Below are 72,089 nucleotides of genomic sequence, written 5' to 3'. Positions count from 1 at the left end.
TATGTCTTGGCTGGACTGCTCATGGTCCAAGACATGTCTCTTCCATTCCCAGAAGAGATGCATCAGCACAAGAGGAAAGAGCACAGGAAGGCTGGGAGCAAGGGGCCAGGCCTATGGCTGGGGAAGGGATTTAACTGGCCAATTTCCTCTCCTGCCCCAGGAGAAGGCCCCAAGGAACCACGGCCGATGATCACAATTCCTCATGCTGATGGGTGGGGTCTCATTGCTTTTCTGGCTGTCCTGTCTGCATCCACATGTTCTTGTGTACTGCAAATATAATTACTGAGTCTTTGGGACAGATGCTGTCATCTTTCTGTTTATGCAGTCTCTGGCACAAATGTAGGATTATTACAATAGAAACAGCATATAATAATCAATGGATTTTATACAGAGTGCTTTAACTAGATAAAGTTCTTTAAATAGAACTTTAGCTGAAAGAAAATAGAAATACAAAGCTGAAAGAGAATTGAAAAGGTTGTTATTTATTTAAGAAAAATGAATTTAAGTGTAGTTTGGTTTTTTTTTAAACTTTTGCATTATGTTGTATATTCATTCCATAGATTATTTTCATCCCCGCTTATAGTGTTTGGTATTAAACTAGACAGTAAACTCTCCAAAGCACAATTGTTTTCCCAAATGTATTTGTCTTGCAAGTAGCTTGCTTTCATCTAGAGAGAGCAGCTTTTTGCATAGAATCATAAAAAGGAATAGTAATTGCTCGTGTTTGGAAGTAAAGCTGAAAATGATCTGGCCTATGTGGAAAAAGTGTAAAAACAGTAGGCCTTGTTTATGATCTTGCTTTCTGTGCACTAGCTTAAGCTATAAGCTACAAGTATGGTTGTAGTCTGTGGACATACTGCCTTAAAGCAGAGACAAGATCACACTATGGTGCATCTCTTCAGAGACTATTATAATCACTGGTTGTTAGCTGTAGTTTATTTTAGCAAGAGTTTTCATCTTTATTTGGATTCCTTTTTTACTATTGGTAATGTTGTTGCCATGGGCTTATACCTATTTTGACATAAACGTGATTCTTTACCTCTTATGTGACTGTATCCGAGGTTGTACACAAGTCCTGTTGAGGGAAGAATAATATTTTATGTACAAAAAGATTTATTGCATAAGGATAAAGTTTTATTTTAAAGAGGTTTTGGGTATGTGTTGGACAGGTTTCTTAAACATGACCTTCAGTTTCTGCAGCTCGGCAACGTGATATGAGCTTTTTAGCTGTCTCCCGTATTCTTTTTAATTCAATCTTAGGTCTGCAGCTCTCCTTTGCTATGAGAATGTTCTTGAAGCTGTGATTTGTATTTCATTCAGGAATAACATTGCAAAAGTTCTTGCTGCTTCTCTGTTTTGTGACCTATTGCTATTCATATGTTCTTTTCTCTGTTCTAATTTTAAAACTGTCTGTATTTCAATTTAGCTGGAGTGTTCAATGTATTCCTTTTCATGTTACTTAAAAGTTTTTATATCTCTCCATGGCTTGATTTCAGAAAGAAATCTGATGGAGCCAATTGGCTGAGAAATGGATTTCTCCATTTCACAGGAGAACTTCCCCACCCTTATTTTAGGAAAGGATCTCTTTATTTCTACAGCACCCCGATTTGAAATGGAAATGAAGTTCCAAATGTTCTATGGAATTCAGCTTCTGAAAAAAATTCTTTCAGATGTATCAAGCTAAAAAAAAACCCCAAACCCAAATTCTGATGCTCTTTTAATGATTTATTTAACATTTTACTTGAGATATTTTCAATGACCAAAATGTAAATGTTTTAGTCCCTTTAATCTGATTTTGTTTTCAGCACTTAAAAAAGAGTAAAGAATAAGTACTTTTAGACACAATAAAGTACAGGACACTCTCCAGCCACAATATGAAAATATGTAGAAAAAGAAATAAGTCATGTTCAGCAGAAGTTTTTATATAGAGTTCTTTTGATTTAAATTTAGGTTTGGAATAAGGCTAAAAATGACTTGGAAAAAATGCACAAAAAACTTCACCTGGCAATATTTCTTTCAGCCACACAGATGTTAAAATAGTCCTGATATTTGTTTCATGTGATGAAATAGCCTATTGTTGACTGTGTTTCATCCCGTCAAGACTGCTTCAGACAATGTAACCTCACAACTAGTTCCCTGTTATTTGAGTACATAGCATTCGTTGTGCGCTTTATGTCAACATGCATAGTTGAAACTTAAAAACCTCAGCTATGTCTTATAAGGAATATAATGCTGCTCTTCGTTGTAGTGTCCAGGCATCTCATAAATCCAAAAGTTTACCTAAAAATCCTTGTTTTGGGAAGAGTTGTTATCCTCGTGGAGCTGTTAACAAACATGAGTCTGTGGCTAGCTAGCCCTGCATCGTCTCAACCATCGCTGCTCTGCACTCAAAAGCATGGCAGCACTCGTGCAAATCATGTAGCCACGATAAAGTGGTGTTTTGTTCACACAAATATGTATTTACCTGATTCTTGGATAGGTTTTTAAAAATGCTTGAGGTCCCCTGCTGCTACTGGCTCTCAATGGGTAGGGCTGTGTGTTTGGGACATATTTAAGTTAAACATTGTCTCATCTTGCAGAATAAGCCTTCAGACTATGGCTGGTGACGCAGCGTGGTCAGCGTGGGTTCTGGGGCTGAGCATGAGGGAGAGAGGGCTGTCTCTCACAACAGTATTTCTTTATTAAAGAAAAATAAAAATATCCTTTTACACCACAGAATGACTTTCTTGTTTGTAACCATGCAATACTTGTCCTCAATACAGCTAATTTTTTGTGCTGCTGCACATCACCATGGGCTGCAAATTGCTGTAATCTGTTACTGCTACATTTAGCAGTAACAGTACTTTTAAATCAAATAACTTCTGAGTGGTTATCTTGATTAAAGCACTTGAATGAATAAATAATGCAGTGGACTTAATAGTAAGGAAAGAAATAGATCAAGTGGAGCTGTAATTCTTGAGAGGATATATTTTCCTCACTTCTTGATTTTATGGATTATTTTAAAGTAGATTTAATCACAATGTTTTGGGTTTTGCTTTTTTTTTTTATTTGCAATGTTTTCGTTTAGTTTAGTGGCATATACTTTGATCTGTTTTGGTACTTAATAGGCAATTCTGATATTTAGCCTCCAGTATCTTTCCATAGTGTACAGACTAATGAAGATTTTCAAGCATTCATTTCTTCCATGTTTTCTCCAGAAAATGAGTATGAAGTTCAGAACTTAAACCTTGTAGCTCTTTGCAGTGGTTTGCAAAAAGGAAGATAAAAATTAAGGTCTCTAATTCTGTACCACCAGTGCATTTTCATTTTCAGTTCTGAGGTATTGCTTTGCCAACACTTGTAATGTAACAACAAAGATGAGACAGAATCACAAACTGGATAAGGTTGGAAGGGAGCACAGCAGGTCATCCGGTCCATCCTCCCTGCTTAAGCAGGGTCATCCTAGAGTACAAGGCACAGGGTTGCATCCAGATGGTTTTTGATTATCTCCAATAAGGGAGATTCCAGATCCTCTCTGGGCAACCTGTTCCAGTGCATGGTCACTGCACAGTAAAATAGTTCAGAGTATTTCTGAGAATGGTGGTTCAAAGGGAGAAGTAGTGGAAGTAGTCTTACCAATTCAAACACGTGCTAAGGTCTGGTGATGGGCACGTTCATCTAATGCACAAAGGAAGAAAGGCTCAACTTCTTTGAGTGGTCTCAATGTTGAACTCGGGGGAGGTAGTTTCTTGTTGTGTGTGATAAACAATGCTATTAAAAATATGTGTTCAAATAACACAAGAAAGAGAGTGAGTAACGGGATTTATTGAAGGTTCCTTCCCTTCCACCTTCTGCATAAGACCAATATATGATCTTATTTCCCTGACTACTAAGGCATCCTCATTCTCCACATAAATGAGCAACTTAGAGAAAGTCTGAATTCTTCAGAGGTGTGACAGAACGGGTAAAAGAAAGGGTATGTCCAAAGATTGGAACTGCACCCCCCCTTATAATTCTGTGCCTTTTGCTACAGAAAAAAGGACTTTGAAGTGCTTGTGGACTTCAGAGTACAACACTAAATTAAAAAAGAAAAAAACCCCTCAACTCTCCCACCTATTCAGCTCCTCCAAACTATACCATTTTTTAATTACTCTCCAGCAGAAGATAAATAACTCCTAAAGATAAACAACATCTTTTATTGAATTTTGCCTTGACAAACAAATAGCTCACTTGGAATTCAACCAGGTCCTGGAATGAAGATAACTCTTTAAATTGTACCTACTACACAGTGAAGAAGTGACATAACAGAACATCTCGCAATTAATACCCAGACGGTCTAACTTGCTGACAAGAGCAGGGTGCAATCAAATAAGATGAAAGCATTAAAGGGTGAAACAAGCGAGAAAGAGTTAACATTGAATTTTGTACATCAGTGTTAACTCTAAATACAAAATATAGAGATGACAAGATTGTTCCCTTTCTCCTGAAAATATTTCAACCTTTCTCTTGAAAAGATCCAGTCATTCCTTTTAGCATAGGGCATTTATGGATTGGTGATGTTGGGTGGGAGAGGAAAACAAGCCTGATTCATGGTAGCAAGAATGTACGTGTGTATATATATATATATATATGGCTTTTGTGTGCTGCCATAAAGGAAGAAATCAAATGTCAACTTGAATGAAAATACCATTTTTTTAACTTCCGTTATTGCTCTTTCGATGTTATTTGTAACAAATTTTGGTTGCCCTGCTAGAAGTCTGCCTCTGCAGCAGCTCCTCTCTGTTAGTCTAGCGATGTGACTGCTTAACTAAGGTGTAGAAGACCTAGGCTTAATGCCCCTCCAGTCTGAGAGCTTTATTTCAACTTTGTCCTGTTTCTCAAGGACAGTGCTTTAGGCATTTTAGAGCATGTGCTGAACTGGATTATTCTCTCATTTGCTATAATTGATAATTAGAGTATTTGTATAAACAGTTCAGTATGAGTTGGTGGGGACAAAACCTGTTGTCAGTAACCCAGGAGTAAGTTTTATCCTTTGACCTAATGGAGTGGTCCCCAAGGTGGATCTGGAGGAGGGACATTCAGTCTGCTCTCCTATGTGTTGGATAAATGCTGTAATAGTTGCTGGGCATGGAGGGGGGCAAGGCCAGGAACTGTGGGTTTGGTAAAACCACAGTGGTGTCAGCGTGACCCTGATTTTGTGATCAACTGTTTTGATTAGCTCTTTGCTATATCTGTGAAGATGCCCAAGATAAAGGAGCTTTTTAGCTGATTCAACTTTTAAACTGGTAACTCCTCCTTGTGCAGGGGGATCCTATTCTGGCACATGCCCCTGCTTGGTGGGGGCCTGGGGCAGAAAGGTGTTCTTGTGCTGGATGCTTGTAAATGATCTGAAGACGAGTGAAAATCGATGCACCCTTGGCAAATTATGATTTGGGAGCTCATTATCTCTTTGTGAAACTCATTTTCCAGCCTACTGATTAAGCTTATAAAAGCACAGTTTTAATATGCCTCCTGCCCTGTTTTTAATTCCCTGGCTGACAGTAAAGAAAATTCTGACCAACTCTCAGGACAATTTATTCTCTTCTTTTATCTTGATGGCATATTGATCCTGCTGAACATTCCTTCTGCAAAATAATGAACATGCATCTTAAATCCAGTTCATAGGAATTGTATAGTGAGCTTTTTTCTTCCTAGGGGCCGTTTTCTGCTTTTGAATTCTGATAGCAGGTGCAGACTAGGAGGAATGGGTCAGGGCTCTTCTGTGGAAAAATCTTTCTGATCTCTGTCACTCTTTCTCACTTCTTTATTAGAGTTTCCTGTCACTTAACGGTCTTATTGTTTTGAAGCTTTAATCTTGCATTGTTCTAGTAACCATATCAGCAGCTGTATTTACCTGGGGAAAAGGTTGTGGAAAGCGGTCTTATAAATCTGTCTGTGAACTAAATAAATGGGAAGCTCTTCATTTATTGCACTAGCTCTTACCTTTTTTCCTTCAATAAAACCAGCTCTAACCCCCCCCAACCCACAAATAAAAGACCCCCAAAAGAAGCTTCTAAGCATAATGTAAACCAGGCTCTCAAACTCAAAAAACCGCTTACACCAAAGCAGGTGGAGGAGGAAACTATTTGACTTGGGGAACTTCACTGGTGTATTAAAGTACATTAAACTCTCATCCTACCTTACTTGGAGATTGCTTTCCTCCTTGGAGAACCCCAGAGTGTGGGTGCACACATGGTCTGCAGCAGTGCTTGGTCAGGCAGCCCCTTTGCTTTGGTTCACTTTGGACTCTGAGTGGGAGCAGCACCTGGGATGATCTGCATGTAATTTTTCACCATTGTGACCAGGGCCTGACTCTCTGAAAAGGAAATAAAGGTTTCAGGATTTGTCCCTGGAATAATGGCAAATTCAGGCATATTTCTTTGCAATGCAAGCTAAACTACCTGTATTTTTCAAACAAATAATTATTGCCTCGTTCACCCTACACTCTGGAGGCGAACAGGCTCCCAATCATATGAATGAGGTAATCTTTCAGCAACTTAACACTAAACTTGAGAACAGATGAAATAAGGAAACCACTTAGAGGAAAATGACCTCTCTGTGATAGCCCTTTCTCAGAAATAGAAGATTTGCTGTTCAGCACCAGCAAGTGTGTAGGGAACCAGCTGAATGGGAGAATCTGTCCACTCCTCTAAGTACTTAATGGGACACTTATTTCCCTTCGCTAAAGAAAGGCTGGTGACATCTGCATTTAGTTGAAGAAGCTAATGGCAAAGGGAGACAAGGAAAAAGGCTATGCTGTAAAGCAAGAGGACCAGGTTAATGTTCCTTTCAGGTCAAAAAAACCCTCTCTCTTTCTCATCTGAAAATCTGCGGGCCTCAGGAGAAGAAAAAATACTATAACTGATGAAAGATTAATTATAATCTAGTTGTTAAAGGAAAGGAATGGTTTTGGCTGGGAGGTGGAAATGTGTTCAGAAAGGAGTGTGCCTCAGTTATACGTACAAGCATGCAATGTTTAGGATTTATCTAATGCTACCAAAGAGTGTGTATATTTGGAAATGGAAGTCTTACAAACAAACTTGCATCTTGTGTTTGGACAGTGTAATTCTCTATGACTGAAGATAGAGTGACTGAAAGGTGATTTTTACTTTTTTTGCTAGACATGGGACAAAATAAAAATTCTCTATGTAATTCAAGAGGAAGTTTAATTCCTGATCTATTTTGACAGCAGGTTGTCAGATCTGTTATTGTAACATGAAAACTCTTTTCCAAAACACCTACATGTGAGCTAAGCTCATCTATGATAGTAGATGTAGATCCTGCTAGTAGGGGCTTAAACATCTAAAACTAAAAAACAGGCAAATTGTGAAATAAAGAGGAATTTTAAATCAAGAAATGGTGCTATTCTAAAGCACTGGGAGAATATATTTGTTGCCACTGAGCAGGTGGGTTTTTGTAAAGCTGGAGAAGCTGAAAGAATCTTGCGTGTATTTTTTATTCCCATTTCCAGTTTGTAAGTACAACCATTTCTCATTCACATTTGCCTCTGCTAGTACTGAAATATGTTGGTTTTTTGATGTATGTTATTGTGTACTAATAAAACTAACAGGGATTTGTCCATCCCAGTTCTGTGGGCTGTACCCAGAGGAAGCTGATGCCAGGGTTATTTACAGTCTGTTCAGATAACGTTTTTACCTTTGGTAAAACGCTGTCTAAACTGGATTTGCGTTCTCTGATGTTTCAGTGCAAGTATAATTTCATGATCATTTTTTTCACTTGTGATCAGAGTTCTACTTACAGTTTACATTAGAGAGACTTAAATTAAAATTGCTCTGGCAAGATAGAAAGTGAACCAGATGGTTTTGAGGTTGAATACTGTTCAGTTATTTAAAACTGGTGCGTGTTCTCCCTAGGTGCCAATAATGTAAACAGCCATGACAATTTTTAAACTATGTGTTTCTATGAGTGTATTTGATTATTACTGGGGACGAATCTGTCATGTAAAATGCAATATTGATTTTTTAAATTTTTTTTTCCTTGTGGCTGCAGCACACATTGGCTAGGTATTGTAAGAATAACATAAATTGTTAATCTAGATTAGCTGAGTTCTGAATTAAATCTGATGTTTTAGAAAAGAAACGTGGGTAACAATGTGAATTGCTTACACCAAGGGGCTTAATGTGGACTTCATACTGAGAAATGGCTAGAAAAGCCAAAGTGTGTCTGGGTTTTAAATGCAGATGAATACAGGTATGAGAAACATGAGGCTACTGGAGAAGTGGTGGAGGTGTTCGGAGGCTTCCAAAATTTCATTGTCAGAAGAACCAGAAGTACTAGTATAGGCCTGGTTGCAAAAGAGGTACATAAAAGGGGGTATAATAGCTGTATGTGGATGATAATAACATCTAGAGAGGAAATCCATGGGATTACTTTCAAATATAAGCCTATATATGCCAATATAAGTCTCAAAACCATGCTGACTTTTGACAGGTTATTTTGTGGGAAAGATTTGCTTGTTTGCATTTTATCAGCTGAAGTTGTGCTTTTAACCATCCTTTTTTTTTCCCAAGACATTTTTTTTAAACATTTGATGTTGATGTATATTCTAGACAAGGCATATGACTAGAAAAGCTACCTGTCTAATTGTCTGTAAAACTTCCTCTGTTCCTAAACACTGGAAATGTTATTTGGTTGAATTTTTCCATTAAAAGGTCATTTAGGCTGCAGAATTCATTTCATGGACACTCTGGCAACCACTGTGCACTTTCAGAGACCATTTCCAAAAAGGCAGAATCCCTCTTCATAGAACAAAGCATTTCAGTTTTCAGCTGAACATAGGAATTCCATATGGCTTAAAAAATTGAAGAGTATTTTGTTTTGAAATAGCCTCTGTGTTTAAAGCTAGCGATCTAGCTGAGGTTTGCGGAATTTCACATTGACAGTGAAGTTCTGATATTGTCTATATCTGGTAGATGCAAGTTTAAGATAACTCCAGAGCTCTATATAAGAGGATAGTAGTGATAAAAACAAGGTTTGTTATTTTTTAAGGTTTGTTTAAAGGATAATCTTGTGTATCTTACTTTTATTAAGAGAAATGCAAATTTGGCAAAATATGAAGTTATATTGTAGGCAAATCAGCAGTAGAATTTGGCTTCCGTCTGGACTGGTTAATAATCTTTGGACTTGACCTTTTATTTGGAATTTATTCTTTTCTATTGAATTTTTCTATTCTCTTGCATCCTCTCTGTCTTCTCACAGGTATTTAGATATGGGCAGCAAGCTGTGGGGACTTTCTAAATCCTGGGGAAGAGGAAAGAAGAAGTGTTTTTGCTTATGCATTGTATCCTTTTATATGAATAGAGAAGGCTCCTTAGAGGCTAATTGATTATATTTGTAACCAGACTGTGTCCGAAACTCCTCTAAAATTACTGTTTAGAAATATCAGTTTGTCTGATCTCAAATAACACATAAATTGTAAGTGAGACATCAGAGGAATTTGTGGGATGGAGACAGATTTTTAATTTGGAAATGAGCAAGATGTCTCTTAGTTATAATGAGGTACATTTGGAAAGCTGTTTGTGATCTATTCATAGAACTATGGTCTTATATTTGTTCTGACCAGACTAACTATTTGCAATCATACTAAAAACTTGCAAAACTATTGAATATTATACAGAGTGAAAATAGTTTTCTTTACAAATACATTGTAAGATTAAAGAATCAAAGTTGGGGTCACACTTTCAATGGTGAAATATTCAAGTTTGTTTCATTTTTTTTCTGCTTCAAAGAATTTAGGGGTTTCTTTTTATTTTAAATGTAAAGAATAGATAAATAACACGTTATATAGCAGTGAAATTAGTGAATTTTCTACAGAGAACTTGAAACAGAAACTTGGATTTTTTGGGGCATGCAACATATCTTCAGGTCAGTGATATATACAGTTTGATAACAGTGAAGGACCTGTTTCTACTAAGCACAGAGATTTGTTGATTGATTGCTTTCTATAAATCAGAGCAGTTAAATACTGATAGAACAGGTTAGGGCTGTTGTCCACCTTGCCTATGGGGTTTTAATAGATCAAGGGAGAAACTGCTATGCTCCCAGGTTGGGAAACCTGTCTGGGGGTTGGGAACATCTAGGTAATCACCATTTCCCTGAGAAGCATATGGTGAGAGAGGTGTTTGTCAGTGATGATTTTTCATAGGGATACATGTTGTGACCTACAGGGATGAAGGCTGGTCTTGCAGGGCACAAGGGCTGCAATGCAGCCTCTGTGGGCTGTGCTGCCCTGCTTCTGCTTACATGTGTGGGCAGGTAGGAATGTGCTCTCCTCAGCCAAGCTGCTCCTACAGCTTACGGGGAGACCTGTGTCTCCCAAAAGTGCACTGCCACTGCTCCTCTGTGCATAGCTGCTGGTGGCCAGTGAGTCTCAGCCTGTAGCCTGCAGCCTTGTGCTTTGTTTCTTTTGTTTATTGAAAGGCACAGTCTGCAGCAAGGGAAAGATGGGATGACAGCTGTCATGCTGGGCCAGGGTTACATTGTGTGCGTTCTCCTGTGGAGGGAAGAAATCCAGATATTGCAGAAGCTGTGATTGCTGTCAGTGTTTTAAGATGATTTGATGTTTTTAATAATCTCATCTGAAGACCAAAAGGCAAGGGATGACTTCTGATATTATATGTGTCTTAAATAATGAAACATAGTAAATAGACATTCCCATTTTGGAAGTCAACTCAAGGGCAGACAGTGCTTTAAATGCACTTGTTTGTGAAACTTATATTAGATTGAGATATTTTAGTGTGGATTTGTGTGATGCTTCAGTGTTAAAAGGGAAATCTGCTTTCCTCTGTCAGTGCCCTGACATCGTAGGACGATGAGGAGAAAGTGGGTCAGTGCACTGTGTCTTTGCCAGTTCTGCCATGGTTGCTCTTTGGGCCCTGCCTGGGTTACCATGAATGTACACAGTGTGCCCTACAGCACTTTGATGTTTAAGAGGAGCTGAATGAAGTGAAGGCATGGCACAGGCAGGGCTTTTCTCTTCTAAAAACCAACTTAAGTTCCAACAAATCCAGGCACCTCAAAGTTATCTCTATGGTGCAAAAGTCTATAAACTACTGTTTTCCCTGGTAAAGGTGTAATGGAAGCTTCCAGGCACAGATGGTTGCAATATAAACTGAAAGGAGAGGATGGAAGGAGGAAAAAAACCCTAATGCAGTTAAGCACCTCCCCTCACCTCCCTTCAAATCCCAGAAATAGAGGAGTAGATATTATGAAGCAGGTTTAGTTTCTAGCAGCTTGATCTTTGCCTTTGTGTGCAGCTGGCTTTGTGTGCATTGATGTCCTGTTGGTAATTATCATTCTGTTGACACCTGTATTCACGATGACACCCCTATATCACATTTTCATCACAGCGTGAAATGTCGCTCTTTTTGCTTTTGTTTTGTTTAGTACTATGAGTTTAGCCCAGAGTTGAAAAAAATAGACACTTCTCACAACACACAACGGGACATTGATAACCTTGCAGCTTAGTTACTGATCCTATCTCAGTGCTTCCATCTCTCTCCTTCCTCCCACCCCTCTTTTCAAGCAGACAAGGTTTTCCCTCAACAAGCTGATGACAGAATAATTTCTCCAGGTTGATTGTTTGCCCCACATGGTCTCTGGAGATCTTCATACAAGTGGAGAGAAGCAGATCAAAAGCCTGCAAGAAAAAAAGAGGCAAAGGATTGCAAAAAGCCACCATAAAGATCCTACTCAGGTTTCAGTCTGATGATGAACAGGCTTGTAAAGTATTCTGAGACCTGTCAAATTTTCCCATCTGAAATCCAGGCCTATTTTAAAAAGAATTTTCATAATGAGTGTCTCTTTTCCCCCATCCACAGGCTCAGAGTATTTTCTGAAAAAGTTCTGCAGGGCAGAGGAGTTGAACACTTGATCACATGCAGGAGCACGGGATAGATGGAGTACAGCTGACTCAACAGCTACAGGGGATTTGGGTAAGTGCCCACCATGTCAGCCAACTAGAACTTACTAAAATATTGGTGAATGTCAAAGTATTCATTACTTCTAAAAGAAAATTCTTACTTTATCACTTGTCAGACAAATTTAACCTCACTAGGAAATCTCAGTGGTAGTTTGTTGGGGAAGAAGTATGCAGGGAATGGCTGATGAAAGCATGATGGTAAATTAGCATCCAACTGTGACTGACTTTTGCAACTTAGCTTTTACCTGAAAGTACTCAGGCCAGACTTGCGCTATTAATGGGAGGGAAGGAAGATTACAAACCCCATGCAATGCTGAGGCTGTCAATGTATGTTAAACCCACTTACGTTGCTTTCAGGAGGGAAACAATCAATTGCTTGAAGGAGACAATGTTATCCAACTTGTGGTATCCGCCTGTTCCCACAATCATTGCATTGATGGAAGGAAATTTTGATAACGAGACTTCTTATCTGGCTCCACTGCAATTGAATGACATGGGGTCGCTGATTGGAAATTACATCGTTTCTGGTCACAAAGCTGACTGGACATGATAATTACACCACCTTTGTTTATTTTTAAAGTAATAATAATGGCAATATATTCTTGAATGAAGACTGTGGGGATTTGAAATCAAGTCTTCAGTTAAGCTGATGAACTGATACAGTCTAAATTCACATAGTTACTATAATTGCTTTGGGTACTGTGGGGGAAAACTTTAAGAGCTGCAGAAGATAGGAGTGTTGGCCCTGCTTGCATGTTCTTGATCAAAGAATGTTTTTACAAATGTACGATGTTTTGTTTTCTTTCAGCTAGCTCTTAAGCGGTACCACTCAGGCTTGTTTTAGAGGTTGGCTAAAAAATTACTTCAAGTCTTGGTTTGAGTCCCAAATGGCTATGAGAGGGACTTGAAACATGGTGAAAGAAATATCCATAAGTGAATCTTTTCTGTTTCACAATAGAAATAGTTTTTCTTTTTAAATATAAATCTAGGAAGAGTGTAAGTGCTCTTTCATTTCACAGTTTATGAAATCTGTGGTATTACATGCTTTCGACCAAGATATTAGCAGCATTATTTACTGCAAATTCATTTAACTTCTAGACATTAGATAAGGCTGTACTGTATTGCAGCATTATTCTACAACTTTGCTGCTTAATTGCTGTTTCTAAAAGTAAGGAAATTGAAGTAATCATGATGGCATAAACTGTTGCTGCTTTTTGTCAGGGAAGTCTTATTTTACTTGTAACTTTTCAGGCTGCTAACAGATGGCTGCAGTATAATCTACTTGCTAGTGACATCAAGAATTATTTTACTGAAGATTTATATTTATATTGCTCTCTTCAAAAGCATAAAAAGAGTAATTAAGTAGAATGATACTCATTTAGACCTTTATCTGCCTGTGTGACTGCAGGGCTCTGCGGTCAGGCAATAGGATTAAGAGCATCTCATCACTAGATCAGCATGTTTGAATCCAGACCATGGTTAGAGGCAACTGAAGGCCAGTAGCATGGGATGACACTACAGGGGCTTATATAAAATGATTTGATAGTTTCTGTAAATTTGCTAGCTGATGAAACACCCATAATGATCAGTGGTCTGAGAAGGAAATCTGTAGACTGAATGTGTATGTGCTGAGAACGTATTTAAGCTCAGTAATAGTCTCTTCGTTCCAGGTTTTAGGGACACACTCTGTACACTCCCCATGCAGGTGACATGACACAACTGTTGCTTTTCTGTTTCCATCCAAGATGAGCCTGGGCTTGCTTTAGTCTCATTGATTTCAAGTTGCAGTGTCTCCACTAAAAGTGAAAGAGAAACACAGTGCAGACAAGCTGCAATAGAGCAAAATCAGCCCAGTTTTTTATTAGTATTGGATTAATTAGACAATATCTTAAACATTGTAGTTGTTTTCATTACTGATACTTCTCTATATACTAGCTAGTGTGTGAGTGCGGCACAGCTTGTGGTTAGTTGGCGGCTTTTGTTTTGTAATCACGTTGTTTGTAGTATTTTGTAGCTGAAGTGAGAAGTGGAAAATCCAAAAAGATTTTTATGTTAGTTTTATGATGTGAGTCAGAAATGCAGTGACCTCAATGGAGAATCTATCAATGTTTTCAGTTGGTTTATATTTTTGGCATTTCAGTTGAATCCATTGAAGTTGTACTAAAGAATTTAACAGCTAAACCACGAGATTGAAGAAATACAGAGAACAAAAATCAAAATATGTGGATGTTAATGATGAAAAGGAGGCCTTACTTTGTCAAGGACATCCACATTTAGGCTACAATGATTTTTCTCAGACTGCTCACTATAATAGTCTCTAAATCTTATGCAGAATTTCCTTTCTTTTTTCTCAGGTCCCTTGCTGATGTCAGAGTTTTTCTGATGCAGTAGACAGTATGAAGAGTGTGAAAGTGAGAGGATAATTTGTTCAAAGTTCTTTAATTCAAGTCTGAAGCTTTGACCATAAATCACTTCCTTCAGACCTGTTTTCCTCTCAGATCTGCTTTCACTGACAACTTACTGCGCTTCGTATCTGCATGAATGTCCTGTGGGAAACGGTGTTTAATTGATGCAGGTTGGAAGAACAGAATAGAGATCACTCTCTTTTCTGGGAGGTTCAGGAGGTGTCCTTCTGTGCATTTTTATATGTGGAACTTAAAGCTAATTTGTGTTTTCACACTTTATTGAGGTATCTGTGGAACATGGAGTTAGAAGCATAATTTCAAACAGAGTTAAAATTTTTAGCTTATCTATCAGGTACATATTTCAGTACCTTTATTGCATGATACGATTGGCATGATTTGGAAAATACTAGCATTTCCTTAAATCATTAAAATAAATATCTGGAAGAGAGATATAAATACACTATTGAAGTCACCTTTGTGGGATTGCAAAGCAAATATTCAGGCAATATTTAAAGTAAAATTCAACTATTCCATCACTAAGCATAGCTGTGGTAAAAATAACATGGAACAGTGTAGGGGAAAAGCAGCATATCGGAAGAATGTTAGTATTTCACTAGTGGATGTAGGAAAAGCTAAGAATAACTGATATTTAGCACAGAATAGCAGGTAAAGAGTCTACTCCGTAACCTCAACAGTCTGAAGTGAATGAGTTAAATCTAGTAAGTCAAGATCTCTGGCTTGTTCAACAAAGGGTTGTTTAGATTTATTTATACTTTAATAACTTTATTTCCCCAATAGTCTGTCTCCTTGAAAGAAGATATTAGCTGCTTTGTATAAATTTATTAGAAATATTTCATATAATCTTATTCTCCACTTGATCACTCTTTCTCTTCTTACATTATAAATATGCAGTTAACTTAGTTTCTTTTCAGACTAGATTAATAAAACCTCAGTGCATCCAAGGGTTTGTTGTAAAAATTAAGACAGACGTATACTAAGGTACAATGTGTAAAATTTTCTAATGAATATTTTTAAGCTTTAAAATGTAATTTTTTTTAACAGCTTATTGGCAGTATGGTACACCAATTAAATTTCCCTAGTCATTAGGTAGGTGAAAAAACAGTCTCAGCTGGAGTTTTGCCTATCTGAGGGTATGAGATGAAGCTCTAGACAGACCTAGTGCACATCTTTCTAAACACACCTGATTCTATAGATTCAAGAGCACTGCATGGCTGTAAGGCTTCTACTATTAACTCAACATACACATTTATTTCTCACTACCAGTTATAAGATTCACAAAAAATACTGAGCTGTGTCTTTTGGAAGAAGATCTAAGTTTTCAGCAGAGTTTAGAGTTATTGTTTTATTTCAATTCATAAGCACACTATGGATTGCTTCCATATAAATTTTTTATGGTCTTGAATATCAGTTTCCCATGCAGCATGCTGGGCAAAGTTTGAAGTCTTTCAGATAAAAGTCTAATGATTTTGGTATGGCTTCCTTTTGTGGAAAATTAACAGCTTTCTCAGACCCTCTGGCTTTTTTATTCTGTGACAGAGATTATTCTAAAAAGACTGGAAAATAAACCAGAATTCTTTTAACTTAAACTAGAATTTTTTAAACCTTAGAACCAAAGCAAAAGGTTTGTATATTGTTTTTTGAAAACTGCAAAATTTATTCCCCAGTCTCATTTTCCTTTGACGCTGTGGGTACCTTCTTGATTCACAAGCATTTGAGACTTAGATTTTGAGACTTCAGCTACCATTTAGAATTTTTCAGGTAAAGCTACTGTTTGGTTCTGGTAGAATTTTGATTATGGAGAAGCCCCAAGCTTTGACCCAACATTTAATTACAAATCTGGTATAGCATGAAACTAATCCAGGATTCTTGTTTTTAAATATCAAAAATTGAGGGGAAATATATGACTAGCAAATAAGCACAGGTCATTCTAGGGCCAAATATTTAATGCTGAAGGCAACTCAATGTCTGACTACCTGTGTACATGTAATGCATGGTCTTTCTTGTGTACTCTGCAACTGCTCTTTGTGTTCTGAATAGCTATAAGAGAGAAATTATTTACCTATTTAAAACTAGTTTCTTATTTTGTGGGGGGAAAAAAATCACATCTCTTTGTACATTCTGAGGCACATTGATTTCTGATGTTCTTAGTTTTATTATTTCCTCATATATGTCAAATTATTACATTTGTTGTATTTCTGTGCTGTAAGCCCTCAAATACTGTAATTTTGGGAACATACAGTCTGCTCACAGGTCTGGCTCCATCATCAGCTTTACTCTTCTGTTTGGGAAACAGCTGAACTTTAAGATACATATGTGTGCCTCTGTGTGTATATATTTCTCATATATATATGTGTGTGTGCATGTCTACGCATATTTATTTTTTCAGCGTTTCAGGTTTTGCTAGGTGTCAGAAATGAATGAGATGGCACTATGGAGCCTGAAATCACAGAAATCTGCAAGAAAAGATATGCTGTGTTTCAAGCAGAAGGAAATGTTATATTTGAAATGTGTCTTAAATGTGTCTTAAATCTCAGATGCCCTTTTTTTTCCTGTAACAAGCCTTTTGAAAAAAGGCAATTATCACTTTTTGGTAGTCTTCAAAACAGTTACTGTAAAGATCCAAGTCCTGTTTTATCTGCATCGGAAGATCCAAGGAGATAATGTGGGAGGCAATAGGGAAAATGATCTGGATAATTCATTGCAATGGAATGTACAAGTTAAAAGAGAAAGTTCCACTGAAGAACTTGAGGTAGAGAGGTATTCTTTTGTTTTTTTTCTGCTGGATCACTTTTAAGCAATGGCAAATGGTCTAGTATGTGTTTAGGGCAAAGTGGTTCTGGAACACTTGACAGCGGTTCAGTTAATGCACTTCACAACTATTCACAACTTGAGTGCACATGCAAAAGCAAGTGTGGCAGCAAGATGAATGTAAACCAAAAAGATAAGGAACTATTTTGTCGTGAGATGACTGAGAAGTACTTGTTGAACTACGTAATGATAATTTGAAATTATTTTTATAAGCAGAAGTAATGCTTCTATTCCATTACTTGTAGACACCTAATGTGTATCATTAGACAATATTTAGGCAGTTACCAGATATGTATAAAAACACTTATAAATGTTCCACCAGCTTTATTATGTGCTTATCACATGTACAATTTTCTTTGAGAAGTTTTTTTATTACTATTAACCGGTTTTATGGAAGACTTATCCAGTCAGAAGGCACAAAGATCACCATATTATCCTGCAGAACTGCCACACCCTGTGAATGAGAAATCAGGAATAAGCAGAGGATTACAGGAAGTTTGTCATAAAGTACATGATAAATATTTGAAATAAGTAATATACTCAGAAGTCAGAACTGGCTCACAAATGAATTTCGATAAAAGTGTAGGGCTGAATCAGTGAATGCTGTTGACAATGGAAAATTTTAGAAGAGCTTTTTAGAGAGGATGGGAAAAAAGAGAAATGAATATAAGGTCATGAGAGAGGAAAGAAGGGGAAATTTAGATAGGTCAAACTACGGCATCTCTGTGGAATTAAATTCCCAAATTGACTGCTAAAACCTGTCTTTTTTAAATCATAAACATCTTTACTTGGAAATTCTGTGCAGGTTTTCTGACATGGTGAAGTTGATCAAAGCAGGGATGAGGGCTTTGTGAAGTGATAACTAAATTGAGGACTGCATGTTGCAACTCTGACCTCTCTGTACTCTTCAATGATATGCAGCACAGAACCTGATTCTTGGCACATCAGTGAAACCTGATATGGGTTTGCCAGTTGAGAGTTTAGATAGAGATGGTCACATTTCCCTTGCTGTATGTGTTGGCATCTTTGCAATCATGGAAGTCTTCTTAACAGCCAAGGATGTTTGCTACTGGATCAAAGAAGCCTGTTTTTGGAAAGCACCAAGAGCAGTATTCCTTGAAAAAGGCTTAAAGAATTACATACCAAGTTGAAGAAAAAAGGGCAAATATCTTCCGCATGAATTTGACTCCTGGATTATAAATCACCCCATTCCTAGGACTTGCATATTATCTTTACTTTTTCTGTAAATGGAATTTAAATTTCATGCTCATAAGCAGGCAATAAGGTTATGATGTTCCTGTTATTATTTTGATAAAACTTTTATGCTTCTTTCATTGGATGAAATGTTCAGCAGCATGAATATGGTACAAATCTTTTGGTTAGGATGCCTTATACATTTGGGAGACTGAAGTTTACAAATTTCTGTTGAGAAATAACTTGCCAGAGGCCTTTAAGAGCAGGCTGGAAAAGCAGGAATGGCTGCTTTGATTCTTGCTGGGGTGGGTAGACAGGTGATGTTGGCTTTTCAGGGTGCTTTCTAGCCCTGCAGTTCTCTTGAGAAATGAAAAATAATGCCTGCTCCGAACTTATTTAACCAAAATCAGCAGGATTCAGCTCAGCTGGTGATGTGGATCTGCATGTTCATCCATTTACAGATAAGTCAATAGTCAGAAAGCAAGTAGGACATTATTGGTTGTGTTGAAATCTGAATTGTTCGGAATACAGCTAGAGAAATAATGCTATAAATACTTAATGTCTTAATTCAGATTTATTCCTTAGCAATCATCTCTTCTTTCTCCAAAATGCAGCAGCATAAGTTATGTTTAATAATTAAAATTTTAGAATTTATTGTTAAGTTCTGCTTTTCATCTAAAATAATAGATACAGCTTTGTCAGTGGCATCTTTCATTAAATTCTTTTCAAACAGCTTTTTTTTTGCTAGCAAAAAACCCACTGTGGATGTTAGAAAATTGAAGTCAGATTTAGATCTTGGTAAATTGCCCTTAATATATACCATTGTAATGGACATAAGAAAGCAGACCATGTACAAAGAACAGTAATAGCCACTTTATTGATGTAACCACTGTTCAAGCTGAGGAAAGGCTCCAGGACACTGGAGAAATGCCAATTTTCTGAAGTATAAAATGTTTCTTTCAAAATAAAATATGAATTTTCATAGTAAACAAACATAAAACCACTATCTTGCTTTTCCATCTGAGAGAAATGGAGGGGGTGAGAAGATCATGAAAATACATAGGTTTCATAACAACCCAGTTAGAAATTTTATTTTCTTTCTTATGGTTTCACAGTTCTTCATCAGCATTAGCTTCAAGTGCTGTCAACCTCCACAGGAGTCTAATGGAAAAAGAGTACAGAGTCAAAAAGTGCTTTTGCTTAGAGTTTTGTATCCACCTGAAACTAAAAGGAGGTTGGATTCTTGCTGTAAGTCACACTTTAAGGAAGTTGTGCAGAACTTGGTGGGAAAACTGCTTTTGGATGGGATAGACAGCAAAAGTCATACCTGACTTATGCATGCTTAGCTGGAAGATGGTGTTTTCAATTCTGAACTTTTATTCCATGTACTTCCAAGCAGACTTACACAGGAATCAGTATCTGTACATTTGTACATACCTTTGATTTTTAGAAGAATTTGGCTCAGTTGTAGTCGATCTGTTCACTGACAAATCACTTTGGGAGTGTCCTCTAAGGATCTTTCTTTCAACGCAAAGCATTAAATTGTAGGTTTGTGTACTCTGTAAACATGGTTTGAAAACTAGTGAAAGCCTTTCTGTTATTGAGCAGACTTTAGCTCAGACTGCTGTGTAGCCATGAAAGAGTCAGTTAAGAGTAAGGATTTGTCTCAAATGTTCTCTCCATGTGCAGTTGCCAGCTCTTCTCAGCAGTGCATGACAGCCCCTTGCCATGCCAGATGCAGATGCATTTAGGGATACTTCATCTCTGGAGTTTGCAGATGTTCTTTATGCACTTGGAGAAAGGTGATGATTAACGTATCTGTATCTACAGTCTTAGAGATAGCAAACCTAACTCTTAGAATGGCTCAGTTCCTGTCTAGGCAAATGGAGAGCATTGCCACACGTGGGGTCTATGCAAGCAGATCAGATGTATTCTCTAGAATGACAAAACTTTATAAAATAATAATAATAATAAAAGTCAATGCACTTGGATTCATGGACAAAAATCTCAATATTTTCAATAACAGCATGTGTCAGAAATATTTTTTTGTTCTGCTAAATACTTCGGGTATTGGAGGTATCCTCCCAGAAGGAATAATTACTCAAAACACTAGAAATTCAAGTATTCTGATCTCCTGATCTGATTTCCAGATACAATTCAAGTAGGTGCAAGTGTCTGTACCAGCTCATTATGTAAGCTCAATATAATTACGTGTGCTTCAAAGAACAAATGTTTGGCAAATAGATATGAACTGATTTTTATTCTAGGACCTTGAGCCTGAGAATTGCTCAGCAAACCATTTATCTGTATGGTTTTCAAGGACTTAGAACAATAGTTTTATTTTAGCCAAGATGTCTTTCTTAGGTAATTTTTACACAGAAATGTCAAAAAAGCTGTTGGAATTTAAATATTTAATCAATTCTCATTTGTCAATACATTTTAGAGATTATTTTTTCCTTTTCTTTTATGTCATCCTTGAGTGTCTTCTTTTTGCGACAGGTTATGATTAAAAGTTGTAGAAGTTAATAGAAATTACATATAACTCAGAAGTAGAGAAATGGGCCCTGCTGTCTGTGACCTCGTTCCCATAAGTTTGTGAGCTTTTTCCCCAGTTCCTTTGCTGGAGACCATCACCTCCTGAGTGGTTAAATGTCTGCAGTAAGCATCTTTAATGCACTGAACAGATGTGTGTAATAACCACTTAATGTTTTGCTAGGTTTTGCAATGGAACAGGTATGGTTACTGCTCCTGCTGACGATTAAAGTGCTTTCAGTGACTGCTCAGTTCAATGGATACAACTGTGATGCTAACCTCCATAGCAGGTTTCCTGGTAAGTGTTTAATAGACTTTTTTCTAATGGTGTCTTTATTGTCTTGGTTCAAAGCAGTGCTTATTTTTAAATACAGAGCTTTAAATCTTCCTGAAGCCTGGGGGTAGGACTTCACGTTAAGTGAGTGTTGACTATCTCGGTGAGAATGAACTTCTCTAATATTGCACTTTACTTTCTTCTAATTACACAGTGGGCAAAATTTAGTGCCTCACTTCAACATTAAGTGCTTGGTTAGGGACAGGTGAAGCAGTGGGATATGTCTATGTATGATGTATGCTCTTGCCTCTAAGTAAATGGAAATTAAGTAATTTTTTGGATATTGAGTGTTCAGAGCTGTTAATACAATGAGAAATAGAAATGAAATGTCAGCCTTAGTGACGTGTATCAGGGTTTATTCAGCTAAATCATCCTTTTGGTCTATTACATTGCTTATCCTTCCTGCTTCAAGTTGTATTTTGGGTAGAATAATAATAGTAATAAAATGGCTGTGAATACTGGAATACTGTCTCTATCACATCTTGTTTTTCTGAAATAGCAATTGAATTGAATAGTTTAGTAATGAACTCTCAGTATAGTATTATGCTGTAATACCTTTTGTGTTGCTGCTTTCTGAATAATAATAGTTTTGATGGTGTCGGTTTTTTTGGTGGTTTTTTTTTTTCAGGAAGGGTCAACTCTTTTATTAAACTTCAGTCATCAGAAAGCAGAAAGTGTGTTTGTTTTCCTTTGTTACCACCACACTGCTAGATGCTTTGTTGACATAAAGACCAGCAGTGGGTTTAACCTTTTTCCACTTAATTGATATGAATATGAAGAACAGAGAAATGAGACATGCAAAGAAGATCAAATATATTGTCTCCATTCCTGAGAAAATCATTGTTTAACTGAGTATTTCACAAGCTAGTTATATATTTCCCTTCTTAGCAACAAGTTTTCTAGGCTTGTCTTAGATGTGTGGGTGAATTATGCCCACCTGTCTCAGATCTACCTTTTAAGTTATTTTGTGTAATTGTGGGGGGTTTTTTGTTATTATTTCTGGCTTCTTGAGAGGATTGCAACAGCTGGAGGTACGTTTAGATTCCTCTTTCCATTTTTTAAAATTTTTCTCTGGTCATTTTTTGCACCAGCCTTATGCCAACATTTATTTGCAATGCAATATCTGTGACTTGAATTCATCTCTTATTGTGGATATTTAGGGGCCTCTTGTAGTTCTGCCTCATAAAAAAGGGTCATATCAGATGCCATGTCTGCCAAATCTCAGTGACTTGGGAGAAAATCTGTTTAGGTTACAAGTAAATAGACTTTTTTTTTAGAGTAAATGCTAATGACTCCTCACTGCCCACAGGAACTCAGCAGAGTCCTACTTTTTCTTGTTTGTCATCTAGGGCAGTAAAGATTCAAAGGTTGGACTTTAATCAACAGTCTTAGTGCTGATTTTGAGAGCTAGGAAAGAAAAATAATTCTGTTTATTAGTGATGCATTTGAGATGGGAGTAAAAACCAGAAAACCCATTTATTCCCAAATTTAGAAGGTATTATATTCAATATACAGAAGGGCCTGCTATGTAATGGGCTGGAGCTAGTGGAGCTGAGAGGCTGCTGGAACTCATATTTCTGAGTTTAAGAACCCCAGAAGATGGGTGAGAGAATCTCTGCAGGAAAAAGGGCCTCACTCTTCCTGTGCTTGCTTCCCCATATCTTGGCTCAGACTGTGGCTTTGAGGCAGCTGCCTCAGGGCCTTCGGAGTCCAAATGTAGGGGGAAAGTGAGAGAGAGATCAAAAAGGAAAATGTTTTGGAACAGGTATCTCCTCAGGTTGAGATATTATCCACAGAATCTGGTTATGAATAGACTTTCTTCCTGTTCCTTATTTGTTCCTCACAAGGAATCTTCATCGCCTTGAACAGGAATTCCAGCCATGGGGCAAGAATGGTGTGCAGATACAGGAGAAGCCATTGGGTTTTGAATGTTGTTAAGAACAGAAGTTGTTTTCAGCAAAGAGTAGAAATTAAGCCTTCCTGAAGGAACCATGGAGCTCATCCATTTTTCATTTGTTTGTTCTTTTTCATACATTGCTTTGGTGACTTCTTGCATAGGAGTGCTGCTGCATAAATAGGATGACAATCAGGCAGGACTTCTGTTTGTGCATTTGCAGGTTTGTTTTAGAGTGTAGGTAAGCAATAGTCAGCAGGAATGAATTAAAAATATCCCTGTATTTGGCAGATTGAAAATTCAGTGACTTCTTATGCCAAAAGCTAGATGTGTTCTAAAGAACACATCCTTCAGAGAGTTTACCTTGAGAAAAAGACTATTTCTGCATTGCAGTAAAGCATAGCTTTTAGAAGGCTTTTGGGAGATGGAGCCATAGCAGTCTGTCTTTAGCTGGGAAATGCAATTTTGTTTCAGGGGGCTCTTGTTGTAAGTACGTATTGAGAACTTAGCAGAAACTAAGGAATGTTGCAGCTTTTTCACATGCACTATGCATTTTAATTCAATATCAAAGCAGTGATTTGATCAAACAGGAAGCAAATGCAGAGAAGTTGGTTTTGAACTATAAGTGTCTTTGCATGACTCCTCTGCTGGAATGAGTTTTATCAATAGTGTTCTGCGGCAAACTCCTGTCCTCTGAAGTTTCTTGCTGCCTGCTCTGGGGTGAGTCTTGGCAATGTGTGGAAGGGTACCAGAGCAGAAGCAGGCATTGGAGCTCCCAGCATTTCTCTCATCACCATGTGTCTGTCCTTAACTCAAGGTGGTCTATGTAGTATCTATGTACCTCCTGAACTTTACTCTGTTTTGCTTGTGACACACCCATGAGTACTGTTGACTATAGGTAGCTTGGGTGATTTGAGTCAGAAAGAAATCAAGTGGTTTGCTTGTATGGAAACTCTGTGACACAGAGGTCATTGTATTTAAGGCTTCATCAGATGGGTGACATAACCTTCAAACCATCTATCCTCTCTTACTCAGAAAAACAGAAGATTTTAGTGCAGGAATGCAAATACTTTTTTTTTTTTTAGTAGGCTTGTTTTAACATATTTAGGAATAATATTTACCTTTCCAAATTGACAAGAAATGAGCTAGGTGTTTAGCATCTAAAGAGACATTAGATCTGTTTGTGCCTGGTTTCAGATTAATATCTGAACAAAAAATGTTTTATTTCCAGAATGGAAATTATTTCCATTTATTTCCATTCCAGAATGGACTAATTTGGCAGCTATGCTTCCTTGTGAAGTAGATGGCAGAAAAGGTTCAGTGTGAAAAGGTTGTTTATCCCCCTGTATCACACAAGTTGTGTTTGTACTGTATGGTCTCATTTCCCATAGTGTCAAATGATAATTTTGCAAGTGGTAATGGTAACTTAATTGGTGGAGTTAATATCTTGCTTTTTCAAAAGGCTTGAAGTGAGTTATAAAATTAACTGAGCTACTTTATGTTAAATGCTGCAATTTGTAACAACCTGACTGCTTGTGTATTTGGTCCAAGTAAGCATAACTGCGCACTTTGCCATTTGCCTTTTTGTACTGGTCCCTCTACCTTAGTATACTCATTAAATGGATCATTATGGTCCTCGTGTAGTGGAAAACAAGGCATGCTGCTTCTTGATCTTTGTATGTTATATTAGTGGGATCATGATCATGTACAAACCAGGAGTATTTCATGCCAAATCACTTTGACTTCCTTCTTGCCTCCAGTACCTGTCTGTCCAAATTTACACCCAGTTATTTCCTGCACTTGATTCTTTTGGCTTTAAAGCCACCATTAAAGCTGTCTAGATTAAACTGTTTGTGCTTCTGTACCATGGGGGAAGAACTAGTTCATTGTAATGGAGATTTCATTTCCTCTCTGTTGTGAAAATGCAGTGAAACAATTCATTCCAACAGTCTTAATGGTATAGCATTGACTGAAGTTGTTCTGCAATTTTTAATAGCACTTAATCTTCAGGCAGATGTAATAAATTAGTTGTTATATAAAGGAATAATGTCTGTGTTTAACACAGTGTAGTATGTCTTTTTGTAAAGCACTAGAGGAAAACACCAGAACAGCATCCCAGTCATCTATGGGTGAAGAAGACCTTGCAGAGAAGCCATGTTATAGCTCTAAAGCTAACCAAACTCTTGCCTGTATCCTAACATGATGTTTTTCCTTTCAATACATAACAATCTTCAGAACTTTTGAATAAAAAGTTGAATTCATACAAGACTTTTTTTTTGCTGCTCAAAAATTGATCAATTTGAACAATTGCTGCTTTTGTGTTGTCATTATGTACAGAATGAAAGATTGCAAGATACTTTGTAGTATTGATCATCGTCTTTCAAGAGCCAACTGATTTTTCATCAAAGCTAAAGTTGATGGTTCTTAAAAAAAAAAAAAAGACGAAACCCAACAATAATAAAAATCTCAAATTGACAAAGTTTGTAATAAATTGCTCTGATAAGCTGTTGATTGTACTTCAAAGTCTGCATGGCCTGAGATTGTGATCTCATACAAAGTGGACTCCAGACAACCCTAGACAAATGTAGCCAACTTCATGCCAGGGTGGGCTGGAAGGCAGCTTGACCTCCCAAATTTCTCAAAATCACTGGAAATTTCTTTTCCAGAAGGGAGCTGTTTAATCAGACTCCAAATATGTAACCACTTGCTGTTTTCTACTCTATTGCAGTGCTTCAGTTTATTAACGTGCTACTAAATGATTTGCGGGGGAATTTTAGAATAATGGTTTTGTTGCACGATAGACTATATTGCTATTTAATTTTTGGGTTTTTTCTTTAGTTAAGTTGTAGAGTGAAATCTGTTCTCTAGAATAATACAATTCTGACCTTTATATTCTAATATTTTGCTGTGACTGAGGTCTAAAAGTTTATTTGATTGGAAATTACAACACTAGATTAACTGCTACAATAGTTATGTGTGATTAGTTGAAATATTCTTACAATGTCTTTCTCTGTATTTTTCTTGCAGCTGAACGAGATATCAATGTTTTCTGTGGAGTACAGACAATTACTATGAAGATAAATTTTTGCACAGTTCTTTTCTCTGGTTATTCTGAGACAGATCTGGCACTGAATGGGAAACATGGGGATGCCCACTGCAGGGGTTTCATCAATAACAACACCTTTCCAGCGGTGGTCATTTTCATCATCAATCTGAGTACTTTGGAATCTTGTGGAAACACTTTAGTGGTAAGATAGAGTCCAAGACAAATTGTAGCATGGCTATTTATGCATAGGATCCAGTGAATGTCTTTGACAGCATTTGTATCTTTTATAGATACTTTGTGTTATCCAGTTAGCAATATATTGCATACATCAAAGAAAAGTGGAGAAAGTTGGTAATTTAGAATCTTGATTACTAATAAGAAAATGTGGTGGGACACATATTTATTCACTGATTAGAAAGTATAATTTTAATTTTTTTTTTTTGGGTGGAAAAATGATATTTTTCCAAGGCATTTTTAAAAGTCTTGCTGAACATGCCTAGATTTTACAGAAATAGAGTTGTACAGTTTGTGTGTATCACACTGAACAAGCAGTGACAAATTTGTATAAAAATACCTGTGAATAACTTAGAAAAACAAGTGTAGAAATGTATTATTTTTAAGACTTTTATTCTATCTGGCATTCATACTTGCACTTGATGCCTGTCAGTTTTTATAACAAGCCCCCTGTTTTGTTGCTAATTGTGCCAAAAATGGGCTGAAATATTTGATATGCTCTGTGACCCCTTTGCCTTAGGCTGAGTTTTCTTTTAAAATTTCAACAAAAGAACATTTTATCAAGTTCAAGATTCTCTTTTCCCATTTTCACTGAAAACCTGTAACACCTCCATGACTTGCACTAGAATAATTTTCTAGGAAGCAACTTCTTCCTGTTCTTGTCTAGTTGGTCACATAGTAAACTCCCTGAACTTGCTATTTAACTATAATCATAAGAGCTTGATGTTTAAAAAAACAAAACAAAACAAAAAAAACCTTAGTCTGGTAAATCCAAGTAATTGGAGCTCCCCATGAAGTTCCCCACAAGGTTGCACAGGATACAAAGACAAAGCAGCAGCTGTAAAAAATATAACCAAAAATTCCCCCCGTCCTCTCTGTTTAGGCATACTGTGCCCCAAACAAAGAGGATAAAAGAACAGGGAACATCTCTTATCATGTTTCCTACACTGGAGTAGTACAATCCTGTACATTTCTTGGCAGTGTTTCACAGCAAAGAACTTCAAACTAATTTTCAATAAAAGTAAAGGACAGACAACAGCTCAGGCAGAACTCGAGTAAAACCCAGGTCTGTCTGTAATACAGCAGACTCGACTTTTTATTTTATGGGGGTGGGGTGATGAGGAAGCTAAACAGAGCTGTAGTTGGCTATACTACCTCAGTGATCTAGCCTATAATTTTTAGGCAAGATACAGATCTTAGAAAATTTGATTTTTGATATTTTTGTGCCATTTAGCAAATTATTAGGTAAGCCACTGGTGAAGTGCATGGCTGCTTCTGTCTTTTAGGTGTATTTTCTGTAGACGAAGAAATCAAAAATGTCCTGTGCTACTTACTGCCAAGTGTTACAACTCATGTGCACCTCAGGATAATTCTTCCATAATGAAATACCTTTTTAAGAAACTACATATTCTAAAGTTGTTGAAAACATCTGTTTTGCTAATACAGTTATACCAAAGAAATGCTACAGTGGAAGTCCAGTGCCATGTTAATTTGCTTTACTGAATTATGTGCCTACTGAGACAGCAAACCACCCCCTTATTCAGATCAGTAGCTACAGTGGGGTCAGGCTGCTACCAGAAGGAAAGTGTCCTTCAGTTTTCCTGACAGCTGCATGTTATTGCTGGCTCTGCACATTCTCTGAGCCTGAGCAAAAATAGCATATGTCCATGGATTGAATTTAGGTTGCATTGGCATTAAGCTTGTGTTACTTTTAAGCTCTGCAATTTCTGACAGGTTACAGTTTGTAATTTAGAAATGTATAATGTAAACAAAACCACAAAGTTCAGCTATTTGTTTTGTATCTATTTATAAAGTAAGTTGTTTTTGATATGTCAAAACCAAAGCTCAACAGTGAGGGAATATTGTTTCTGTGAATGAAATTGCTTGTGTATTTGCCTTACTATTGTATATGTAAGCTCTTTTTAAGGTAATATTTTTTAACAATAATAGCAAAGTTCCTTCAGTTCTTCCCAGTAAGTCATGTGAATTCATTGGGAAGTGGTCAGAAAAAAGTACCTACCAAAAAATACTCTTCCAGGATTCATAATTTTTTTCAAATGTTGCTCAAGTCTGTGTTAAGAACAGGGGTATAGCTTGTGAACTGTACACGCGTGATTTTAGGGAGGTGAAAAGTTGAACACAGGGAACATGTTATTAAATCAAATTAAGTTTTGAAGGATTTATTGAAGATATTTCTGCCTAAATTATGAGCTAAAGCATTGCTGTCCTTGAGTATTTTTTGTTCCATGGTTAACTTTCAGATAATAGTAATCTGCTGTCTCCCTCAATAGGTATCCTCAGCTCGAGGTATCAATGCTTATGGAAATACCTCAGTGATACAGATAGGTAATGTTTCAGGCTATATTGATACGCCAGACCCACCAACAATTATCAGCTATTTGCCTGGACTTCTGTACAAATTTAGCTGTAGCTACCCACTGGAGTACTTGGTTAACAATACCCAGCTTGCTTCGTAAGTGTGCTTTTTAATTTCTATGTGTTTCATTACCATGTTTGTGTAAGCACGTACGCGTGCATGCCATAGCAGTGTTGTCAACATAGGTATTTTTAGGTATGCAAGAGTAAAGGGAAGGAAAAAGCACCAAAAGAAGAAGTGATACAAAGAAAAAGAAAATTCTGTAGCATCATTATATGAGAAAACATGGTTTATGAAGAGCTGTGGTTATTAAGAGGCCCTTAGATAACGTAAAACTTCCATTAAAATTCAAATTTTCTGATGAAAAATGGTAGCAGCAAAGAAAAAAAAAAGGAAGTTCTTCATGAAATAGTTTGCAGGCATGTAAATATAGAATGCAAGAGAAAATATATGCATGAGTAAACCTTGTACATTATGAAAAGTGGGTTATTTTTTGTTACTTTGCCTCTCTGCTAATTATTTTTCTGATTCGTGTTTCCAGTAGCATCCATTATTTTCTGCATAGTTAAGACTGTCAGTATTTCCGCTCTAAATTCCTATTTCTGAAGTTTATAACCCAAATGCATAAATTAACTCCTTGTGATATGACTCATTGAGTTTTTTTAATGATAAAACCCACTGAAGTATGCAAACACAAAAATAAGGTATCTTTCTTCATGATGATTTTTGGTTTCTGGTTCTCTTGTAGGTCATCAGCTGCTATTTCTGTAAGAGAGAACAATGGTACATTTATCAGCACTTTGAATTTGTTGCTTTACAATGTGAGTATAAAGCACAGTAGTATGACTTGAACTAAATTAATCTCTGCACTAAGTGGGTAAAAGTTGGATTAGCAGACCAAAGTATAGACTCCTCTTCATTATTTGCTGTTTTCTTCTCACTCTTCCCATGAAGCAGACCTTTCTTGCAGGTGTCTTTCATTTCTGAATTTCCTTTTCCTTTTTGTTTGCATGTATCTGCTGTCTTGTGTTTATATGGTTCATCTTTCAGGTCACTTAGTCTCTTTGTCCAGTATTTATACAGCTCATCGATTTACAGCTCTGGTTTTCAGGGCGTAGCACCATGTCACCACTCAATTGTCCTAGTAATAACAATCATACTCTGAAGTGCATGCTTGTGTTTGAATGTATTATTTTTTTGTGTGTATGTGCATAGGTACATTGCACTTAAACAGAGAGTACTTTGTAGTATTCTGTAAAATTATTCCAAACCTATTCCCTTAGCAATAAACTGTAGCGCTTTGGCTGGGGTGTTTTTATGTTCAAGCCTCATCAGAGTGTTTTGATCATCTGTAATTGTAGTGAGGGATGTTGAATTTGTTCCAAATCTATAGCCCACTGCATATGTTGCCTTATGGTGTGGACTTTAAAGATTTTAAGGTTTATTAATTATAACAGTTTTCGTCCAGCACTTCTTACTTGTGTTTTAGATAATTTAACTTGAATATGCATTTACTGTAAAAGCTTTTACCATGTAAAAATGGTTGGTGACCATAAAACATAAAAAATCCACAGACCTCTACTTAATATTAATCAATGAAATTGTATTTTTGTGTTGATTAAAATTTCTACTCATACATTTTAAATACCTGATTTAAATATCAATTTTTCAATCTATCAAGCATCGTTTTTGTAAATTATGAATCTGATTTTTTTTTGCATTATTATTCATACCATCATGCTGCTGAGTTATAATTCATGCAACTGATTTAAAAGTCAATGCTTTATGCTTTGAACATAATGAGCTATAAATATTGCAACAGGACATTTTTCAACGGCATGCTTTAAAAAAATTATGTTTGTTTGAAAGTGCAGAGCTCCAAATAACAACCTATAATCTGTTAAAATGAAGATTGTACTTCTCTCATTTTTAAATAAACCTGTGATCAAAAAGATGGGCCAGAGTGAGGGTAGGCAAATTTCTCAGTCAGGTCAAGCGTTGACCACAATGTATTTGCTACCTTTAGGGCCCAATTCAGAAAACAGTGAGGAATAAATGTTAGTAGTACTCATACTGAGCAGTTTTTCTTCAAATACAACATGCCAAGATGTGCTTTTATCCTCCCTACTCCAGTAAGCTTTCGAGTTGATCATAAACAGAGGTGTCTTACCTTTCTGATTTCAGTCATATTACTCACCCCCGTGTGTAGCACTGTCATGAATAATACTGCTAAGGCTGGCAGATTCAAATGGTGGATATGCCCTTCTGCTTCACATCCTAGGGCTGTATAAATAGATGGACAGCTTGTGCATTGCCTGCATTTTGCCCAGTTCTTTGGACACTTAACGTCTTGTGGGTTCACTTGGTCGCTGTTAGAAGCCCTGCTTTTGGGAGGGGCCTCAAGACTTGTGTCCACTCTTGGTATTGTGAGGGGTTGTGTACTGAGGCATCTCTTGGCTGCAAGGAGGCATATTTTCAAACTTTAGCTGTAGTGTTATTTCTTAAGATTTACTGTTAATCTTCTCAGCTCAACTCTATCTTCCCTCACAAGGCATTGTTTACATTTACTTTGTAATGTTAGTACATGTCATTGTTAGGAAAGACAAGAGGAGCCCTTATGATAGACTCAGAGTTTAACAACAAAGTGTTTAATGGGCTCTCACGGACCCTAAGTGGCTATATGCTTTTATGCCTTCTCGCAAATATCTGTCTAAATGAGTAAAAAATACTCTTTAAGAATAAAAGAACAACTATGTAATGTAATAGTGAGGGTCTTGCACTCTTTATTCAGTTGCAAAATGTGGCAGAGCTATGTGTTATAGAAATGTAAAATTAATTTGAAAGAAGGCAAACCTATCTGACTTCACTTGAGTGGATCTCCAAGGACTTGCTCTGTGCATATCTGAGCTGCTCTTTCTTTGCATGTGTACCTCCCATAGCCTCCAATGCTGCAGAGTTTGGATATTGGGCATGCTGTGAATTTTGGCATTGTTACCTTTGAAAAGAATCACTTGAGCTTTGTACTTAAACCTTCTTGTTGCTGTAAACTGCTGCTTGCCATGGTCTTGCTTGCCACACTGAACCTGATCAAAATTCTCTTTAACAAATTTTTTCATGGACATTGAGTGTTTTGACCCCTCACAAGAGGTCTCAGTATGCTGAGTGCCTGTGCTATTGGCATTAGCAACCTATTTGACGTAGGTGATATTACCAGTAAGTGCATTTTGATATGCTGATTTAACACCTGTCACACAGATCTGTTTCATGGCTTTGTTGCTAAAGTGACATTAATGGTTCAGACTTTTCAACAAGAAACTAATAAAACAGCTATATCTATGTAGTAGTATATGGGGAATTCTCAACTTTTATGTTGAATACAGCTTTTTTGAAACAGTTCTTTCGAAATACTAGAATTTAAATGAAAGTATTTGTTACTTGTAGTCTTCAATAAGCCAACTTCCACAGAAACTATATTTTGCATAACAAAATGTCTGTTCTCCTGGACTATAGCTTAAGATATATAAAACCGGGTGGCATTGCTATCTCCACTAGTTCACATAGCCTTAACGACATTTCCTGGGAAAGGGTACACTGTGACCACCCAGTTAAGCTCCTCCTTCAGGAAACCACAGTAGCTGCTACATTTGCCTGTAGGCCCTGGGAGACTTACTGGAGTGTCAATGAATGCTACCTTTTTTTTAATCACTAATCCAACCACTTCATTAAATCATAAATTCTCCCAAATAGTTGCATAGAAAGAGGCCTGTCAAGTGTTTTTCATCTTCATAGACAAACTTGTAGGCAAATGCTCTGGCACTGCTTTTTGCTTCTTCCTTTACAGAGGACAAAGTAAATGATCATCCTACATAGAAAGGTCAGAAAAATCAGATGAGAGTTCAATCTGTGGATGCAGGTGGATTGTTACAGTGGAATTTCTGTTACAGTGAGGCAATGTTTGTTTTTCAGGATTCAACATACAGCCAGCAGCTCCTTATTCCAAGTACAGGTTTACCTTTGAAAACCAAAATATATGCAGCTGTAAGAGCAACCAACCTTGATGGAAGGTACCATAAAGAATATTATATCTTGTCTTCCTTGCTATTCAGCTCTTAGTGTTGCAAATTTTTCTAATTTAGAAGCATCTATCTTTCCTCATAACTTTTTTGTGTGTCAAAATAATGGTTGGTGTTCAATAATCACTGCTCTTCCTCAGGAGGGTATCAGGTTCTTGATGGTGAATGCATATTTTGCTGAGGTTCTCATTATGAAAGTTTTCCTGTATTATACTTTAAATCCTATATTGATTGTATTTAAGGAAAGACGTCTTTTTGACCAAGTGAGAAAATCCAGAGCTTTCAAAAGTGGGTTGGTTTTCAATTCTAGTCTTATGTGGCCATAGCTTATGAGAGGAGGCGTACCAAGTGTGTTGGTATGGTGGTTGACTTGCATAAAACCAAATGATATGATTTATACAATTCTGCTGATGTGCTGTGCTGTTTAATTTTTTAAGCAGTGTGAAGAAACAGAATAATGACTTGTATGTGACCTGTTAAATACAATAATTCAGGGTCTATGTAACAGCCTACGTTATCAGTTTATGTGCTTTCCTGTCTGTCTTTTACTTACCTTACTCACTCTCCACCCCTACTCTTCTCTTGCTGATTCACCTCATCTATCACGTTACCCCCTGTGCAGGTGGAATGTTTTGATGGACTACTGTTACACCACTCCATCTGGTAATCCTAACGATGATCTTCGATATGATCTTTTTTTAAGGTAGGTCCTGTGTAAACCCAGTATTTTGTTGTCCTTCCTTAGAAAAAAAATTACAAATCTCTCCAGTAGTGGTGCCCTAAACTGCCTGGAAAGTTTAAGCATTATTACCAGGGAGGACCAAGGGATAGGCTTATAGATAACTTGTCAGAACCTAATCTTGTGTATGAACATAAACATAGAAGCAAATGCAAAGTCATAAGAATTATGGAGATATAAAACCATATATCCAAAATAGGTCTACTAGGGATAACACAAACACTCAAAGTGAATGGCTAAACTGGCCTTTATTTCACCAAAGGTAAATGTGGTGAATGACAGTGATATAAAACACCATAGACTCCAGACCAGGAAGGTAGTTAAGCAAATGATTAAATATAAATAGATTCTCCTGCTTCTACTTCAAGTAATAACATTTATTTGAATTGGAACTTCGAAAAAAATCTTGGCAGTATCTCAGATAAAATTTTATCCGTGACAGTTATTGGAGAGATACTGTCTTCATTTGGAGTTACCTGTCTATACTGGTTAGCATACCTGATTGCTTTTTGCTTCAGGTCTCAAGTTTCTTTGGGCACTGGAATTTAATGGTACCTTGGTTATAGCTGTGGTGTTGCAAAACAAAGTGTGGTGCTTTTGTAGGAATCTGTTTCAGCACAGGACTGTGCAGCCTAACAGGCAGATTGTGTCTGCCCATGTTGCACTGTGTTCTTTTCCAAGGAACTAAAGCATTGAACTTGCTGCTTGAGTTATTCTCATCTAAGAGCTTCAAAATACTAATAGAGTTCCACATCCTGGTTTTACTCTTCTCTACAAAAAACAGCTGTGACAAGGACCCACAGACAACGATAATTGAAAATGGCAAGAGTCAAATGGGCCGGTTTTCCTTTGAGGTGTTTCGCTTTGTGAAACACAAGAACCAGAAGATGTCAACGGTCTTCCTTCACTGCGTGACGAAGTTGTGCAGAGCAGATGACTGTCCCTTTCTTGTGCCAGTAAGTTTTAGTGGACAGAAGTTGTTGTTAATTATTTGGATATAAAATAGGCACTGGAGTTGTTCTGCATGCAAATGCCATGAAAGTTTGGATGGCACAGAATGAGGGTGACTTGCAGGAGACTGAATTAAGAATGTTTCTTGTGTCTGAAGGAATGTGAAACAACTAATGAAGAATATGGAAATAAATATTCTCATCTGGAAATAAAATAATACTAGACCTGCAAAGCGTAGGTTGTAGAACACATGAGTAACGGCCTTTTCACATTGTGGTCCTTAATTTTTAAAAGTAACAACTCCCAGATAGATTTAGAGCTGATATTCTTAGAATAGCAGCAAGGTATTCATAATCACAGTGGATGAATAGAAATGCCTTAGAATAGAATTTACAGAAAACTTAAAGGTGTAGGAAGTGCTGTTATACTGACAGGGAAAATTTGTATGAGTTCATCATAGTGATGATGAACTACGAGAACATCATAGTGATGAAATCCTATGCTTCATATAGTTTATTATCACCTCCATTATAGTTTTGAAACTACTGTTTCATTGAAGTTCATGAAGTTATGTCAATTCAAAATTATCTGATTTTATGAGTGTCAGGAACAACAAACACATTTTGGAAATTGAGACATTTAAATAAATATATAAACACAGAATGTTCTGTGATATCTTCAGAATGCAGCATTTCCTATTGAATGACTTCTCATTTAGAATTTTGAAGTGCTACCTGTTCAGTATACTCCTGAAATTTTGTATGTTATTTTATATTTTTATGTTACACTTTTGCATAATTCATTTTGTATTCAATTTATGTTCTGAGGTTTTTGAAGTTCTTTCACATTAAAGAAATGCTCTTAGTTGAAGCATGCTTGAGTAGCCAAGATGCTTAAGGTAGATGATAAGTTACAGATGTTAAAGGTGGATTCCAGGTGAGAGTGCAGGGGATTGTTTTAGTGTGAGTCTTTGCTATTCAGAACTCCAAATGTGGAAATTCTCACTTGAGAAGCTTGCTAGAGTAGGGATTGTCAAGCAAAACAGATTTGTTGGGGAAAACTGTCTGTAAACATAGCTTTGGGAAATTAACTACTGAAAATTTAATATACTATAAGATGGATCTTTTGCACAACGGTGATGTAGTTTTGTAAACAAAGTGAGGCAAAATACAATGGGAAGCCAGGCATTTATAAGATACACTTCTAGGGAATATTGCAGCTGTTTCTATTGCAAAATAACATAAAGCATATTAAGAAATAAAGTTGTAGTATTACTTATCAAAGAGTTTACATTAAAGCAGAAAGCACAAAAGGACCATAATTCTATTCCACTCTGAATCTGTGACTGTTTTGATTGACCACTCAGATTTGCAGTAACAGAGAAAAGAGAGATGCTGGTGGGAGGACAACTTGGAGCCCTCAGAGCACATCTGGCAATGCTGTAATCTCTGCTGGCCCCATCATTACAAGGAGTGGTAGGAATGAACAATCTTTTTCTATGGACTGCAGGAATTTCAGAAACTGGGGGAAATAGCAATTTAATATAAATTTGTGGTGACTCAGAGAAAGGATGAATTTTCCATGAATTTGCTGAGTATTTTTCCCCTTCTGTTGGGTCTTTAGTAGAAATTTTGAGCTAATATTTGTATGGCTCTCACGTGCTTCCTCCAGTAAAATCACTGTAGGATACTGTTATACATATAAGGCCATTGTAATAAGTTCAAACTCAGTGGGTTGACTTTTTTTTTTGGTCAGATTTCACTGTAGATAATGGAATTTAAGGTACTGTGTTCAGTGTTGCAATTTAATTTGGACGGCTAATGAATATTCACTGTCACTTTCTATTCACTGTATCTTCCAGCTTCCCTCTGGGTTTTTATCTAAGTGTTGCCTAAAATTAATACATGCTATGCCTAACCTTCATCTATAAGAAAGAAATAGGACAAACACATTGGAAATTTTAAACAGAGGGGGCACTGCTTTAATTTGAGGCGGAAATTCCATGATTTCCATTTTTATTGCCAACGTTTTTAAAAGAAAAAAAGCAGCTCTAAATGCTCTAACTGTAACCTGCAGTTTCTGAGCAGAATTTGTGGCTGCTGTTGACTAAATAGTAAAATAAATATTTGAAAAAGTTTTAGAAATTACTACTATTTAGAAGTAGTTGCAGTTAAGCAACTGATTTCAGCAGTCGTGGATTTAGGAAGATGAGAGTAGGACTGAATCTGATCTAGGAAAAATAATTTAAACCCTTGGGAATAAAATCCTTCTTTTCATGCAAAGTGATTGTACCCACATATACAGAGAGACAACTGACCCTCCAGAATGGGGAACCATCTAACAAGAGACCATTTTTAGAAAAAATACACTGTTATGAGCAAAATTTCTGCAATGAGAATGAGTAATTTTTTTGCATTATACATGGTCTCAATTGAGTTGCTACTATCTGATAAGTCAAGAAAAAGTGAGAACTAACTTCAAAGTTGCATACATGAGTACTTATGGGAAATGAATGACAGATCTACTCAGACAAACATGCATGTTAGAGTATTGCTGCCTTAGGCAAGGAATGAAAACTAGATGCAGCTTGTTATATGAGCAACCCATATTAGGTAATATAGCTTATGATTCAAATGCTGTGAATGCTATTTTTACAATTAAAAAAAGAGATATTTATCATTTTCCTTTAAATGTTGCATTGCTTCAAGCAAAGTGATCTGTCCATGGGTGTTTTGTGGTCCCGCAGAAATGATAAACAATTTTATAATTTCATGACAACTGTTGAGGTTGTTTAAATGAAAACATCAATAAGGCTGAAAAAGGAAAACAATTTTTTAGGTGTCTTCTGCTTGAGATATGTGGGTAAAACTTTTTAGATTAGAAATATTTATCCATCTTCATAGTATGCTTCTGGAACATCTTTCTGCTGCTGTGACAGAAGGATAGTTTGTTAAGTACTCCAGAAGAAAATGGGATTCAGTTTAGAACTCAGCCATGAATTTCAGAAGTGGCATTGGACAAGTCCCTCAGTCTGAGTCACACCTCACTCTTCCTTCTGGAGCAGAAAGGGAATTAGTTTTGCTGTCTCTTCTTATTGGGAAAATAAGCACATAAAAAACATGAGGCTCATGGTTTTTTTAACTGTAGTTAACAAGATAGAAGAGGGAAGATCATGAGAGAACTTGAACAAAACTATCTGGGTTTGGATGAGGAATGTCAGGGTGAAGTGCTGGCTTACTCTGGTGTGATGCTGCACTATTTTCAAAACCAACTCTGGCCCAGCTTTAGCAATGATACAGAGCCCATCAAACCTGCTGCACCCAACTCACCACAGTACATTTGCCAGTATTAGGACTGCAGTTGCAGGGATGTGCAGCCCCTCACTTCCCTCCTTTAGGATGGTGCTGCATCTGTCCTGGGGCTGGACCCTGTGCATGTTGGCACCCTCAGAGGCCTCTCAAGTGAGCCAGGTCTCCCCATTACTCCAGTCACCAGTTGTTCTGGCAACAGAGCTGTTTATGAAGCTGCCTTTGTAGGAACTGAATAGTGCCACTGCAAATGAGTAATGGTCCTCCTCCTGTGTAGCTCTGAACTCATATTTCTAACATTTTTTTCTTTTCAGAGAAATGTTATTGTTTTTTGTTAATCTAAAATAAGTCATTACAGAAGGCATGCATGGAAGAAAATGTTTTAGTCTCTATATGGAAGCAAAGCAGGTACCTACTTGTGAAGTTGAAATTATGTAGCTTTTGATGGATGTCTCAGTTAAATTTAGGAGACAGCTGCTCAAAACAAATGTATATGTGAGCTGTGCTTACAAGTTGTGCAAACCCCCCCAAAAATATTGACAAGAAATGTAATTCTGAAAGGGACAATGGCAAGTAAATAAAAACTGGAGACGAAATACAAATGTTTCCCTGGATATAATGCCCCTGTATAACTGTCAAGAGAAAAATGAGCATGGGGAAAGGGCATTTTTGTAATAATTTATGGTCACTGATATATTTTTCCTTGCACAACACCAGGTAATTTTTTTCCTATATATTTTATAATATGATTAACAGTGAAGAGACTTGCGTATAATATTGTGTTATAGCTGTTTTTTTATTGAGGGACAGAATAGACTTTCCACGTTTTCAATTAAGAGATTCCTGCATTAAGGTGGTGTTGGTTTGTTTTTCCACAGAATATTAAGTAGCTTCATATTGGTGTGCTGACATTAAAAATGAAGCAAAGTCTTGTAATTATTGTTATTGTCTGTATTCTAACAGAGATGCTTAAAGCTCCTAGTCGATAGGACAAACAGAGCTGATGTACTCTTAAAATGAAATGAGGACTATTGTCTGTTGTGTTGCAAGGGGGGAGGAGATAGGCAGAGGTATTTTAAAAATATAACACATGCCTTTTTTTTTATATAGATGAGACACCAACCAACAATTCAGAGCTTGGTAAGTTAATCAGAACTCCAAGAAACATAAGAGGGTTTATGAGTGAAACAGAACTGAGGAGATGAATGATTTTGATTGATATCTATGCAATGGCTTTTTTTTTTCCTTCTTTCTGGCTTTTTTGGGTTTTTTTTTGTGTGTGTGTGTCATTTAAATGAGTCAATACCAACATACTGAAAAGAAAACAATTGATAAGTCTGGAATTCTCAGTTTAATTTGTGTGTCCAGCTCCATCAACATAGAAACTTCTAATCCTGTGATGAAATTGAAATGAAGATCTGCTGCTATGTCATATGAGGGTGAGGGACCACTATAACTACCAGATGCAAAATCAGACTTTAGCAGTAAAATTTGCTTATACCACACAGGAGTAGAGCAGGAAAATGGTTATTATAGTGCAGTCCAGCTCAGTTCACAGCTCTAAGCTAGAAAATCAGAGTTGCAGTTCCTGTTCTCCTGGCTTTTAACCACACAAAGAACCTATGGAGAAGCTTGGATAGAAATTCACGGCTAGGGCAGTGAAGCAAATAGGCTGCAAGGGAGATTAGCTCTCTAAGTTTTAGGGTGCTTCTTCTTTGGGCACTTGGAGGACTTGTTTCAGCCTGTCTGTTACTGTTCTCAGATGGTAACAAGGAGTAGCTAATGACTAAGAAAGGACAGTCAGGGTAACCAGGTGGTACGTTGGGCCATTCCACCTCATACTCCTTCATAAAAGGACTGAGTGGAACAAGGAACCTATCCTGTCCTCTGAACTCTAATATTATTTGTTCCTTTCTTTTCTCAACTTAGAACATACAAAGACAGCTACCTTTCTTGCCTATCACGGAAAAAAGGTTCTCCCTGTAGTTAATTTCTCCCTGGTGTGTTCCTACTCACAGATATAATTAAAATAATAAAAAGCAGATTCTTTATTTGCTGCACACAGTTTGCTGTGTTAATGGCTGCTACCTGTCCTTCCCATGCAATGAAAGCAGCAACCCTCTCTGTCCCAGAGCAACAGCCTTTCTTTTGCCTGTTGCTGTCCCAGAGGAGAGCATAGAGGTAGAGTGAGGTGAGATTACTACTGTAGCAGACAGAAGGCAGCACAGTGTTGAGAAGAGGAGGGAAACCTGATCAACAGTGCTGATTTTTTTTCAGCTTTGGTGAGGAGGGAGAGATCACTGTTGAAGGCAGGTGGCTGCTTCTGGGAGGAGCAGTCTGGTTTCTCACACAGAGGCTTTGTTGTCATTTCACCTCACTCTCCAGCACTGGCGATGGCAAACACACGTTGGTACTTTGGCTACTACTTACTACTAAAATGCTGGAAAAGACAATACAGGCTGGATGTGTGTGGTTTGGTATCTCAGAACTGGTCCGTGAACAGACTGTTGAACTGCAATAAGTAGTAAATATGTTACCTCTTCTACCTGAGAATTGAGAAACACATTAAGAAACCCTCTGTGAAGGTGTGCAGACAAACTTAGAGCAGGTCTGATATCTGGTGTGAGATATACCTGCTAAGAATTTATATACACTTTGAAATGACATGTAGTTAATGACAGTGTGGAAGAAATCCTTTCATTAACTTGATTAGGCCACAAATCCTTATACCTCTGCCTTGATAGTTCTTGGACATTGATAGTCTTGCCTTAAGTAGCACAGGTCAAGTTTGGTCACTAGCACATGAGGGATTATGCCTTAGAAGGTATATGTCTTTATCCCCCAGCATGACTGATATTTAAAGAACTAATAACTCTTTCCAAAATATACTTAGATAAGCTTTATCCAAGTAGACAGATGCTCATTCTGAGCTACGGTTTTAGTTCCTCCACTGCAATTATACTGTATATAGAGTAGTCTAACAGGAAGACAGAAGTATTTGGCACTTCTGAGAGATTGTAACCGGATCTTACCTCAGCATTTTTCTTCTCATTGCAGCTCATCCAAATGGACCTCCTTTCCAGATGAACTCAGTCACCAGTGCGCTGATTTCAGGCATTGTTGTCCTAGGAATATCAAGCATTTTCTTTTTTGTATGTTCTCTAACTCTTCTGCACAGGAATTGGCCCAACAGTTCAGTCCTGAGTGGCATCCAAAACCCAGTTTTCAACTGAAAGTGATGATTTATTTGCACTTTTTCTTTGGGGTTGCCTTTCTTGTCTGTGAAATACGATTCCATTAAAAAGTAATATTAAGGCAACACTCCAGTGGTATCCAGCTTCTATTCCAGTTATTATATATTTTTAGATTTGCTAGATGTTGTGTAGGTAAGTGGCAGTGATATTGGTAACAAGCCTAGAAAATTATGAGAATCTCAATTGTGTTTGCAATCAGACTGCATGACATTATGCCCATGAGTGTGCTGACAATAGAGCTCATGTCTTCATCTTCTCAGTAAGGTCTCAAAGCTGAAGATGGTGAAGATGAGAACCTTTCCAAGTATACCATTTTTATACAAAACCTGACACATTCAGGAAAAGTCATAAGTTCATAAACACCTATTAAGATACGGATCACTTCCCTTTTGTCTTTATATTTTTCACAAATTTAAAAAAACAAGCGTGTCTCAGGAGGAACTCGTTTTCAGCTATCTTAGCTAAAAGCAATCCTAAGGGGACTCAGAACAAGGAGCTTTTACTTATTAATAATTTGGAAATGTTTTGTTAGATATGTCTTCCATTGACTTGTGTTGGAATCATGTGAAGGACAACATTTGGCTGGTTATTTTGGAGTCAAATTGTTTAGGGCAAACTGCAGTTGGTCCCAGAGAACAATGCTGCAGCTCTTGAGGTGAGAAAAACTTTTTCCAGCAAAACCATTGAGTTGAGAATCACTGAGAGCTTTAAATCTAATGTTCATCAGAAAGTTCATTTTGCACAGAATTACCACATGTGCAGACTTCAGTCAAATTCTAACCCAGGAAACTGCTCCAAGGGGAAAATTATTCCTCACCCTCCTGACTCCTTGAATAGGCAAGCTAATACAAACAAGTATTGCCAAAACTTTCCTCACAGAAAATTATTTTTTGGAGAACAATCTGGCAGTTGAGTAAAACTCTCACTAATATCCTAATTTGTAAGGGCAAGTTTTGCCCCATGAGTTTTTCAGATCTCAGATAAGGCTTTCCTTTCTACATGAAGAGTCATCAATCAGTGCTTTAGCAGATTTCTTTAGCAGATTTTCTGCATGGGTTAAGCTTCACTGCATGGATGAGGGGGAGAGGGCAACTAGAAGGATAACAGGCTACAAGCAGTACTGTACTCTTGACTCTAGTCAATCTGATAAACAGACTTACCTGAAGTGAGTGTGAGTGACCAGGTGCCCTCAAATAGGAGCACAGGGCAGTGGCTTAGCTGTGTAGAATAGAGAAAAATGCTGGTACTAGAGAGGCCACTGTAGACACAACATATTAAGCTGGACTGGATAGACAGTTGGGATTTTGGTCATGCATACAGCAGTCAAATTTCATTTTTCATGTACTGTACATATTGGCCTAGAAACACCTCATTGATATTTATCATCATCCTGTGTTAACCGTGTCTGTGTTTTCATTGTTGTGACAGAGCTGGCTAATGATCAGGGCTTTTTGGCTCTCAAGACTAAAGACAAATACAGACTTGTTCTCAGTTGTCTCTGATCCTGCACATGCTGTATAAAGGCCTGTTGTTTGCAAATTCCACTGTGCTGTAGGGCGGTATCCCTAACAACCAATACTGTGCCTGTTTTCCTCCAGTCTTAATACCTCAGAAACATTTTTTGCACTTCAGGGTTTAGGTCTGATGACATGTAAAACACGATTGTTTAATAAAATTATTTTAAACATTTCAGAATGGCTGCTTTGTCTGAACTGTTTTTCCTTCCCCAGTCAAATGGTTAGTTTTGTTCACATTTACAGGGGCCTCATTCTACAAAGATGAAACTGGACATGCTGTTTAAGCTGTTTTGGTAAGAGCTTTCAAGATATAGGATAAATTAATATAATTATTTCTTTACCACATTCCTTTAAAGGCCAATAAACTCTGGAGATTTACATCCCAGTCTGGGGATAAATAAATTCAGATAATCTATTTTAATCTACTCATAAAAACAACCACAGAAATTCCATTAATGTAATTACTACTTGGTAAGGAGCAGCTTTAGCTGAAAGTTTCCAGTGATGGAGGTAGCCATTATCATTCTTAGAAAGTTGTTTCAACAGTTAATTGCTGTCTTCAGTACTTTTTAAAAGACTTACTAATGTGAATATGCCCATCTTAACTTGCCAGATATTAGAAACTGTTGAGATTATATCTGCAAGACAGAGATCCTTTTCCTAAAACAAATTCCTTGTAGTTTGGCTAAGACCCCAGGAAAAGAAAGTGAATGGTGTTGGAAATAAAAAAAGTTGCTGATATAATATCACACCAGTTCTATTGAATTTCTCTATATTTCTGGAAAAACAGTTTGTTAGTTTTCTATAAAGAAATGTATTTTATAGTAACTAACAAAATCTTGTTGACCAAACTTCTTGAAGCATGGGTAGCCCATTTCAAAAATGGAGTTGTGACTTAGTAATGCAATATGCAAAATGTTTTTCTTTTGTTTGTTAAAATTTCTGGAGTGGCTTGTTTTTGTGAAGAACCGGATAAAGTGATATTTGTGTAACTTTTCCTCACATGGAAATTGTTAGGTACCTAAGGGTGATCTTCCACTAGCTAAGTTAGTGGATAGGCTTCCAAGAGTCATCTGTAGGAGTCATTACTGACTTTGCTATGGATTGTGAATGTATTTGTCTCCATCATACGTTAAATGAGATAAATATCTGTTCCTCCTTGGTAGAGCAATATGGAGAGTCCCAAGTGGAAAATGATGTCTAAAGCCAGGCTTATTCATTTGCAGATTAGACATGGGAATATTTTATGAATTTTAGGGGCGGTAAAAACTTGAGCCAGGCTGCCAAAATACTTCTAGGATGGAGAGGTCTGACTGAATTTGTAAAAACATCCTCCTCCCAGTTTGTTTGAAAGAAATGTACAGGTATTTAGGAACATGTGGAAACCATAACTTGTGACCTCAAAAGTTTTAAGTACCAGGTTAGGCAGAAGTTGGGTGTATGTGCATTAAGGTTACTCTCTGCTTTTTGAAGGGCAGGATGTTAGGTGAGAGGGAAGGGGGAATGGATCGAAAATATCAATTGCATATAGTGGGCAGGGACTTCTGGCACTTGAGAGATCAAATATTAAATGGAGTAGTGAATTAAGAAGACATTTTGTACTTTGGATGAAGGACCTCAGGCCCGATACATAATGAGAATCTCTCAGGTGTATAGTGAAACTGAATTAGTAAAAGAATAGTGGCTCTGAGAATGCCACCACTTCTGTTAGTAATGCCTGTTACATGTGTTTTAACGCTTTTTTTGCACAATGGTCAGGTTTCTGCAGTTAAGCAGATTGTACTGAAATGTTCTCAGGTCTGTGATCCAGATTTGGGAGCAGATAGAAAAGAAACTGAGATTTTAAGCTCAGTTCTAAATCCAATAGAATATAATAAACCTATAAAGAGGTGGAAACACCTCCTGGATTCCTGTCCTTGGAAGAAATAAATGGCATATCCAACTGAGGCTGTGTACACCAGTCCTTGGGATAAGTTCAGTTGATATTTCAGAAACAGGCCCTGGCTAAGGAACCTGGAAGTAAGTCATACTTCCCAGGTTATTTGGCAGACAGTATTTCTTACTCTTGATATCTCTTAGGCTCCACAAATATGCCAGAAGAAGCAGCCTTGCCCTGTTAAGCTACTCATCTCTTCATCTGGAGGAGACATAGGCAGGAGTATTGTGATAAACTAAGAAATGTTCCAAGTGTGTCAAATTGGTCCTTCCTCAAATTACTCCCAGGTTTTATTCCAATGCCACTCAGACCTTGCCTATGCCTTTCAGGAAGAAAGAGGTAGGATGGAGGTAGAAGAAACATCAGAGAGTAGCTCTGCACAGGCTGGACTGGCAGTTTGATATGCTGGTGTTTTCAGGATTGTCATGACTCTTTGCTGTAATGTCTCTTTTGAAAAGTTTTAATAACTTTTCTTTATTAGTTAATTAACTCCTTCCTGGTCTTTAAACAAGTATATTTGTATAACTAGGAAGCACACCCTAATACCCTAAGGATAGAGAAATTGAAAATGTAGGGCAGAAAAGTTGCTTAAGTGACTTGTGAAAGTAAACTAATCACTGTTAGCAATCTGAGGGAGGTGATGACCAACAAGATTTCAAATGCTGATGTTGCATTCATAACGTCTGCTTTTGTAATTAAGGGTGTAGTGTGAAAAGTACTTTGTGCTAAAGCAGGATCCAATCCTGTCTTTGTAACCAAGAAATACCATTTAGCCATAACTCAAATGCTTGTTGCAAGCCCTTGTTAAAAGGAGAAATCTTCACTGCTTTGGGCTGATAAGATGGTGGTGGTTATAGACATTCAGTATCCTCACCTGAGCAGGCATCCTAAACTGCTCTGGGTCTCTGTAGTGTGTTTATCAAAGTTGCTAGTTTTGCAATAGCCTTGCTTTAGCATGTTTTCAACTCATTTTCCTGGACTGAAGAATGAATCAGGAGAGGCCCTGATGTTGCTGCCAGAAGTGCACTGTATTTCCCATCAAGACAAAGAGGCTGAATGATATCCATTACAGGTACTGTTCAGAGTGGGTAAAGAAGTATCTGCTCTTGTGCCTGGTTTCTCCTTAGCACTCTAATCCCTTCTCTCTTGATTCAAGCTGAACTCTGTTCAGTCAATTTTATTATTCTTATCAGGAGATAACATCTCTCTGCTCAGCAGCTGTTTTGAGGGACAGGCATAGTTGTAGTGTGTTTTTTAAACTCGTTTTTAAAGAAGATTTTATTTTACTTTATGAAGGGGAATTAACGAACTAGACCAATTGGTGCAATCATAGGTTACTTTATAGAGCAGATATTCCTGATTTTTGTTTTCCCCTCTCCAGATTCTAATGAATAAAAATAATGATCCTGTTAATTCAAATGTGATTTGCAAATGACTGTTAGGGCAAAAGTTCAGGATGGGATCTGTACTGGATGATTCACTTCACTCATACAAGCACGTACACTCACCAGGTGTATATTCTGCACAGACTTGCATTCAGTCTGGAGCCAGTGACTGGTCAGGAGGTAAGTACTGACTGTGTACTATCTTGCTTGAGGCATCAAACCCTGCTTCTGGATGTCAGGGGCTGCACAGCTGAATCAATGCCATGTGAAGGAGTAATGCACGTGGAGCTTCTTTCCCTCACCCCAAAACATGGAGCAGTAGGTTGCATATTGTCATCGCAGCACTGTAATTAATATGCCCAGAGCCATGAAATGGGTGGCCAGGGCAACTGCTCTCAGTCAGCCTCATCACTGTGTCCTGGTGCCTCCTTGGCTGTAGGTCTGACTCTGGTAGTGCTCTGCACGTGTGTTGTCACTTGGCAAGGCGGGAACACGGCCTTGGCAGTGCTTCTGCTGTTTTGTTTGTACTGCTGCTCGTTGGTTCTGCTGAGTAGCTTGTTCTGCTACACGTGAACTCCACACAGACTTGCTCTGCTGGGAACACTGATTAAATACACAAATAAAAGTGTGTGAGTTAGTGGGAAATCACCGAGTAAGCCCCTCTCTGGATAATTGTGTTTGCTTCCACAAATGAAGGCAGAGCGGGAGGTGGCAGAGCTATGCCCTCGAGTGCAAGAGCAGCAGCTCCTGCAGAATGGGCTGTCGAGATGTCAAGTAGCAAGGAAGAGAAACAGCTTTTTTCCATGTGTTCTGTGGCAGGAATGTATAATGCTGTCGATGGGGCAACCACCATATCTACGTTTGGCTTGGTACATTCCGGGGCAGTTAGTGCATAATATGGGCTCTGTTGTATAAACTAGGAAGGACTGTGTCATCCTAGGGAAATCTGCTTTAATACTGAGCCTACAAGATCACAGGTGTACAGATTGAAAACTGAAGCACTGACCTACTTTGGTCTTGTACAGGTCACTTCTGCAGCAGCAATGGCTTCTTGCTTCAGTGACACTTGGGTGTTCTCAATGCTGTCAGCTTCTTTATCAGTGCTTGTGGAGGACTGCACTAGTACACTGCTCAGATGAGAACTTCCCTCTGGGAACTTTTAATTAAATTAATTGCACTTACTAAAGAGGTTTCTGGTCTGTCAAGCCCAAACTGTGAGTGTGATTTGTGCCTTGGCTCCTAATGTTAAACGTGTTTTGAGTATGGTCCTCTTTCATTTTCAGTTCTAGTTCTTTAGAGTTGAAATTGCTATGAGCTTGTGCTGGTGCTTTCACTTTTCTTAGCATGTTTCAGATCTTCAAATTATTGAAACCTATTAGGTTCTCCACTCCCTCAACAAGTGTTCTAACCCCGACTGTCTTGTTGGTCTTCCACCAGACTTGTTTCAATTTATTGATATTTTCCTTCTATGGCGAGGACCAAAAAAGAAAATAGTATATCTAGGTGGTGCAGAAAGTGAGTACTGAGGGAAAATTACTTCCCTCAATCCATGTTCCTGTTCATACAGCCCAGGACACTGTTGACCTGCCTTGCTGCCAGGACCCACTGCCGGCTCCTGCGCAGCCTTCTGTCCACTGAGATCCCTAAGTCCTTCTCATCAGGACTGCTGTCATCATACTAGAGAGAAGAAATAATAGCATTAAGAGGAACTGAAAAATGTTAAGCAACAGCAAAAAAATTTACTAATATTTTTGCATTTACCTCATCATTAAACATTAACTGAAATCTATGTGGTTCAATAACTTTTTTTTGGCTATTCCATTTTGGACTGGAGTTGTGAAAAAATGACACTGAAACAATGATTTACATGGATGTCAATTCACCATGAGGGCCCTCTACAGCTAATGAAATAAAGTAAGCAAGATACTTATATGCTCAGAGGGCATCCTTCTTAAGTACTTCCTCAACTGTTTGTATTATTTGTACAGGTTTACTCTGATGCTACAAAGGCTATTTGCTATTCTCATTGTTTTGTACATTTTGCGGTGCAAGAAGTCTGGAGAGAGATATATATCCTTCTTCTGGTTTATGTTTCTATGATTGAATGGGTTAATTCTGCTTATACTTGTGTTGGGGCTGCCAATAATCTCTTTTAAGGCAGATATGAAGATCACTTGTCATTTCCTACCTGCAGATAGAGAAGCTGAGCTTTACTGCTGTTTGTGCTGCCTGGAAATAGCTTCCCCCTGTGAGGAATACCTCTGTAATGATTACCAGGCTGTGAGTATGCAGTAGAATAGCTCATGGTGTCTGTATCTGTTGATTCAAAGTGGTAAAAACAGTTTGGCCTCTCATAGAGTTGCCTCACAAACAGTTCCCATTTGAATTGCATTGAGAAAAGCATTGTCAGCAGGTTGAGGGAGGTGATCCTGCCCCTCTACTTAGCCCTCGTGAGGTTGCATCTGGAGTGCTGTGTCCAGTTTTGGGCTCCTCAGAACAAGAGAGACATGGAGCTTCTGGGGCAGGTCCAGTGGAGGGCAGCAAAGATGATTAATGGACTGGAGCATCTCTTATGAGGAAAAGCTGAGAGAGTTGGGCCTGTTCAGCCTTGAGAAGAGCCAACTGAGAGGGAAACTCATCAATGTGTATAAATATATGAAGGAAGGGTGCCAAGATGATGGAGCCAAGCTCTTCTCAGTGGTGCCAAGCAAGAGGACCAGAGGCAATGGGCACAAACTGATGCACAGGAAATTCTATCTGAATATGAGGAAGAACTTCTTTACTCTGTGGGTGACCATGCACTGGAACAGATTGCACAGAGAGTTTGTGGTGTCTCTCTCACTGGAGATATTCCAGAACCATCTGGATGCAATCTTGTGCAATGTGCTCTAGGGTGACTCTGCCTGAGCAAGGAGGTTGGACCAGATGACCCACTGGGGTTCCTTCCAACCTTATCCAGTCTGTGGTTCTCTGACATGGGTGCATTTTATAGAGATGCACATTTTGTGGTGTAAGCTGTGTGCTTCTTTTTCCTATTTTTTTCCCTTCTGTACATAGTTGCTTTTCCTTTGAAATTTTATTTTCCTAACTCAGAAGCTCTCTGAAAACTTTCCTTCTCTAATATTCATCTTTCAATACCTTCCTCAGCGTTGTTAGAGCAGGGGACTTCACCCTCTAACTTCTGCTGTAATTCATTGGTGTATTTTACAGTAATAGTTCTTCTGTTTTTCTGCTCTTTTTCAAGCTGCTAGGGACAGTAGGAAAGGTATCTACAGAAGAAAATAATAAACAGCAGTCTGACTTTTTTTTTTCTCTGCTGATTTTTTGCAAGATATCCTTGATTAAGCATTTACTGAAGTAAAGCAATGAAAGTCAAGATTAGCAAAGTAGCCTTTGGGTAGGTTTTTTTGGGAAAAAAAAATCTGTTTATCTTTCCAGCTTGGATGAAATATCTCTTCTATCTTCCTAGGTTTTAGAGAATGCTTTATCTGCATTTTATTGTAATTATTTTATTGGGTGACTTGGCTGATCAGGGTTGCTTCCAGTGAAATATAAATATGGGATACTAGCATACAGAGAACACATGAACTGTGAAGGTTAAAAGAAGAGCTTACAAAACAAGTTGTTTGTTACCATTTTATTCATTCAATCATCTGAAAAATTATGCTACTTTAAAATCAAGGAGATGGATAGATGTTCCTGTGAGATAAACCAGACCTCTCAATATCATGTGTCCTGCTTGACAAACCTGATCTCTTTCTATGACAAAATGACCCACTTAGTGGATAAGGAAAAGGCCGTGGATGTTGTCTGTCTAGACTTCAGTGAAGCATTTGACACTGTCAGCCACAGAATTGTCCTGGAGGAACTGGCTGCTCCTGGCTGGGTAAAAAAGGATCATGCTCTTTGGTGGGTAAAAAACTGGCTGGATGACCAGGCCTGGAGAGTGGTGGCGAATGGAACTAAATCCAGTTGGCAGCTGTTCACTAGTGGAGATTCTCAGGGCTCAGTGTTGGGGCTAGTCCTGTTTAACATCTTTGTCAATGATCTGGAAGAGGTGATGGGGCAAATCCTCAACAGGTTCACAGATAACACCAGGCTAGGTGGAAGTATTGATCTGCTTGAGGATAGAAAGAATTTACAGAGGGATCTGACCAGACTGGATCAATGGGCTGAGGACAATGACATGAAGTTCTACAAGGCCAAGTGTTGGGTCCTGCACTTGGGTCACATCAACCCTATGCAGTACTCAGGCTTGGGGAAGAGTAACTAAAAAATGGCCTAGTGGAAAAAGGAGCTGGGGGTGCTGGTTGACAGCAGGCTGAATATGAGCCACCAGTGTGCCCAGGTGGCCAAGAAGTGGTATCCTGGCTTGTATCAAGAATAGTGTGGCCAGTAGGACCAGGAAAGTGATAGTACTTGGCACTGCTGAGGCTGTACCTCAAGTACAGTGTCCAGTTCTGGGTCCCTCACCTCAAAAAGGGTATTGATGTGCTAGAGTATGTCCAGAGAAGGCCAAAGAACCTGGTGAAGAGTCTGGAGCACAAGCCTAGTAAGGAACTTCTGAGGGAGCTGTGTGGGGTTTTTTAACCTGGAGAAGAGGAGGCACAGGGGAACACTATTACTCTCTCCAACCACCTGAAATGAGGTTGTAGGAAGATGAGGGGTGGTCTCTTCTGCCGTGTCTCAAGTGAGAGGACCAGAGGAAATGGCCTCAAGTTGTACCAGGGAAGGTTCAGATTAGATATTAGAAAAAGATCTTTTCACTGAAAGCGTAGTTAGGCATTGGAATAAGTTGCCCAGGGATGTGTTCAAGAAACATCTGAATGTGGCACCTGGGGATACGGTTTAGGGGTGATTATGGTGGTGCTGTGTTGGCAATTGAAATAGATGGTCTTGAAGGTCTCTTCCAACCCTGATGATTCTGTGTTTTTGAGGTGGCAGAAGCTATTTGGATGTGGTGGTGGAGGTCAGCTTTGTTGATGTCCAAACAGGAAGATTGGGAATACGAGTTAGCTGTGACTTGTGCATCTCCTCGGCAATGGGATCTGGCATCCGGTTGTGTCCTGAGCCCCACTGAGTCGAGACAAGCCTGTACAGTCCTTAGCTGAAGGATTATTTATTTATTTTATTTATTTATTGATATTGCAGCATCTGTCTTGAGCAAGTACTGGGAGAAAAGCTGAGGTACAAAGTTGTGGTTTGCAAACTACATTGTGGTACTTGCAAAACGTTTGTCCACTTTGAGGGTTGGGTAAGACATTTCATGGGGCAACTACCAGAAGATAACTACCAAAACATAACTAAAACACAAATCCATGCCCAGCTTAGTGCGTAATTTCCTCCTGGAGTACTATGAGGACAGCCACTGGCTTTTTGGAGTGCAGAGTGCCCACCTCCTGCCATGCTGGAACAACACCTGTGTGTCTTGTAGAGCATCTTTCCCACAGCGTATCCCAATGTTTAACATTGTGGGTTGGATAATGACAGAAGAGCAGGAAGGAGGTAGGATTAAGAGGAACAAGCTTGAATGAAAAGAAGTTTTGCAGATGAAAACTGAAAATATGTCAAGCACAGATAATTTTCTTGAATCCAGACTGGAGTTGTCTTAAAGATGTATTGCAGCACCTTCCCTGTTTTGACACATCAGCTAGGTGGAGTATTGCTCCAGACAACAATGCTTTGGAGTTTATTTTAATGAGTAGGGATTAAGGAGTCACACCAGTAAGGTAGCAAATATTATGATAGATGCACAGATATAATCAGGTCTTGCTATTTTGTTTCTGAACTAGCATGTTTCCAAGTCAGTCAAGGCAGCATGAGGGACTGACAAGCTGCTGCTGTTAGTTTATGGTAATGTTAGGAAATTTACTGAGGAGTCAATGGGAATCATTCAGGTTAGTACACTTAATGCTTTGGTGTCAGCAATGTTCATGTAAGCTCAAAAACTGACCATATTAGCACTGCTGGTAGCACTGGCTGTATGAGACAGTTTCTTGGAGTAGTGTTGGGAAAAATCCTTCTTTTGAGTTGTCACACTTCATATTTAGCAGTAGAGAGAAGGCACATAATGATTATAAAGATCAACATTAAAAAATAAAAATGTATGGTATTTATCAGGAATTTACATATCTGTACATAAAGAGCTAAAATTCTTGACTTTATCTCTTGCCCTCTGTTGAAAGATGTGAAGCTTCTGTCCTGTGGCTTCTGATGACAGCTCATAACCTCTTTCCTTTTGAGACTGGTTTATTCCACAAATGGTGGGAGAAATCAGAGTCCTGCAACTCATATTATCTATATTGGTACTTTATATCATCTGTCAATCATTACAGTATTGAAAAAGGCCATTTCACATCACCCGGATGAGTTCTGAGAAAATGACTTTGTGCTGCAGAATAATATTATGTTTTGATTTTTTTAATGCTCTGTGTTGTGCTGCAATATGACGAGATTGTTTTTTCTTATAATCCGACACCATTATTTGCTTTCTCCATCGACAAAGGCCAAGTAGCTGCCCTTTGCATGTGCAATAAACTCCTTGGTGGTGGTAAGAAGGAATAAGTTTTTTTTTTTTTTAAGAAGCATTGATTGAGCAGTTAAAAAGCCAGCAGAAAATGCAAATAGATGTTTACCCTTTCATACTAAAAACCTATTCTCTGTAGAAAAGAGGAGACAAATTTCAGAAGCAGTTTGTGGTTTTGAAGTGCACAGTTCTGACTAAAGCACAGTTCTGACTAAAAATCCTTATGTGCCTGTATCAAGAAAGTATTTGTGTTAAGGCCTGTCCTTCCAGAATTAGACCTTGAGTAAACTGCTTTCAAGATGGGGATCCCCTGGCTTGGGGGAAAGGCAGGAAAGCTACTGCTGGAGGTGGAGTCATTGACATCAACTATCAAATACCAGCAAATAACAAGGAAAGTAAAAAAAAAATCACTTTTGCTTTAGTGACCTCAGAGTTTGGCTCCCCTCTGCTTACAGGCAAGTATGGGTAGTAAATAAATTGTATATTGCAGAGAATGCTTGTGTGGTACCGAGGATGTTACAGGGCAGTGAGGCCCACACAGTACTCTGCACTGTCATCTGAAGGGATGAATTTAAAGGCTGTAGTTTCAAACTCCATAATATCCCTATTGGCCAAGGCAAGCGCAAGTTCTTTGACAGATCTCACTCAATAAATGCACATTTATGCTTACTTAGATATTTCATTCAAACTTTTGACCATCTCCTATCCATTGTCTGACAGATAAATGTTTCGTATTTTCATTAATACATAGATGTGACTTATTGACATACTTTTGTGTAGAATGGGGTGAGATCTGCCTGGGCTCATTTTGTGTCCTCATTTGTAGACTTGTGAGCTACTGCTCTTCCTGTGCTTGTTCCACAGCAAAGCAGGTGAGTCCGGGTGCTGCCTAGTATCCCTCTCCCAGAGCTCAGGCCTGATCATGGTTTTTCAGGCAAGGCATCCCACCTGAGGGCAAGTGGGAGGCAGCATCACCATTAGGTTACTGTTGTTTCGAAGTTGCTGCTATGCTGTAGGTTAAAACCAAAACTGCTGGAAGCCTAGTAGCTCCGAGAGCCTTTTGACTGTTCTGTTTCAGATTGAATTCCTGCTAATATCTTTTGCCTCTGCTTGTTTTCTCTGATTTCATTTCCTGGAGCTCAGGACACAGTGGTGCAGTGCCCTGGAGGCTGCGGTCCCCACAGGTCCTGCTCCAGCACAGGGAGCAGGCATGCCAGTGTCCTCGGGAGGGCTGAGGGCACAGCAGGGCTTTGGAAGGTGACCTGGCATGGGTAATCACTTGGGTAATCTCGACCTAGTTTTAAAAGTTGCTAAGCAGTGGGCGGTGCTTCTCTTGAAGAGCTACATGGCCATGTGCCCTGGTCTGGCATGCTCCCCTAAGGGCAGCCTTGGTAATGTGTATAAATACTTTAAGGGAGGGTGTCAGGAGGATGCAGCCAGGCTCTGCTCGGTGGTGCTAAGCAGTCAGACAAGAGGTAATGGGCAGAAACTGATGCACAATAAGTTCTACCTGAATATGAGGAAGAACTTTTTTTCAGGTGACCGTGCACTGGAACGGGTTGCCCAGAGAGGGTGTGGAGTCTCCCTCACTGGAGATATTCCAGAACAGTGTGGACATAATCCTGTGCCATGTGTTCTAGGATGACTCTGCTTGAGCAGCAAGATTGGACCTGATGACCCACTGTGGTTCCTTCCATCCTTACCCAGTCTGTGATTCTGTGACATGTAAGGTTATCAAAAGAGGAAAAGAAAGTTCTTACATTTTTAGAAGGCAGAACTTCTGTATCCATTAAAAAGTACAGTTAACTGCTTACTAATGACATTTAAACAATCTTGCTTGTCACTGGCCTGATTTTTCAAATTATTTACTAGGTACTCAAGCTCCCTTAACTTTAGAGGCAAGTGGAGAAGATGACATCTCAAAATTACCAGAACAATAATCTCCTTGTGCTCGGATTAAAGGGGTGGTCACTGATGGTGATCTTCAGGTGCCAAAACACAGACCATTAGTGACATTTTAGACATGCTGGAATGTTTTGCCTTGTCTCTGGCTTCCACTGTGAAGATGAGTGTCTCCTGTATGCCGTGTGGCAGATGGCCTGTTTATACTAGTGTGCTATCAGTCTGTGCTGAAGTGCCTGAACTGCTCACCAGCTCTTTGTTCATATGATTGAGGTTCAGTGGCTGAAGGAGCAGGAGGAGATACTGTAAATTTATCCCTGCAAGGTCAGGAAGACAGGCACTATAGGAAGGGCTATGTATAGTAATGGCACTGGACACATAAAACATTTGATTTTTACCTTGGAACAGAGAATGGAAGATAGTTCGTTGCCAAGCAATGATGACTTGTAAAGGCAAGAGGAGCATTCCTTGTTCTCCCCTCTTGTATTTCTTGATTTCAGGGCCAACTGGAATGCTAAATTCTGTCTCTTTAACCTGCAAGTCTGTAGTGTGTTGTGGAGCACCTCCAGAGTGAGCAGATACTCAAAGAAGAACAGTGACGAATTTTCAGCTGATAAAGAAAAGTTACTACTAGGCCTTGACACAGAGTGTCAACTCACAGAAATTTCTACCATGGTGTCAGGTACAGTTGTAGCAAAGAAGCTCTCTGGACTCACCATTGGGCTAGACAGAGCAAGTAACAGCTAAACCCTGAGCTCCTCACAATATAGGCAGAGAGGCCCAGGGACTTTGGATAAGAGCCTCTGATTTGGTTTGGTTTCTTATGTTAGTCTGCCTTAGCTAGATAGGAAGTGGATGACACATATAAGCTCATTTTCTCATGTTCTTTTTGTCCTTTGTGAGAATGGCAGGGAGGAAATTGTATGGTGCAGAGACCTGTTGATATCATCACATGTTCTCCAAAAAGTAGGGAGTAGCCTCTCTCTCCACGCAAGAGGAGACAGGAATATTTTTTATTTGTGAGATGGTGGGAGATGAAGGAATGGAGAACAAAAAGCCTCAGCATGATAGCATGGACTCAATCCATGCTTAGGAATAAAAGTGAGGGTATTGTACAATGAAAAATAAAAGCACCCTAGGGATAACTTACTCTAGCCAATAAACCTCCTTAAAGACTAAATGATGTATGAGAAACTCAGAAGTATTATTTGAAGAAAGATGTCTTCCCAGTTACACTCCTTCAACTTCTTGTGACAATTATCTGTCAGCAGATACCACCAAGTCAGTACCATTTCATGAGTTGCCACTGATGTTTTAGGAAATTGTTTCTCTTTTTTTTTCCCCCCCCTTTGCTGGAGAGTTGCCTTTTATTAGCCAAGACATAGCAGTGACTGATTCTTGGAAGGAAAGAGTGACATTTGAATGGTTGGAGCTGCAGTGACCTACTTCTCTTAATAGCTTGTTAAGAAGCTCCACAATGGGTTGTGCTTTCGAACAGCTGTATCTCCAAAAAACATTTGCTTCATGGGAATTTTAATCTCATCTTTTCCCCTTTGTATCTAACTAAACATGTGAAAATACAAAGATTTTCCAATGAGTGAGTTTGCAAAACTGAGTTTGTAACGAGTCAAATGGTGCAGAAAGCGAGTCCTGACTGACATGTCAAAACGTGAGAAATGCTGTAATGTCACAGCAAGTTAACTCTCACTTGGAACAGGGTGATGATGGTGTGTGTGTCTGCGGCTTGACATGCTTTTTTGCTCAGATTGCTTATTTACCTGCATCTTCTGCCTCTAGTTTGGAAAGGTTCCTTAGCTGCTGGCACTGCTTCTCCCTGCATTTCCTCCAATCTTCATATCTGTTGTCCTACTCCCTATTTGTCTTCCTTTCCTTCTCTCTTAATCATTGCCTTCCCTGTGTCTTCAAACCTAGAACAGAGACGAATCTAAAAACCTTTATTGATAGTTTCAAATTATGTCTTTATTTTGAAATGAAAGCTGTGTTCTAGCACTTGTTCCTGTCAAATATGATGACATAGAGAAAAAATGTATTAAATAGTTTATGGGGAAATCAAAAAAGGAAAAGCTAAGTATATAAAATCTTGACATTCCCAGCTTAATTATTTTAACTTTTTTTGTCAAATAATGCTTAATAGATATTCATAGAGTTAACTTTTTAGTAGTTTAATATTGAGGCTGTTTACTTCAATAACTTACTGCAATGTAACAAATCTGCAAAAGGTCCAAGACGATGATCTTTTGGCTGCTTTTCAAATCAATAGGAATAAATGAGGCATTTCAACAGTTATTTTTCCATTGAAATTACATTTCACTCAGGAATAATTTCATGAAAATAGGCTGCTACAATTAGAATTAACTTAGATTAGTTATGATCCATTTCACAAAACCTTTCCCCAAAACAGAGCAGACAAAAGCGCGTCTCCCCAATAAAAATATGTCCTCAAAACTAATCTTTCTGTTTGTGTGTGTTCATTTGAATAGAGAAAAAAATCAATTTAATGTTAAAGCTTTTCTGTTTAGAAAAAAAGTCCACTTTCAACAGAATCAAGTTAACTAATGGAAAAGCTATTTTTTCTGCCAAGAGGCTGCATCATTAAACTGGGAATTAGACAAATGAGATCCTAATGCGTTTTAATAAAAACAATATATTTCTCCCTTCATTCTAAACCCCTGTGGTCTTGCATATTTTTTGTACTTATGCTACTGGCTATGTGGAGCTCAGTTACAATTGCTCACCTTATAACTCCTTCTGACACTTATACCTAGAGCAGATTGCATTACAGGAATGTAGATGTATTCTGATTGCATGAAATAATTTTTAGTTGTTCTAGAAATGTGTTCAGGAGAAATGAAGATAGTTTTGAATTGCTCTTCAACCACTGAAAATATGAATCTGTTATGCATTTTATACATATTATGCATATCTTGCTACTCTGCATCATTCCATTAAAAATGTGCATTTTGCAAAGTAATGACAATATGTAGAAACAGCATTTATCTATGCAACAGTTCTGTTCCTCGGGCGTACTGAGCGATACTTATATCCTTTTGTGAGTAAAATCAAGTGTTATGACTTTCATTTCTTTTACTTGCAGCTAATGTTGCAGAAAAAAAACATTGAAAGTGGAACCAGATTCTTGTCTCATCCCTGCACTGTTGGTTTGAACCTTTTCACTGAATTCCGCATTCAGGATCCTTCCTGATGATGCACTAGCCCAGGACAGCTTGCTCGCCTTTGAGCCCTGAACTGGGTTTGATGCCTATCAGCGGGAGGCTGTGGAAGGCAGGGGAATCTTGTGGAAGTGAAGCTCTCTCATCTTGTAAGTCATGTTTAGTTCGTGAATCGTGTTCTGATGTGGGTGCCTCGTATGTAATTTTACAAAAGCAATTTTTTAGTTTTTCTATTTGCATGAGAGGTGCTAAGCTATTCCTTCTAACTCTGCGAATCCATATGCACCATCCCTTTCACTTGTTTGAAATTTCCTCTCATTAGTCTTCTGTTGTTTAAGCAAATCAGTTACTTGATATCCCTGCTGGATTTTTGACTTCCCTGTTGAATATGGTTTGGTTTTTATTTTTTTTCTAATATGCACAGCTCGTATAAACTTCTTGGGATTTACTTCCTTCTGTAAGCTTAGTAGTGTTTCATGTAGGATGAAATCTGAAAGCTTTCAAGTAGAAACAAGTTTGTGTGCTGACAAAGTAATCACAGGATCATCAAGATTGGAAGAGATCTTAATGATCACCTGGTGGAATGTGGGCCTTAAACACTGCTTAAGAAACACTGGTGAATTTTTTTAATTCCTCCACGTGGAGTTCTTTTTCCAGTGGGAGGAACAATTTAAAAGCTGCTGCTGAGTGTGAAGTGAGCAAACATTGTGCAGGGGAAGCTTTTCCACTGTTGTTTCCCATTTTTTGTTCATAGTTTTCACCTTCAGAGTGCTTTACACATGGTGGATCAAACACACTGCAGCTCCTTGTCCTGTACCTTTCCCTACTGTGTCCACCTCAGGCAGTCCTCCAGCAGAATCCATCAACTCCTGGCTGTCAGGGCGTTTCTCCAGGCTATAGCTGGGAGTATAGATGTGGCCTGGTGTTCTCTCCTCATCAGACTCACTCTTCTCTGGTAGTTGCTCTGAGGGTAAGCACCAAGATGTGTGTTTTCCAAAATCCCTGCTCCTCTCCAGCCAGCAGGGCTCTGCTAAAGCAGGCTCGGCTGTGTGGTGAATGGTATTCCTCATCACAAGTATGGTCACAGTTTGGACCGTAAGGGTGAGAAAAGTGTGCCAGTGGAGAGCATGTTGAGTGTATGGATGGATCTCGTTGTCTGGCTTGGTCACTAAAAGTCAGCTGGTCTTTTAAATGTTTGTGTGAACTTTCTGTTTCTTCATTTTTTGTATGACTCTATATGGTGAGGAGAGCAGGCTGAGCAGAACTGGAAGGAGAAATGAAACCCCAGTGTAGTCCTTGTAGTCCCAATGGTAGTATTCATGGATTTGAGTTAATCTAATACTGGTAGGCTTCATGCATGGAATTCAGCAAAGAGAAGTATTTTCCTTTTATTCATTAGAAGGCGAAACTTAAAAGATCAAATGTGTGTTCAAACCACTGCCTGTCAGCGTAATGGAGACACTGAGCAGTGCCTGCACAGTGCCTGGGGTGCCTGTGCAAGTGCAGACAATAAGCAAAGGTCAATTTTAATCCTCCCTCATGGCTTTAATCTGCTCATAGGGCACATGGAGTTCAAAACCATGCTCAGAATTCAGGTGAGGTTACCACAGGGCTGCTCACTCTTGTATTACTCATCTAGACTACAAGTGCTGCAGATTTGATTACACCGGTGCTAAAACAGGTGAGGCTTCGTGTGTACCAATGTCTTCGTAGGTAATGGTGGGCAGCTAGACTTGGTCTTCTGACATGCTTTGTAGTTTCTGTCATTTTTTAGAATCTTTGCTACTTTACTCTCCAAAGCTGCCGAGTTGTATAAAATTATAATATGCTTTGCACAGTGAATTGTAGAACTTTTGGCTCTTACAGTGGGTCAGAGGTGAACCTCTTGACTTGCTTTGTCTGTCATGCTTCATCTATCACAATAGGAACAAAAAACATGTTTCATGGTCTTGATTAAAACCAAATATAAGCATGGAAATTGCCTACTAATTACCATCAATGTCAAGTAATTTTCTCCTATGCACTAGTTATATTTGTTTATTATGCATGTTTATTGCAGTCTTCTGGCCAGTGCTCATGATCAATACCCATTAGGGAGGAGCATGCAGAAAATTCAGGGTCTGATCTGTGAAGTCCAGTCAGAAATACCATAGTTTAGTTCAACCTGAGAAATATAACATGGTAGTATTGTGAGTCTTGTTATCCTGACCTAAGTTCTCAGATACAAAGCCACCTCAAGTATCTGAAAGCCTTTAATTTGTGAAATAGTGTAAGTATATAAAATTGATATAGTTCTTGGGATAGTGTTTTCATTCCTACTTCACCCACTGTCTTCTGGTGCGGCTTTGAACACAAGTCCCCCTGTTCTCTTCTAGTCTTTATCTATGGACACTCTTGCCATCTCTGTGTTGTTATATGTCTATTGATTCTTTTTTCTGTTAAAAAAAAGTCTCATTTTCTAGAGAAATGGTTAGGTGAGATTCTCAGGCTTTTTTTAGAAAGTTCCTGATCTGTTTTAGTGGTGGAGAGGATTTTGAAAATGTGATCCCTAAGGGCTCAAAGGCTTAAAGAATGAATGTCAGAGGTATTAGTTTCAAATTTTATGCATTCTGTTATCTGATGTGGCTTTTCATGGCTTGAAAAAGGTATTACAGCCTTAAAGCACCTGACACAGTTCCCATTATGAAGGAAAGACAATTGTTTTGCTGTGTTAGTAAAAAAGACAGTTTGGCCCTGGGGCACCTGACACTGGGGCATCCATTTTTGGTGCTGTTATTTTGGAACCAAGCAATCCTGCATCAAAGACTTTTCCTCTATGTTCTGCTGTGTGTTTTGCACTAACTGCACTGGCTTTGGAAACAGTGTCTTGACATAGGTGAACCTTAGGACTGAGACAAGGAATCTTCTACTTAACACTTCATGCTGTAATAACTATGATGAGATATATTCATTTAATTGTTAGTTTGGTGAAATCTTGATTATATTTTTCTCATTTCAATAACCCAAGTTTCCCTCCCCATTGTCTCCCAAACATTGTCCAGGAAAATGTCCCAGAACAAACAAAACTCTGATCTTCAGTCACCAAATTGATGAGCTTTTGTGTCATCTGATTGATGTTAGCAGAAGTGATTCTGGGTCCTGCCTGACTCTTTGGGCAAAGTCTTGATTTGGAGATCTCTGTGGACTTTACTTTTTGTTTATTCATGTGTGTGTGTAATGGAGTCAGCAGTAGTCCCCAGTAGTTCAATATGTGGTTCATATCCTTTCCCATGAGATGGGTCTTCTGGGACCAGGGTCTAGTGTGTTTAAGAAGGTTTCATGTGCCAAGTAGTTCATATCCTGAGCTGGTTTAATCTACAACTCGAAAAACTTCACTGACATGCCCTCAGACTTAAGAATCTGAGCCCCTACTGAAGGTAAGTCCCTACAGCTATTAAGAGCTGGCTAAAATTGCCCCTCGAGACGATAGAAAGAGGGGTCATCCAGAAACCATTTTGGCACAGGGCTATAGCGATCAAGGTTAAGGATTTCTCACTGGGACACAGTTGCACAACAAAGCATCTGAACAGTTTCCAGTACATGACACTGTAGCACAGCCTTGGAGCCCAGGAGAAACCACCCCTGGGCACTGCGCAGCTGCTGAAGTACGTGTACACTCCACTTCCTCTGAAATTCCAACTTTTGGCTTTATAAATCTCCTGGCAATCCTTATAACAAAATGCCTGTGTCAGAGCAAATTGTTATTACTACTGACATGATAATAAAAGGTGAAATCATACATTGCTTAGAAATTTGAATTCTTGTTATAAAAATGCCACTGTATTACACAGTACCTGCATTTTCTCATTTAAAGTAGTACGTCATCTTCAGCTGTACTGCTGGCTTTCAGCACTTTTTTCCCCCCCGAATAATTGGCAAATGATGGGATGTGATTACATGGCCATTTACAGTACTTATTAGCATTTCATTTATAACATTATCATATAAAACTGACTTAATTGCCCTCTGGGTGTAAACATTTAAATTTTGTAAATGGCAGCTCCATTCACTTCTCTGCCACTGAGGAATACAGTATATTACTTCCCAGAAAAGAAAACACAAATTTGTCACGCTTGGCTACATCCACTGGATGTGAAGAAGAAAGGGCTTAAAAGATGCTATGGCTCCTTGGGAGTATACACAAGGATAACAACATAATTTGCATTCACATATTTGCATATATGGTACAGTAATTTGGCATAGCTCCTTTGGTTTTTATCTCAAAGGAGGGAAGGATTGTCATTTTTCCAGTTAGTATCCTAAAAATCACATAGTCTAGCACTGAAAAAAGTCTTTGTAAGAGCATCCAGAGCCTTGTCACTGTAGAATTGCTCTCAAAAGAGTATTTATTGGTGCTTTGTAAAATCTGCATTTAAATATACCAGTTGATAGCTTGGCATTCATTTCTGTTAGATAGTATTCCAGAAGCTGAGCAGTGGTCTGTCTGGGGACTTTTTTCTTGGTGTTTAGTCTGAAATTTCATTCCAGTTCTCCTTCTGTTCTTACCTGTCTTACCTGCCTATGTGTTTATCCAACCAAGCTGGATATTTTTAGCCATGCATCTCCTTACAAGGGGTGTCTGAACCACTTGAGGGAGCTGTTGCATTCTCCCTCATGGTGCTTTTTAAACGCCCACTGCTGATCTCTTGCCGAACACTCTGCCCTTGCCTCCAAATGTTATTGGCCATTTTCGCCAGAACTCCCTTTGGATAATAGCTCGCTCAGAGCACCGATCAATGTACCAGATGCTGCTGTGCCGGGGCTGTCAGTCTGATCCAGAAGGCACTGAAGCCAAGGGAAGGCCTCCGTTGATTTTGGATAAGTACCATAATGAGGAAATGGGGAATAAGATAACGACTCATAACATAAAACACTGAAATGTGAGCCTATGTCACAGTGTGAAGATGAAGTAGTTGAAGAGTAAAGGTCTTTCACATCCGTAACCAAGAGGCAACAACAATTAGCTAATAAACCTAAAATATAAAAATAAATGACCAGAGTAATTTTTGCGGCTGGAGGAAGCTGAAGGCGTTTTGGCAAGTTGGGCAGAGCTCCACTTGATAATGGTGGGCTGGAAGCAGTGCAGGTGATAGTGCTCCCTGTCGACTCTGGGTTGAGAGGAGGGCTCTGAGGGCTATGGGGCAGGGTGGGGAGCCACGGGGCTCCCTGAGGCCCGGGAGGGTCTGGTCACAGGATGACAGCGTGATAACAGTTTGCTTTGTTGGAGTTTGGTGGGAGCAAGGGGAGAAGAGGTCTGCAGTTCTGGAGGGATCTCAGCAGTTTTGGGAGGGTTGTGACTGTGTCGAGGGGCTAGTGGGGGTTCTCTCTGCTCCTGCAGCCAGCCTCCGCTCCTGCTTGAGTATGGGGAGGAAAAAGCTGTGTCTGGAAAGGCAGATGATGGGGGCCAGGCCAGTGGCGGTAGCACACCTGAAAAACAAGGTATTTCGCTTCTGTGGTGTTGGGGGCAAGAGTCAACTGTGTGAATTTCTTTCAGCAAAAGGCTGTGCAGATGAGCGATGGGAAGAGACTGCCTGCAGCAGAGCAGTCATGACTGTCCCACCTTCTTCTTGCCCATTATGCTGCCATCTCAAACTGTGCCAACTTGTCTGACCGTGGGCTTGGCATCCAGAGGAGGAGGGGGGTGACTTCTTCCCCAGGGTTCTGGGCTTCTGTTCTTGTTTCACATCTCCTGTTAGCTTGCTCCATCTACAGAAAGCCACTCTCAAGCTGTCTTGTCCCAAACCTGCTGCACCATCTCCTTTTGGTCTTTTCTTTCAAATGGCCATTCCCGTGCTCGAACACCCTCTTTGTATAGTAAAGCCGGGATGGGAAAAATGAGGAGTGAGGTAGTTTCAACCAGCATAAAGAGCTTCTTGGGGTTCAGTGCAATCACATAAGTCTGGGGCAGCATCAGAAGCTGCTCAGTCCTCTGCTTTCCCATAGCCTTCCTGGACTGGACTGAGGGCAGCAGGAGTGTCCCTGCCCCACAGCCCTGTCCACGTGGTGCCTTTCAGGTGCCAGTGTGACAAGTTCTTCCTCCTCCCACCATCGAGAGCTGAGACCTGGGAATGGAACCTGTAGTGCATGGGAATGGTCCCTGATTCAGGAGATGCTGCTGGGATGCCCTACCATCCTACCTAAGAAGCTGTCTAGGGTTACCTGGAACACTGACTGCCCTCCCTGCTTGAGGTGAGACAACACACAAATGGTATCAGTGTTGTTTTTCCTCCTCTCCTACAGTGTTTTCAGTCTCATCTGGGCTTTCTGCAGAAACCAGATAAGTTTTGGTCTTTTATCAAAGACCAGCAATGCATATTTCCACGGCAGACTGAGCTATCTGGCTGATGTTCTTTGCATCATCAAGATTGTTATTTCAGATTTCCTTTTCCTTTCAGCTTTTGCCCAAAACAGCTTGATTCATTTCAGTGTCTCTCTTACTGACCTTGCAGGTTAACTTTTTCGAATGCTCGTGAGAACAGAGCACCTTTAGGAATAATCCAAAAATGTCATCACACCTGAAGACGCGCACATTTTATTAAATTGTTTTCTATGAAGAAATGTGGAAAAAAATGCTTTGGGATTAGGAAGGAAAATAAATGTGAAAATGAAGAAATGTAAAATGAGAGAGGAAAGAGAAAACAAAAAGGGACCACTCCTATTCAGAAAATGGTAAATGACAATTGCAGGGGCCACATTTCCGTGGCTAATTCCTAAGGATGCACTGCCACCTGCCAGCCTTTAAGCAAAACGCATGGAAAGAAAAAGTGGATTTCATTCCTAATTGTGCTGTTCTTTAACTGCCCAAATCACCACGTGGCCTATATATCTATTTTAAAAATAAATCTACAGTCAAGGGTTTACACATGTATTTATACCCTAGCACTACATGTTATGTAAAGGAGCAGAATACATTTGCAAGGCAAAGAACCCTGAGCCCAGCCAAGACTGGCTGTGGTTGGGAATCAGGGTTGAGGGGCTTGAAGACAGGGTTTTCCAGAGCCCCTCTTTCCCTACCCTCAGCTGAGGATTTTGAAAAATTGTGGGGGGAAGGCAAAGTAATGGAGATGCTGAAGGGTCAATTTATGCTACTGGAAGAGATTAAATCTGCTGCATATTAAGGGATTTTTAAATGGGAACAGGAGGGGTGCGTTGTTGAAACTTGAAGGTGACAAATAATGGAAGCAAAGGAAATATTGATTTAGGGTGGGTGCCCAGGAGTAACGGGATGAAATTTCAAAGGGAAACGTGAATGTTGTGTATTAAGAAATGCTTCCACATACTGAGATCTATCAAGCTGTGAATAATATCCCAGGGGAACCTTCTTCACCCCAGGCATTTTAAACTAGAACAAAATAAATGGTATGAAATTGTTATAGAGTGAAGTCTTATGGTGGTAAGGAGATGAAATACATAATCTAATAGGTTTTTATTTCCTCTCTGAGTTTACTCTCGGTTGTCTTTCATTATACAACATGCACAAGCTGTTCAAGTTTGCATATCAAGCAGAATGTTACTACTGCTATGTACACAGGTGTCCGTCGTACAACCCTGGTAAAGAAATGGAGTACAACTTTGCCTTGAACTTGCTGCAAGTGGTAATGCAAATTGCATTTCTGATCTCTCAGCCTCTTAGTCCTCGTTCAGATTTAGCTTTTCTTTAACACTGTGTGGGGTCAATTATTGTGAAGAACCTCATATATGCTTTGTTCAGTATATTTCCTAGATAAAGATACTTCTGTCATTTGAAGCAACGCATCACCTTATTGAGTCGAAAACAATTTAGGAAGGACAATCCAGTTACTTCCTCCTAAAGTGTCTTTTCTTGGTGGGATTGTGTGGGATGTAAAAATTCAGAAATGCCTTTGGAAATTAAACAAGCCTTGCATCTTCCTGTTAAACTTTGAATGTTCTTCTCTGAGTTCAGATTGACTTCACGACTGAATACCTGTCATTCTTAACAGAGACCTTGGGACAAATGGCAAACAAAGACATGTAAGAGTTTGTCTTTTTGCATACAAAGGTGAAAATGATGGAAGCACACAGTTGGAAAAGCATGCTGAGAGTAGAATTAAACCCTCATTTTTATCACCTGGTTAACTGAGTTGTCTCCAAAATAGCGTGAGTTCAACTTTCCTCTTTTCTTATAAAACTGACTGTATTTGTTTTTCTTTGCTCTGGGAATCATTTCAAAACAAGTTGCACTTACAGATACCAAGAGAAGTCTTAGCTTAAGAAAGCAGTTACCATATGCTTGAAATTAGGAGTGTACTGAGCCATATTTACTTCAAATGAGTATTAAGAACATGTGCATGTTTCTAAAAAGCAGTAATTGTCACTGAGCTTTGGGAACTGAGTTGGTGGATTTATTCTTGGGAAATCTGAAGCTTCACATGCACTGAATACAAAAAGAAAAATGTGTGTTATTGCCTACAAAGTGATGGCCATGGGTATGTCACTCTGAAGACCAAAGTTGTCTGACTCCATGTGGTAGTACTTGCACTGTTGCTTTATCTCTAGTAAGACCAGCAAAATATTCAGTGCCTTAGCTCCTGGTCCTCTCTCTGAGCCAGAGGTAAAGTTAGAGTGGGCATGTGATGGTGTTTTCCACCAGAAGATCTCTTGAGTTTAGATTTTCTCAAGCACAGTATGGAGACCTCAAGCACCTTGTGGAGTCCCTGTGGCAGATAGATTAAAAGTCAGCTGTGAAAGTCAGAAGAGCACCAGTCCCCAGTGTTCAGTTTGTGGAAGCTCACACTCCAATTTGTAGTTCAGATATAAGCAGTGACCAAGCCAGAGGAGAGTTTAATGTTACAATAAGGCAAGTGTAGTCTTCTGAACCACTGGGTCATCAAGCACAGTGTCATGGCAGAGCACATGGAGATTTAAGCTGGGCCTGAGCAGCAATTCCTTGCAATCCGTCTTAGAATCTATTTTGAGGTTGGAGCAGCTGGGAAATGAGGTGATCCCTGCTGCAAAACCAGTTTTTATTAGCTTTCTTTCAGGACAGAGGAACTGGATGAGGTGTAGTCTGGCAGGGAAAGGTGAAGTTAGTGCCTTGTGGTCAAGGGACAAAGGTGGGATGTGTATGGGGAGAGGGAGTTGGGTGAAGAGCAAAGGGACTATAGGGGCCGGATGGCATATTAGAAGAAAGAACAGATCATATGGACTGATTTGTCTTCATTGTTTTTGCCTGCTGGACAGAGTAAGCTATGAGTCGGGACACCAAGATAACTGAATGCTTGGTAAATACAGAGTATTTGGTAGGAATTCCTTCTGACTTGTCTGTGCCAACAACTTACACGGAGGTTGATTTATTTGTAGTCTCTGCAGGACAGGAACAAAATTGAATACCCACTTCATTAATTCCTTTTGAAATGATATGTGGATGGGCTAAACAAACTTGTTCTATTTCCTAATAAACAAGGAAATAATTATGAAAAGTTTAGCAGCTTTACTTTGGTTAATCACCTCCATTGTTTCACTTCTATTGTGTAGTCTGCAAGAATAAATTAAACTAAATGAGTCTTTATGAAAGTTCTTTTTACAACATTTTTGTTTAGAATTTCCCCACCAGCTCTGTAGAACTCTTTAGTATCCAGGTTACCAGCTTGATCTTCCAGCATCTATTGTGTTTGCCTAAATGTAGAGCTGAAAAGGAAACCCTAGTTCTCTTAAATCTACCCTCTGGGACTAATTATACTCATTTGACTAGAGTAGCAGTTAGATCTGAATTATAGTAATGAATAAGTTAGATCTTAATTAAAGTCATGTTTGGGTGCAAAAGGCAATGTCATACATGCAAAGAAGCTGCTTTGTAATATGTGGAAATTAGCGTTAGTAATAATTTGTGTATGAGATTTGGATTTCAATTTATTCTTCATATTGTTCTCTCTGGTGCTTTACTCATATAATAGGGCATCCTGCTCCCGTTTCCATATTTGAGAGCTCTCAATGTAATAGAAGGTAAAATATTGCTGAACCAAAAAATAAAATGACCAATTCAATTCACATAAATATTTAAGGAGCTTTGTAATTGTTAAGGCCTTATCGGGTGTTTGACAATGTCGCACTTCTATCTGGAATATGTTGAAAAATTAACAATATTATGGGGTAATGTAGCTGCTTTCTTCTGAAGACCATCAGAGTTTCCCAGGAGGACAGCCTAGTTTCATTTTTTATTTTCCTTTTCTGGTCTGTGCTGATCTATCCCATAAACTTGTCAATAACCCACAACTGAAACTGAAAGAGGGTAGGTTAAGATAAGTTACTAGGAAAAAATCCTTTACTGTGAGTGGGGTGAGGCACTGGAACAGGGTGCCCAGAGAAGTTGTTCATGCGTCATCCCTGGAAATGTTAAAAGCCAGATTGGATGGGGCTTTGAGCAGCCTGATCTGGTGAAAGATGTCCCTGTCCAAGGCAGAAGGTTTGGAACTAGATGAGCTTTGAGGTCCCTACCAACCCAAGCCATTCTATGATATGTACATACATAAATAACAGTACAGCACACTTGAAAACACTGTTGCATTTGGTAGCTATCAGCCCTTGCTTTGCTTTGGGTGATGTTATAAATTTTTTTGAGGAAGTATCTACTCCACACAGAAGATAAAGACAAAAGCATTGAGAACTTGTATAGGGCCAGTATAACTACACTGGGCTGAGAGATCAACATGGAAATGCTATCTAGACCAAATGATGCCTTACATGGATACCCATAAAACTTCAGAACAGCAGTGGCCATTGCTGGTAAGTGACTCTATGTCTTTGTGATCTATTTGTCTTGCTGCATGGTAATCTAGGTCTTGAAAAGAGAAGTGTCACTCATGTTTAGTGTGAGCAGGTAGTCTGAGCCACAGTGTGAAACCTTGGCAAACTTCTTTCTTATGACACATTTTTTGCCAAATGCTATGTCTAAATGTTTGGTGACAAAGGATCTTCTATGTTTTTTTGTGACCAATATGTCATTCCTTTTTATTTCTGAAGAAAACTTTCTGAGAAAATCCATGGGCTTTCTTTTGATATTCTATGAGAAACATGTTGTTTCTTGAAAGAACATGCTATCTTTTCCTCCCAAGCAACTTTTTTTTGACACTTTGGTACATTCATTTAGAAAAATAAGGAGGAGTTGAAGAGATAGAATACTTAAAATAGATATGAGCCTTTTTGACACCATCTTTAATGAACTATTTTTGCCTTAAGATGAGTTTATTTTTTCCCCCAACAATTCTGCTCTTGGCATTAGATGCTGTAAGGTAAACATACACAGGTATTCTTCCCCAAAATGCTAAAGCAGTGGAAGGATTAAAATAAAGGTTTATTTCAGATACAAGGACCACTTTTATATGATGGTGCACACATCAGACCCCAGGGGACCTCTCCTTCTCCAAGGCATTTTGTATCTTCTCTCTCTCTCTTCCCCCACTATCTCTGGCCCAAGGAGACCTTGTACATATCTGCAAACACATCATCTCTCTGTGTACCAGAGAGCAAGGCTGAGAACTTCTCTTGCTATGCGGGGGAGGGGGAAAGCACTGAAACTGCCTTTGAGAAAAAGCCACCACCCAGGCAGAAAGCCTTTCTAGCAAAATGAGATCTAACTTTCTGTTACAAATTCTTACGGGAATGTATCTATTCCTACAGATGCAGTGTGTTGAGAACAGTCCAAGCAAGCAGGATGTTCTTGTATCTGTTTCACTGCCCCGGTCTGTTACTGAGTCTGGCTTTCCACTGGATAGCACTGAAGATCCTGGGTTTGGCCCTCACAGGTACAGTGTCCAATGGGTGTGGATGTCCAGAGATCATCTTGGAAGGTGGATGAGGCACACAGAGTTGCACTTGGTTGGAGGTCAGATCGCACTGCGCATTTAACTCTGCAGCCATGACTTCACTGCCAGTGCTGTGCTCGTGGACACTACAGTTCTGTGGGCAGAAGTCGCTCCGTTCCTTCTTAATGGTCATTTGAAACCACTCAGTGGCCAAAACACTTGGGGCAAGGTTGTGTTTAGGCAATCTGGTTTAGGAGAAGTTGTTTACACTACAGGTTTGTAATGACATGTGGACAGGGCAATTCTTGGGGAGTTTTGAATTGCAGCAAGGAAATTTAGACTAAATATTGAGATCACCCTTCCAGCAATTAAGCGTTGGAATTGTCTATAGATCTTAATAAATTCTGCTTCTTAAAGATTCTAGAAAAACAAATAAGTCAAATAAGGAATGGTTTTGGTTAAGTTGATCTGTACTTGGCTAGAAGATAGATTAGAGAACTTCCTGGGGTCTTGATGCTTAATTAAGTCATTCAAGAAAATAACCCATAAGATGCCAAGGGTAGCTCTTTACACAGGGTGAGATTTAAGATGTGAAATGTCTTAGGGAAGTAGTAGAAATTTTGGGATTTGATCAAATAGATTGCAGTGGAAAATAAAAGTATATAAAGTAAATAAATATTTAAAGGGATAATTTGGACCTTCCTTTTTACCATTTATCAGAGATGAATATATCTTGGTAAAGTGAAGGAGAATATGGTGAAAATTTATATGGCTATTGGGAATATTTATATGATTTTTTTAACTGCCTTTTTTTTTTAACTTATGAAACTCACTGCTTTTGGAGACTATTACTGAGGTATTGAATTTGCCTGGGGAGGATTCCCCTCAGGCAAATGCTTGTAGCTGCACTAGCTGGGATAAAGTATATTATTAAAGATTTGAGCCCTTCTGCTTCAAGATATTAATCAGTCGTAAGTGCCTTGGTTTTGGAAGAGGCATCCTCTGTGGGAATATTACTGTGTGACTGTCAATGAGAATTTGAAGCACCTGTTGTTGGTACCTCTGATACTATTGGTATCAGAGACAAGATATGAACATAACAGACGTATTGCATGATTCATCCCAGCAATTAATTTTCTCTATTGGAATCCCATAAAACACAGAGCAGAGCAAAGCCCTGTTGCTTTTCTTTTGTCTTAGGTATTGTTTCTTTTCTTCTAGGAGAAAAGTAATAATTGCAGCTGGAGAATGTGAATTACAAATACAGGTAACATTCCTGTAAGTGACTCTAAGAAAAAATTAAATATATAAAATCTCCATAATTTAGAAATTAATTACAGGACATGGGTGCTCTAAGATGCAAATGGCTTTCTGAGTGTTTTGCATGGTTGCATTGTGCCAAGAGGAAAGTGCAGCTGATCCTCTTCCTTGGCCTTGCATGTGATGATGTTTACATAAGTTACTCAAATTTGCTTCAAATTCTCTTTTTGTGCTTATTTGTGGATTACCAACAGTCAGCATCAGTAATATATTTACTTTTATTTAACTAGATATATCCATGCCTGGTTCAAGGTGCTTTATTCCTGTTGGCAAAGGCAGATCACTGTAACTCCAATTCATGCGAATAAACCCTAACAAAACTCTGGGGCTGATATAATTAGAACACAGTTATGCTTGTTTTCCAGCCTTGGTCTGCTGAACAGCAATTATTTTGAAAGATAGGTCCTGTGCCTGATTTTTTTTTTTTGTCTTTTTCTTTTCCAGTATTCCTTTTATTCAGCCATGGGCTTGCAGCAGAAAGATGGAGGGAGCTGAGAGGTATCTGCTTGCATATTTCTCAGTGAAATGAAAAAGAATACAATGTACTTCATACAATAAACTACAAATATACAAAGATAGCTGCAAAGAGTAAAGATCTTGGGTGAAAAAAATTTTTTATGAAAGAAGACTAGAAATAACGGACATGTATTTTCCCAAGTAAATTTGAGATTGGATATTAGAAAACCTCATGTTTAGTACAAACTAACACTTTTTGAAGAAGACATGGATGTCTGTAACTGACAGTCTTTGAAACAGATTAGACTAAATGGTTGGGAAATACTTATGAGTACCTGACCCTGGTCTATGCAGAGCAGTGGACAAGGTTGCCTCTCAAGGTCACCTCCAGTCCTCATTACTTGATGTACTCCTTTGTCATGTTGTGTTTCAACTATGTATGCATTATACTCTTAAAACTGTAGCCACCAAGATACAGTTATTCCTGTGGAAATGCCAGCCCCTACCAAATGCTGTGAAACAGCAGAGTTTGCAGTGGAAGAGGGGATTACTTAACTATGTATAACAGCATTGACAACAGGGTTCACACACAAACAAGTGTACCATATGCCATCTGCTTCATTGATGAAGGTATAAATGCTTTGCATTGGTACACAGCTTTCATCTGAGGATCTCAGAGTATTTTACAAAGCGGAAATACAAAGTGACATTATCATAATTGCATGGTTAGATAAGCAGGATTGCCAAATTCCTTAATTACATACCGATACTGTAACCTGCATCTTCCTGAGAAGGTGTTCCTTATTAGAACCATGAGCAAAAGTGGGTTTGCTTAACTCTTCTGGGGAGACTGGGAGATAAAATTATTCGGTTGTGCCACGGGCCAAATACATGTGTATCTGTATTAGCACATGTTTATTTTTCCA

The 72,089-nt window shown here is 38.6% G+C and overlaps 1 protein-coding gene across 2 annotated transcripts; it reads left to right on the top strand.

Annotated features, from left to right (window-relative positions):
- The first annotated feature begins 14,475 nt into the window (after positions 1-14,475).
- Positions 14,476-41,365, top strand: ZPLD1 (zona pellucida like domain containing 1). 2 transcript variants are annotated; one of them, XM_027681474.1, is made up of 11 exons: positions 14,476-14,534; positions 21,104-21,217; positions 26,175-26,395; positions 28,719-28,900; positions 29,553-29,625; positions 32,771-32,868; positions 33,500-33,580; positions 34,401-34,572; positions 35,934-36,042; positions 38,986-39,015; positions 40,933-41,365. In XM_027681474.1, the coding sequence occupies exons 1-11, from the start codon at positions 14,501-14,503 to the stop codon at positions 41,106-41,108; spliced, it is 1,290 nt and encodes a 429-aa protein (XP_027537275.1). In that variant the 5' UTR covers positions 14,476-14,500; the 3' UTR covers positions 41,109-41,365. The 2 variants fall into 2 exon arrangements, with proteins under 2 accessions (XP_027537275.1, XP_027537277.1); XM_027681476.1 differs by lacking the exon at positions 14,476-14,534 and adding an exon at positions 19,548-19,635.
- Positions 41,366-72,089: the final 30,724 nt, after the last annotated feature.

Source organism: Neopelma chrysocephalum, unplaced genomic scaffold, assembly GCF_003984885.1.
Source record: "Neopelma chrysocephalum unplaced genomic scaffold, ASM398488v2 Primary Assembly neopelma1_60, whole genome shotgun sequence".
Classification (NCBI taxonomy): domain Eukaryota; kingdom Metazoa; phylum Chordata; class Aves; order Passeriformes; family Pipridae; genus Neopelma; species Neopelma chrysocephalum.
Note: the sequence above shows the minus strand (reverse complement) of the source record. Positions and strands in the feature narration are given on the sequence as shown.

Bases quoted from the DNA above. Each gene is read 5' to 3' on its own strand.
- ZPLD1 (XM_027681474.1), top strand. From the start codon at position 14,501: ATGTCCTGTGGGAAACGGTGTTTAATTGATGCAG. The intron at 32,869-33,499 runs GTACCATAAAGA...CCCCCTGTGCAG, and splicing joins GCAACCAACCTTGATGGAAG to GTGGAATGTTTTGATGGACT. The intron at 36,043-38,985 runs GTAGGAATGAAC...TTTTTTATATAG, and splicing joins CCCCATCATTACAAGGAGTG to ATGAGACACCAACCAACAAT.